This window comes from Camelus ferus, chromosome 4 (assembly GCF_009834535.1).
Source record: "Camelus ferus isolate YT-003-E chromosome 4, BCGSAC_Cfer_1.0, whole genome shotgun sequence".
NCBI classification, from domain to species: Eukaryota; Metazoa; Chordata; class Mammalia; order Artiodactyla; family Camelidae; genus Camelus; species Camelus ferus.
Genome location: NC_045699.1, coordinates 23608210 through 23680298, shown reverse-complemented (window position 1 = coordinate 23680298; position 72089 = coordinate 23608210). Strand labels below are relative to the sequence as shown.

Here is a 72089-nt window from a genome sequence, read left to right as displayed (position 1 = left end):
ACAAGAAATGTCAAACCCCTGATCTGGCACAGACTTGTCATTCTAGACTGATTTAGCATCAGCAGTTTATCTGGCACAGAAATTGTCATTTATACAGACTCTACTTTCCAACTCCTGAACACTATTTTATTATATGAAGGAATCTGCCATCGTCGGCCCATAATTTTGTTTAGGCTATACTGTTTAGCTGGTCAAGTTTCTCTTTTCTGTCCTCTATCCCTCCAAACCCTCTCTCCTCTGAAGTCCCTCTCTAAGCTTTCAGACACTTCATCCTTTTACTTGCAGAGGAAGAAAAGCAGGTTACACCAGGGTGTGGATGGATGAGGTTATGAGGCAGCCACAAGAGTCCTAATGCTAGGTCGACAGGACAGTGAACGGGGGAGAATCTTCCCACAGTCATGACTCACTTTCTACATGTGCAAATATTTAAATTACAGGTGGAATTTTCAGAATTCACAACCAAAGGCAGATCTCCCATGTTTCTCAGAGGCCGGCTCCACTATACATAATGGCTTAGGAATGCTTGCTTGTCTAGTCAGTTAATTAATTATATGCAAAACTAATACCTTTCCCACCAAAAGTTAGGCAGTAAACATGTCTCTGAGGAAATAAGTGGGAAATGATGTTAGGGTAAACCTCCCAGCTCTGTTACTCACTAGGTATTTTAATATGAAGACGTTTAGTTTAGCACTTTAACATTCTGGGCTTTATTTTTCTCTTCTATAAAATGGGAGATGATTCTGACCACTTAGATGTGAGGGGATTCTAGAAGTGACTTCTATCAACACACAGACAGAGCTGATCTTGCTGGTCAGGATAAAAAGGCAGGCGTCTCTTTCGCCACCTATGTTTCCATGAAACTTGATGAAAACAACTTTCCAGCTTAGAAAATCATTCTTTGAAGACTACAATACCACTCAGCAAGGTTGCTATGAAGTACATACAGGTAAGAACGTACAGATTTGGAACCTTTCAGTCTGTCTACACACAGTGAGCTCTTAGTTAATGTTAACCTGGCACCCTCATGATGCTAACACCTGCAACAATGCTAACAAGCTGCGATGCAAAAATCGGGGTCATAATCTAAATGTGGTGAGACTAGAGGTCAGATTGGAAACCTGGGAGCAGGACATTGGTCAAATCATCATAGTGCGGAGTTTGGCCCTAGTACGTTGGCTCAGTAAACACAGTGCTGGTCACTACTAGGGAAGGATTCACAAGCACCAAACTCACCAACAAGAGATGTAACAATTTACAGTGAGAAATACACTTATCACACACAATTGTGAATCAGAGTATTCACAATTTAATTCAGCAGGAAAAATGAGGGTAAATTGAGGTTCATAAGCAAGTGAAATGAGAATCAAGGTAGGAAGCTGGCTGACCTTAAAGATGAGCGTTACCACACTTTGTTAAGCTGAGGCATAGCCACTCTCAGAATTAACTTACCATATGGATCATAAGGACAAGGTTACACAGGGGAGCTGGAGCTTTCTATCACCTAGATGCTGCGGGTGACACTGCCAATGGATCTTACCATCCCCTTTTTCTATTCTCCAAGTTGATCAACTCCCTTCCATTGCCACTTGTTCTTTCTTCCTTTTATCTTTCCTTTTCTTATACTTTATGTGTTTTTCTTTCTTTAGTATTTCTTCTCATCTCTCCTTTTTTCAGGCAGTTTGAAATACATTTCACTGGTGTACACCTTGTATAAGTTAATCTTTAATTCTGCTCAACGCTCTTCCTTGGGTACTCAAGATTCAACACATTGGTACTTTGAGTTGTATTTGCTGGTGACTGATCTCATCCAATGCACAGTGATTTGGGCTGATTTATTTCTTACAGCTAAGATTAACTCAGTATTCTGGAGGTCGTGTGCTTTACTCCAATCATGTGTATTAGGAATATACTTCTTAACAGGTCAATTAAACCCATGATGCATCTGAAGTGTAAATCACCACAGAAATAAGTGACCGACATGTATTAATTTTCTACAGGAAAATGCTTCAGAGTTGAACCTAAGATGCTAGAAACCTAGGTTCTCTGTCCCTTCAAATGCTCCTTTCAAACCCAGCTGGCCAGTTATGGTGGCAGCCAGGTCTGATTCCACACTGTGAAAAAAGAACAGGGCTACTAGTCTCTAGACTTCCAACCAGGATTTGATTTACCTGCCTCCCTTTTCATTGCTCTTTATGATTCCTAGTCAAAATTTTTCTCTCTCCTTGTCCACTGTGGCCTCATCTAGAGATTTTCGTACAGAATGGTTTGATTTCTTCCAGAGTATTTTTATTCACATAACAATAGCATCTACCTCAATATAGTTGTCTTGGGAGGGGGTTAAAATGATACAATACATGGAAATAATTTAACAGGGTACCGGAAAAATACTAAGTGTGCAATAATCCTCTTCCTTTCTCACACAGTAAATAGTAGGTACTATGAAAGTGATATTGGTATTTCCAGCACTTAACATCATGCCTAGAAGATGGTCAGTGGTCAAAAATAGTGGTTTAAGGAATAAATGAATAATGAGAGGAATGAAGACTCAAAACACCCTCTCATCTGGCTTCCTCTTCCTTTTCAAAACTGAGTCCCAGTGTCTTTTGTCCTTTTCCACCAAAGAACCCCAAAGAAGAAGCATGAGCACTGCCTGGGAAAACAAAACCTAGCCCAACACCGCTGGTTCTAGCACACAATCTTAAATTCTTATACAGTTGTTTAATATAACAATTATGTTTTAAATTATTCCATAACCTCTTATTGTTGTCCATAACTTTATTCCTAATCTCTGGCACCAAATCTTTACCCCCAAGAGTTCAGACCATTTATGACAGTGTTTCTCCAAACCTGGTCTACAGACCACCTGCACCAGAATTACCTGAATGCTTCTTTAAAAATCATATTCGGGGGAGGGCACTTCCCTGCTTTACTGAATCACAATTTCTGTGGACAAAACCCCAAATCTCCAAATTATTTTTTGCACATTAAGTTTGTGTACCACAGACTGAAAAGAGGACAAAATTGTGCATGGATACTAATAAAAGGTTTTTTTTTCAGGACTGGAAAAATTTTTGATCTACTATTAAAGGAAAACAAGAGTCAGAGGAGCTTCTTGAGTATTTAATCACAGGAGCTTTGGCTGTAATACACTAGACCAGAGCCGGACAGTAGTTAAAGCTATAAAAACAGATTTCAGTCAGGAACTATTACAACAGGAGAAAAGAGACCTCAGTATAGAACTATGCTCAGTTCTGAATACAGCATGGACGAGTCAGGGTTTATAGCAGGAGCAGGATGGAGGTCAGTGGATAGAAAATTGCTAAAAGGAAATATCAGGGGTAACATGGATTTTGGCAAAACAGAACTAGCAGGATTTTTCCAAAGTCAGGCCAGGATGACCAGCTATCAAGGGTGGGGGATGAGAAATTTGAACAGATATTAAGGGTGATCAGCAATTAAGGGTGGGAAACCCCTTTAAATGGACTTAGCAGGATCCTAGCTAAAACAGGCAATGCAGGCCTGACAAGGACAAATATCAAGCTCAAAGCCTATTTGAGAGGAGAGCTTAGAGGAGCCTGACTAAAGTCTGGTCAAGGAGAGTCTCTGTCACTATCATGTGTCTAATTAAATTTAAAACAATTAACATAACTTGTAAATATCCAGTTTATCAGGCACACTATCCACATTTCAGGGACTCAAAGCCACGTGAGACCAGTGGCTGTAGTTCTGGGTGTAGCACAGTATTTCCATCATCACTGAAAGTTCTAGTGAACAATACTGCTCTAGAGAAAAGGGTTTATCAGATGGAAGTAGGGTCAGTGAGGACAATGGCACAAAAGCTAGGAAAACTCATAAAGAGCTATAAGGACAGCCCCACCCCAAATTAACATGTAGGGTCAGAGGAGAGACAGGGAACTGCAGAAGTAATCTCTGCCAGGAACCACGTCCTGCGTAGGCAGCCACTTCCAGAAACGGCTACTCCAAGGAAGGGGAAGCACAAGGCTTTGGTGGATAGCCAGGCTTCTCTGCCACAAACATCTACAAATCTTCAGGAAAAAAGACTCCTGAATTTAAAAATGCATTAAATTTTAAAGTCAAAAGATGGGCTGAGTTTCTCACTGTGTTGGGAATGGTGTGTGGAAAGCAAGCAGTTCAGATAGACTTAGAACTTGAAAGGCCAAGAAGGCCATGGAATCCATTGCACCAGCCACAGACCCAACAGGCATTTGGAATGCAGGTCTTCTGAAGTCTCAACATCATGGAATTGGGCTTTTCAGGCAATCTCGCCTGGACAGTTATACAGGCTGTTAAAACTCATCAGAATGAGTACTAGGCGTGTAAACTGGATCTTGATAAAAATTAATTAAACAAACAAAAAGAATATATGTTGTATTTAATCCTCAAATATCTTATGGGAAAACCACAGGTCATCATGTTGAAGAAAATTGCCATATTATGCTACGGATGGAGCTTTATAGAAACTCACATTTTTTAAAATGGTAATTTTATATTATCTCTATTCTTCCTACAAGACATGAGCACAGATACCTCCAGCTAACTGCTGTGGAAGAAAGATAAGCAAACTATAGATCATGTATGCAGAGTACTGGTATCTAGACTCTGACCCAGGAAAGAAGATACTGCATCAGCACAACTGTGGCTTATTTCTAAGAACAATGACCTAGCAGGCATGTGAAATTCAGGTCTTTTGAAGTCTCAGAGCATCAACCATCTTAGTTTTTAAGTCATCAGCATGATCAATAATTCTATTATTCAGCCTTCAACTGGATCATCAGTTACTTCTATCTGAGACAGGGAAAGTTCTAAACTGCAGGCACCATTATCGAAATTCACAAGGCCCCTATTTGAGGATGAAACAAAATACCAGAGAGCCACCCGAGGGTAAGTCAGACTTCAGAAGTTATCAGGCGATAAACTGAAAAGTCCAGATACGGTTCTCTATCATCTGTCAACAAGAACCACTCTCCTTTCTGCTTTTTCATGTCTCCAATTTTCAAGGATTAGTTTAAGATTACAGCAGGCAGTGAGTTTTAATTAAAACTAGACTGAATAGATGAGTGGACTGGAAAATGAAGCAGAGTGCCTATCGATGTTTAATAAAGTCAGTTATTCCAGATATTTCCTTATAATTCCATGTCTTCATATTTCTCTATGGCTCAGCCCTATTTTTATTATCTTGTACTTTTAATGTAATATATGTATGATCATAAATATATTTTATGAACCCTTCCTATCATTAAAGACATTTAAATGATTTTGTGAGATATCTCTATTAAACAAAGATGTTATGTATATTCAAATCTTGATAGCATATTACTATTAACAAAAGTCAACAGTATTGTAGAAGATCTACTATCTACTTAAGCAAAGATAACACTTCAAAGAGGACTTAAAATCACAAATTCAGATTATCTCAGAGCAACAGTAGGAGAGGAGATTGCTTAGAAAAGGAGGGACGCTGCTTAGGAAAGAAGGAAAAGGTCACACCGGTTTTCCCAAAATAAAAAAACACTCTGTGAAGATGGTAAAAAGGGTCTAGCTGCATTAAGAGACAAGATTCAGGATTTCACTTAATGATCAACATTTAATCACATATTATGAACATGGTATTTAAATGCAGGCACTCTAGCAGCTAAAAACATCTGGATATTTGAAAAGCAGGTAAGGTTAAAACTTATCAAAAATCAAGTAGACATGTGCAATTTATTATTTGTTATTCTTTCCTTTCCCTATTTCTATCATGCATTTTCCCCCTATTTTCTCTGTATAAATTAACCAAATCATCCATTATTTATTGAATGCTTTTCCTAGACAAAGGCCTTTTGCTAGGAACTGTGATACCCTGCTGTCAAAGAGCTCATAACACTTCTGAGGATTGAGAAGTGGGAGAAAATAAATATGTAAAAAATGAGTGGCTAAACAAGATCTGAGAGGTTCAAAACAGCAGGTGAAATGTCACAAGGCGGCTCCTGTTTCATGGCCTGAGAAATTTTTTACATGTTGATACCTAGCAATTCAGAGGGGCCAGTGATCACTTCAACCTTGGACGACTACAGAAGAATTTATTTAATTTTCATTTCAATTATTTGTATTGAAGTATCATACAGATACAGAAAGATGCTCATATCGTAAGGATTCAGTTGGATGAGTTTTGACAGTTGCACACACCCATGAAACCACCAGCGAACTAGCCATCAAGTATTTCCATCCCCCTGGAAAGATCTCTCTCACGGCCCCTCCCAGCCACCCCTGCGTCTCCCATCCTGTCTTCAGGGGCAACTGTTTTCCTGACTTCTATCACCTGTATATTAATTGTGTGTGTTCTTGGACTTGATATAAATAAGATCACAGAATATGACCTCTTTCAATGCTGGCGCCTCTGGAACAACAGAAAAGCTTCTGAGACTCATCCCTGTTGTAGAATATAATAATCCTTTGTTCCTTTCTCATGTGGAGTAGTTATGCTATCATTAGTTTCTTGGTTACCTGCCCAGTGAAAGTCCATATACTTAAAACTAATGATGTTAGTTTTCTATTGCAATGTAACAAATCACCACAAACTATTCTCTCACAGTTCTTTAAGTCAGGCGTAGGCTCGGGTGGGGTCAACTGAGGCCTCTGCTCAAAGTCTCGGAAGGCCCGAACTAAAGAGTGGACCTGCAGAGCTCTCACTTGGAGGCTCTGAGAAAAACCCATTCCCTTGGTCTACGGGTAGAGTTCAGTTCATTGTGGCTGTGGGTCTGGCTCCCATTCCCTGGCTGGTGGTCAGCTGGGGGCCCCTTCTGGCTCCCAGACAACACCCACATCCCTCATCATCTGACACCTCCACCTTCAAGTCAACAAAGTGCATGAAATCCTTCACCTGCTTACCATCTGATCTTCCCTGGCCTTCCTCTTCTGACACCGACTGGAAAAAGTTCTCTGCTTTTAAAGTTTCATATAACAATCTCCCCTTCTTGAGGTCAACTCCACCACTGAAGGTAAGACCATCATGAGGTGATAGAACAATCGCAGGTTCTGGGAATGAGGGCATGTGACATCTCCAGGGACCTTTCTAGAAGTACTGCCTACCACACTAACTGAAACTATCTTGGCAATGGATGTATTTAAATGATTGGAAAGTGGCTGGAGGAGTGAGCAGGAGGCAGCAAAGGTTGGCAGTGAATCAGAGACCAGCCATGCTGGCCTGGGCAGGACTGAGAACTCCAGACCAAAAGGGTTAAAATATCTTTAAATTACCTCAAAGGAAGCATCTCTTGTGACCTAATTCACTTCTCTGCAGCCATGGCAGCATGCAGAGTAATCTGGATCCTCCTTGCTGTGTCCTGTGTTTTTCTCACGCATGCTTCAGGTCTGCATTGGTATCATCACAACTTACTCCACAACCCCTATAATCAGCAAGTCAGAATCTAGCCAGAGTTCACAACCCCTGGAAATGAACACCCCCCGCAATGGTCCCTGCTGCTGTCACCTTAGTACTCTGCAGCCTTGTCAAAGTTCTGTTCATTCTTTGGAATCATTTTGCTGTAGGATGGTGCCATTAAGCATATGATAAACATATCACATCATCAGGAAACTTCATCTATCAGTAAGATACCATGCAAGAAGAGATTACGTGGTAATGGCCTAAGTCACTTTGCTTATAATTATGTTTTGCTAGTTTATATAACATATGTATTTATTTAGTTAATTTTATACACACACACACACACTGAGAAGCTATTTTAGGTTAGGCTCTGTAATGAGGATAAAGACATTGTAATCTCTGACCTCAAGAAGCACAGAAGGTACAAGAGAAAGACAATGGAGGCAGTTTTAATACAGCTTCTCATGCACAGCGATACTGAAGGTGAAGTGGGCTCAGGCAGCACCTAAGAGAGACACTGAACTCAATCTAAGAGGCGATGGGAGGCGGCTTTCTGAAGCGGGTCCAAGCCTGACTCTGATCATCATTTCAAAAAGTGAGAGTTCCTTGATCTAGGGAAAGAAATTCAATTTACTTCTTTCTAGCCTCTCACCCTCTCACCCAAGTTCCACTGAACTCCCAATTCACAAACTTCTGCATCCTTCTTGGCATGACATCTCATTTGAACCTAGATCCTTACCGAGGATGTGAAAAGGTTGTTCACTATAGGGAACACCTATTATCTCAGTCCTGAGTCAACTGTTCAGGAGACTGAATTACGTGTAAAGATTCATATCACTGAAGCTGGCATTCACTGGCCATTCCAAAGCAGCATTAAAAACGAAACAAATACACTCCAATGTCTTATAGCATACTGTGCAACACTGTGGACTTGTCATATGTTTACTCCGCTGTTCTCAGCACGGAAGTGACACAATGGTCACAGGAAGAAAAGCTCACTTTCATTTCCCACCTTTCTTTAATCCCTCTAAGTGAAAAACGGTCTCTTTAAGATTTTCATAACAAAACCTCTTGGCCCACAAGATCAAATCAAATTTTAAATATTACTCCATATTTTAGAGGCACGCAGAAACAGAAACATTTACTCTGTAAACTGTAAAATACCAGAGATGCCATTGGAGCAGGACTTGTGTGTGAACACTTATTTTCCCAAGGCTGAATATTCTGCCAACCAGTGCCTGTCAAAAGAATTTGGAGTAGCTCACTGCAAGATGAAAAGCAGAACTCACTTATCTTGTTCCAACCCAGCAGAGGAAGTAGCAGGGAAACTTAAATAAAATGAGTCAAAAATTAAGGGAGAGAAAAAGGAGGAAGGTAATTGCCTTACCAAAACTCTGCTGTTAGGTGTAGTGATGCTGGAAAGTGAAAATACAGTCCTATCTAAAGAAACTAGATCTCATCTATAAGCCTGGATTTAAACATCACCTGCACACATCTACCATATCACCTCATACTCAAAGGAATACAGATGACTTAAAACTGGAAGGAGCAAAATCTCAAAAGCTTTAGCTTAGTATGCATCAAAGGTCTTAAATTTATTCTTAGTGCTCTGGAAGCTAAGAAGAGCTCCATTTGAAATGCATATATGTACCTACCAAGTGACTTGGGTACAACTGGATCACTTCCCAGTGGTAATGCTGGGAGCTAAGAAAGAACAGCGAGGGCAGTGGTCCAGGGCAGATGAAAAGGGAAAGGCAGATCTTGAGAGATGGGGGGAAAAGAAAGAGAAGGCAGAAGCAGGGCACAGATTCTTTTTGAAGAGTCTGAAGCTGACTTTGGCTGAGGATAAAACCGAACGACCTCTCCAGGATGCTTATGCAGTAGAAAGGGAATAGGTCCGTGGCCAGGGAAAGAAGAGGCTGTGATAAGAGGTATCAGATAACAACAGACACGCATAGGTGTGTACTGCATGATTTCATTTATAGAAAGTTCCAGAACAGGTGAAGCCAATCTAAGGTGGGGTTAGGCTACTCTACAGCTATTCCAATATGGACTATAAATGCATAAGAACCTACAAGCAGGCTAACTAGAGTATCACCTGGCAAAGAAGGAGTACTGAAGTCATTACAGAACACTTCTTTTACAACTTGATCTAAGGCGAATCAGTAATGCACAATGATCAGAATATTTTGCTAAGTATAGATACCCTCCAGTGATGAGAAGCAGGCAAGGTCTACAGGTGCCTCACCCACAAGCCCATGATAGATCTCAATTTTGTTATTTTACTTTAGAGTCATTCATTAACAATAGTCACAGTCACAAGATGGTTCTACAGCCTGTTCTATCAGCTCAGTGAGGTCTCAGCTTTCTCTTATTTAGAGGTTCCTTAAACACATTTTATCAAAACTTTCCTTCGCAGTGACTGTGAACATTCGAGCATCAGGATGCAGCAATTCTGTCTCACACATGGACTCAAAGAAGAACGTCTGAGTCAGTGGCACCAGATTCCAGGTAGTTCCAAGGGCCAGATGAGATTAGAGGTCCCTACCATTAGTATTTGGACAGGACGGGTCCTTATATGCCTCTCTGCCTTAGCCGTTTTTAAAAGAAGCTTCCTCCGAACCCATCACAACTATATCTTTTGACTAATCTACTAGCATGTGTCTTCTTTTTATTAATATCTCCCCCCCACCAAGAAACTTTAATCTTCTGAGAGCAGGAAAGTGCCTATTTTTGCTAATTAGTATATTTCAGAGTGCTCTGCACAATTATTTCCATTTTTTATGTTTAATATTATTATGTATATTATTTTATTTAATAAATATAAGTAAATGAATAACACAAAATTTACAAATAAGTGAAAAATCATAAATGAATGAACAAATGAGTGAGCAAGTGAATGTACATAGTCTCAAGTCTCATGGTCCCAAGGAAATTAAAAGTCTCTATCTTCTGCCTGAGGGAAGGGACGAGGTAGCCCTCGGGTTTTGCTGAAAGATGTAAGGGCAGCATTCCCAGCATACAAGTCACAACAGAGAACCCAGGACACTAGAAAACAAAATTACGGAGAGGTCATACTAATGATGGTGTCCAAGCTGACAACCTCCTCGATTAATAATTTTATATGATATTCAGATGAGAATCATATACATATATTGAGAAAAATAAAACATCAAAATTAATTTCACCTATTTCTCTTTTTAAAAAATGGTGCCACTGGAAAATATAAAGTTATGTGTGTGTGCTTCATTCTAAGAGAGTAGAAGTGCAAGAAAACAGAGTGACAGAGTGAAAGCCCACAGAATTCAAGCAGTATAAGATAATGCTGAACAGTAATATTGTATGGACCATGTTTGGGTCACATTACAAATAAAGATCACTTAAAAACAATGTGCAGATATAGAGCTACAGTCATCAAGACAGCATGGTATTGGTACAAAAACAGACATATAGACCAATGGAACAGAATAGAGAGCCCAGAAATGAACCCACAAACTTTTGGTCAACTCATCTTCGACAAAGGAGGCAAGAATATACAATGGAATAAAGACAGTCTCTTCAGCAAATGGTGTTGGGAAAACTGGACAGCAGCACGTAAAACAATGAAGCTAGAACACTCCCTTACACCATATACAAAAATCAACTCAAAATGGATCAAAGACTTAAACATAAGACAAGATACAATAAACCTCCTAGAGGAAAACATAGGCAAAACATTATGACATACATTTCAAAAATCTTCTCTTAGTAGAAATAAAAGCAAGAATAAACAAATGGGACCTAATGAAACTTACAAGCTTCTGCACAGCAAAGGAAACCAGAAGTAAAACAAGAAGACAACCTACGGAATGGGAGAAAATTTTTGCAAATGAAACCAACAAAGGCTTGATCTCCAGAATATATAAGCAGCTTATACGACTCAATAAGAAAAAAATAAACAACCCAATCCAAAAATGGGCAGAAGACCTAAACAAGCCATTCTCCAAGGAAGACATACAAATGATCAAAAAGCACATGAAACAATGCTCAATATCACTAATTATCAGAGAAATGCAAATCAAAACTACAATGAGGTATCACCTCACACCAGTCAGAATGGCCGTCATTCAAAAGTCCACAAATGACAAATGCTGGAGAGGCTGTGGAGAAAGGGGAACCCTCCTACACTGCTGGTGGGAATGCAGTTTGGTGCAGCCACTATGGAAAACAGTGTGGACATTCCTCAAAAGACTAGGAATAGACTTACCGTATGACCCAAGAATCCCACTCCTGGGCTTGTATTCAGAAGGAACCCTACTTCAGGATGACACCTGCACCCCAATGTTCATAGCAGCACTATTTACAATAGCCAAAACACGGAAATAGCCTAAATGTCCATCAACAGGTGACTGGATAAAGAAGAAGTGGTATATTTATACAATGGAATACTACTCAGCCATAAAAACCAACAACATAACGCCATTTGCAGCAGCATGGATGCTCCTGGAGAATGTCATTCTAAGCAAAGTAAGCCACAAAGAGAAAGAAAAATACCATATGAGATCGCTCGTATGTGGAATCTAAAAAACAAATAAACAAACAAACAAACAAAAACAAAGCATAAATACAGGTCAGAAATAGACTCATAGACAGAGAATACAGACTTGTGGTTGCCGGGGGGCGGGGGGTGGGAAGGGATAGACTGGGATTTCAAAATTGTAGAATAGATAAACAAGATAATACTGTATAGCACAGGGAAATATACACAAAACGTTATGGTAGCTCACAGAGAAAAAAATGTGACAATGAGTGTGTATATGTCCATGTATGACTGAAAAATTGTGCTGAACACTGGAATTTGACACAACATTGTAAAATGATTATAAATTAATAAAAAATGTTAAAAAAAAAAAAAACAATGTGCAAATGTGAAGTCTGACTAAATATCTGACATGAAGGGAGACTGATCACTAATGTAGCAATGAATTTAAAAAGAATCTTTATCTTCCAGACAAGTATACGGAAATACTTGTGGATGAAATGACATGCTATCAAGAGAGGACTGAGTGTAGGAGATGGAAGTTTAGGGGAAAAGACTGGTTAGTCACAAGCTGATCATGTCAAAGTGAGCGGTAAGTAGACTCTATACTTCTAATCTGAATGATGTTTGAAATGTGTCATAATAACAAGGTGAAAAACAAAGGACAAGAAACAACTCTAGTTCTATTATGGAATGAAAAACACTTATCAGTAATAAAGGTAACTCTAGATGGTACAACATAAAGTAAAAAACTCTCAAAAAGACTCCATTTCTGCAACATTAGAAATAAGATGGGAATTGCAGGAGATTTCACTGAAGTTGGTCAGTTTTTCCATTTACGAATATTCCAAATTTTTATAAACCATCTGGAGAGCAAGGGTCTGGCTAGACTTCCATTCCACTATAATAACGAGACATTTATTGAGAAAGAATGTTAAAAAGAACAGCTTTCTATGTGGCTCTATGCATACACCAAAAACTGAAAACACTTAAAGCTCTCTTCATCTCAATTTAAAAAAAACAAACTCATAAAATAATGTATCAACAATGTCCAATTATTCTAATCCTATATGACAGTGTAAAACCAAAATTATTGCTCTGACCACATCTTGGTTATAAGGTTAGACTACCATATTGCCAACTATGTACTTTCAAGTAATTAGATAAACTAAGAAGGAATATTAGCATCGATAAATCATTTTTAATATTCAATAGTAAATATAGAAGGAAACAGAAATAAAGCCATCTAGGAAACAGTATTTTGAAAACAGGGAATTTTTTTATGAAAGACACTAACAAAGTGACTTTCAAAAGTTTTTGCCATTTCTAATTTGCTCTCAATCATTCTGAATTTTCATTTTTTCTACAAGTCATACAGATCATTTCACATAATTGCTAATATAGATGCTCTTAATGGTATGAACTCTGGGTCAAACAGCATAATTTTCTCTGGCCTCACTTTTTATTATATCCACCTCCATTCTGCAAACAGATTCTCCACCAAATCACAGTAAAGAAGGATGGGAGAGGCATGGATATAAAAGTACTATTTTACTGCCCATTTGCTCATTCAATATGCCATATTCATCATGTAATACGTACATCAGTTTCACTTTAACAACCCTGAGAATTAAATAAATATTTATGTTTATATACTTATATATTACGTTTGCCATATTGGCAAGGAAATCACATAATAATGTTCTCTTGGTACCCCAACTTAACTTCACAAAACTTTGTCGAGTGCTTACTATTTGTGGGCACTGCTGACCATGCTAAAAATTCAGAGATATGATATTGTACCTGCCCTCAATTTTCTCAGTTTACTGGGGAAGACAAACCAAAGAGGAATGATTAGAAAATATCACACAGTAAGTCTTAGGGAAGCACAGAAGACTTCTAGCCTTTTCAGGGACCAAAACGTGCTTCTGAAGTAAGGCAAGACGTCGAGCTGGGCTCCAGAGAGCAGGAACACAGTCTGCTGGCAGAGAAGAGGAGTTACCCTACTAAACGAAAAAAAGTGTCCCTTCACTAGTAAGAAAAAAAAAAAACAACTGGATGGAAATAAACTACAATAGTCAGGGCAAGGATTCAAGAGGAAGAGTGGGAAAGAAAAAGAGGATATAGAACAAGAAATACAGATGAAGAAACAAAGACAGAGCAAGCTCAGAAAAGAGAGCCCCTCATGTTCATCTCGTGTATGTTTGGCATAGCCTCATCTTTGAATCAAAAGGAAAACAGAAAATTTGTACCAATTGCTGGCTTCCAGAAGCAAGCTTGATGACTAGTTAATAAGATATTTTCATAATAAGCACCATTTCTCCATCCTTCCAAACATTATGGCCATAGCCAGGGTGTGAAGTCCTCAGGAAAGATAGAAAAGCTACTTCCTCAGTGTTGAACTTCCCCACAAAGAATAAGGTTCTCATGTGTGTCCTCTACATGCATGGAGGCCAGACATCTTTCCTGCTCTCACTGTAACCGTTTCATGGCATCTACATGAATTTCAATAGTATAAGCTCCAAATAAAGTGAATAAAATAATCCCCTATTGACTGACAGTTGTTTTTACCAGCCTATGGGTGTTAAGCGCAGTCTACAAAATGCTAGAGGAATGATGCAGTAGTGGAAAGAATGATTTCAGTATTAAAGCAAGTGTGGTTGTCACTGCCAACTCGACTCACTTAATAATAGAAAGAAAGGCAGTTGGCAGAGTGGCCAGGTGAGAACATTCCAGAGAAGGCTGAGCCCCGTGGAGCCGCCCATGAGTTCAGCACAAAGAACAGTTTCTCCAGGACCCATACGTGCAGCTCTGGCTCTCAGAAAGCCACACATGCTCTTGGTAAGAGCCAATGGAAAAACAGCCAGGCAAGTTTTTCGGCATGAACATTCCTATTCTCTTTAAAACACTGGGTTTCACAGACTTCACTACATCCTTTGGCGTTAGAGTCTGGGATGTTGTGATTTTTCAGCAAAGTCATTGAGGACCCATCAGAGAGATTATCAAGTGAAATATGCATTTCTGCATAATGGGGTCCTAATGAAAGAGAATCAGCATGGTTAACACCCCTGAATTCTAAGGTATAATGTCATTCTGAGTTTGTTTTCATTTGGTTAAGTTTTTATCAACAACACATTGGCATCCTGTAAGGAGCACAGATTCAGTGAAAGTGATTTCAAAGTTCTTTGATTTCTTTCTTCTTCTCAGACAAGAAGGTGATGGACAAACTAGAGCCCTGACTGAGTACAGTGCCCCTGAGACCAACAGGGGTGGGGCTGCTGCCTGCAAGTGTCTGGGTGTGGTGCCAAGGCGTGAGTTCCCGGACGTGTCATTCTCTCAGGGCATGCTGATCAGAGTTGGGAAAACAGTCTGCATTCCAATTAAGGGTGGATGGTGGTAGTGGTTGAGGGGTATGGGGATAACAAGCCAAACATAACAGAAAACCAGGACAGCTAACAAAGATGAAGGTTTGAAGCCAACAGTGGTTAACAGGATCTGGAGACATTTCTGGGATGAAGAACAAATGTCTGATTGCATGCAGCTTTGACGGTTATGGATGCAGAGAGCTTACGCCTACAAATACCAAAAAAATTCAGTCAACCATGATTTAAACTAACATTCTCACATGACAAAGAATTCTGGAAGTCGGCAGATTTCTGGCTTTGGTTGAGCCATTCAGCCATGGCAGAGCTCCAGGTGGGTGTCTTGTATGGTTCTCTTGACATTCTTCTCAGGGTTGCAGATGATTGCAGCAACAACAGTCACATTGTCACATGACCTTGTTTAAAGTCAGACAACAGGATAGTCCATGGCAGAGCATTTGCCCTTAAACCAATCCCTCAAATTAGGAAAGAATAAAACCTCTCTCTGGAATATCCAACTCATCTCCAAGACTGGGGTCTAGGGGGACCAATTCAAGCAGTATCTGGGCCCTACTCATCATGATTATAGCTTAATTAATCTGGGGAATTTCTTGAGTATAACTATGTCTAAAAAGCTACCCAAGTGATTCTACTGTGCAGCCATGGCTGAGATGCCAACTACTAGGGAAGTCAAATAATGGGACCAACCACTGAACACCTAACAAAACAATCCTGGAACACAGAGTATCATTTAACAAGATTGTCAACGTAATACATCTTTAAATCAATGTTTAGTTTTCTAAAAATCTGTACAATTTTTTTTCACCAATACTCAAAGGTAAGCAAGGTAGATGTTATTCCCATTTATGTATCAGAAAGTTGAAGCTCAAAAACATCCCTCTTCTCTACATCACATCTGATGCATCCTGCATTGCCAGATTTCCATTTTCAGGGCAAGTACATTAAAGGACTTAAGGACATGGTAGAAAACACTCTATTATATACAATAATCATTCACAATCTTTTATTTAACTATCATGCCTGTAATGATGGTAGAACTGATTTAACTCAGTGTGTACTCACCGAAACTAGTTTTGCACAAGCAAACCCTAAAATAGTCTATCATGAGTTCCGGGAATGAGATAAAAGAGAAAAGGTAGGAAAATATGAGAATCACACTAAAGTGGTATTATTCTATGTTGATGAGGGAAGGGATAAACAAGAAAGAAGCAGTTCTGTACTTTGTAAGTTTCATCTCTGAGTTGTCACTTGGACTGGAAGACCAACTGGAGTCCTTTTGATTTGTAACAAGTAGGTAATTTCTTCGCTTACTTTACTACCCCTCTCCATACCTCTCCCTCTTCCATTTGCTCATCGGATTTTCCAGCTCTTGGCTGGAGCTGAGTGAAAAGTTTCCCTTGGACGTGAGAGTGTGGGATGTCAGAGGAGAGAAATGTAATTTATGATGCTAAGAACAAATCTATACATTCTCTGGTAGGGTCCCAGTCTCCAGTTTCTCTCCTATCTTTAATCTTCTGGTCAGTAGGAATACATTCATCCTTACAGAATGAGCCACAGAGAATTACCTGAGTCTGAGTTTCACATGGAGAGTTGGACTAGATGAGGTGAAAGTGTGCCCGCCATAGTCTGTGAAGTCAGAGTAAGTGACAGAGATTTATACAGAACTCAAAGAGAGCAACACAGCCAGGGAGAGAGTCCTTAGAGCAGTTTGGCAAAAGGCTATGGCTGTAAAAGCGTTCCAAGCACCAGATCTGGCAGTGAGACTAGACCACAAATGGAAATATCAGCTACAATTTGGGACGTAAAATATATGATGGGTCAGTGGTTAATAGCAGTGATATAATAACTTTCACCAAGGACTAAGTGCCAGGCACTAAGCTATAAACCTTAAATAAATTATTTCACGTAATTCTCATCATAGCCTCATGAAATTGATGCATTTATGTCCTATGTAACAGATGGAAAACTGACACTCAGAGAAATAGTCCAGGATCACATGACAAGTAAGCAGTGGATGAAGGATACAAACACAGGCAGTTAATTTCACACCATTACAGGGGCTAAGGTGGGCATTTCAGAAACTTGGGGCAGCCTCCTCCTCACCAGACCTTCTCCCCAAATGCAGGTCTGTTCCTTCATTCTATTGGGTACCCAAGGAAAGAACCAGCCATCATGCAAGTTTAGACAGTTGGCCATGCTTTAGTCTGGGAGTTTGTAATGACAAGACAGGAAAGCTGATTTCTCCCTAAAGATACTCCTTCCTGCTCTACCTACTCACTCCCTGCTAGATATCAGATGTTTGCTGCAGGATAAAATTTACCGAGCAATTTGAAGAGACTAGCAGAAAGTTGAAAAAAAAGTTGATAGCCCCTCACCTGTCCAAGAAGTTCAGAGTTTCTGATTTTTAGCAAGGGGTGGTAATGGATTTTGTGCTGCCTGGCCTAACACAAAAACCTGCTAGGTATACCTGTTGTCCAACCTTATCAAGGTTCTTCTGCAAGAGGAGAACTCAGCTGTGTAACTCAGAGCAAAGAGAAGGGGACTGGGTTGAAAGTGGGAGTTGCCCAAACGTAGCAGTGGTTGCTGGGACTGGAGGAAAGCCATGGAGTCCTGGGTTCTATACAGGGCTGTGTCCTATGTGGAAGTCCCCAGGGAAGCAGCAGGACTTCTGATGGGGAGAGCAGATGTGTTTCCAGAGGTGGGGGGCTGCTAAATATTCAATACCATAGTCTGGAGAGTTTCAGCCAAAGATGCCAGGGCCACACTGGTGGAGAGGCTGTCGCATTACCTGCCTTTGAATGGACCACAGTGTCTTGTACAGTGAGCCTCTGGGTGGCAATCTGGAAGAATCAAAGACCAGAGGCTGTTTCCTAAGTTTGTTTGTTTTTTCCCTTCTGAGAATGTATATCACACTAAAGAAGGAAAAGGGGCTCCAGCAGTAAATTATAATACCTATCTTTCCACCCTTGTAAGTGGGGGATTAGAGTTGGATGTAATTCATTTCTAAAAATTAATTTATAAAAATGTTTCATTTTACTCACACCTCACATTTTTAGAACAAAGTCCTGCTTCAATATTGATTATCCTATTTAATATTTTCAAACGTTTGAAGTATTTAATGGAGTTAAATCCTCTTGGTCAGAAGGGAAAACTGAACCATGGTGAGGTTAATATATTTATTTAGTGGGCTAGCGTAGAGGAAAGAACCATAAGCAGGATCCACATGTACTGGGAAGAATCATTTGGTTGCAAATAACAAAAAATACAAATCAGCACTAACCTGGGGATGAACAATGCACCCGATCTTGGACCTGGGCAGATGTTGGGTTGGCCCCTAGGGTCACTTGCCAGAAGCCCCAGTCACTGTCTGTGGCATTTGGCCTCCTGGAAGACACTAGATTTTTGACTCTAGCTTGTGCAGGTGACTCCCCTATTCAGGCCTTGGGTGGTCCCACACAGCACAGCCTTTGGGCCACAGCCCATCCCTGCATCTTCCTGGGAGGCATGGTAACATTGTGACCCTGAGTTGGGTAGTAAGGGTTAGAGCCGGATTGGTGGCATGAATCAGACTTCTTACGGACAAGCCTGGGACATGCGAACCCCGGCACCTGGAACATTCAAGTTTCTCAACTCAGGATGCACCTGCAGCCCCATAAAACTCGAGAGATCCTACGAGATGAGGCTCAGCCAATCCCACCCAGCCCATCCTCTCCCTGCACCTCCACCTGGAGCCACACTTACTGCCCCCATACACTTGAAGCCTCACAGAGCACCCTGCAATGCCTGCATTGCCCAACTGTGCCCTATGCCTTCTTGGTATTAAAATTAAATACAGAAGAAACGAGACTCGAAAATTCCCAAGCAGACAAAACCGTTTAAGCCAGAGAAGTCAAACTTAATTTAGTCCTTTTAGCAAAAGAAGAGTGTAACTTGGGCTGCTTCTTAGGCTGCTTCTCATAAATGCCTCCTATGATCATAAAAGAAACTTAAGCCATCTTCCTAAAAATGGTATAATAAAATTTAACCAGAACCCTGCCATCTGGAAACCCCCACTGTAATAACCAATCATTACAAAGTGAAACAACTTGCTCATTTTCATTTTTATTAGCCATCCTGTAATGTCAACCCCCTGAGCTTCCTAGCCATCTTTGAATCTAAAAGCTCCCAGTTCAACAGGTGTTCTGATATGCACAATAAACTCTTACTAAAGACTAAAAACAAACAAATAAACAAAGCTCCAAAAAGGGGATGGGTTAAGTGATGTGACTGAGAAGTCTGGGAGCAAAGCTGGCCGCTGGCAGAGGGACTCAACTGGTGTTGTCAGAAACGAGCTCTTCTCTCTTGCAAGGTCCCCTGTCTTCTGTTCCGACTTTATTCTCAGGTGTTACGTGGAGGTGGAATGGCTGCCATCCAGGTCAGGACTGCAGTTTTCCAGGTTCAAGGGCAGTTGAAAATGGGGCACTTCTCTCTCAATACCTCCAGCAAAAGCCTCAACAGCTTCAGTTGGGTCCCTGAACCAATCACTCTGACTAGGATGTTCCTTTTGTTTAGAACTGAGTCCCCTGGATATCCTGTGAGTAGGATGTTTGGGGACTACAGCTCCGTCTGCACCTGGGCTGAGGCTGAAGAGGAAAACAAAGGGACTCTTCCAGAAGGTTGAAGATATGCTGACTGTCCAAATAAAACCAAAGATGTCCACTTCTTCCCTACTGGCCTAGAGCCACAAGATGGGCCCCTGAGGTACTGAAATTTAAGTTGACAATTATGTGTATAGTAGGTCGCATAATGACCCCCACCCCGCCCCAGGCCAAATATAACCAGGTCCCAATTTCTGGAATTTGTGAATGTTTTCTCACATGGCAAAGAGGCACTCTGCTGGTGTGATAAAATTAAAGATCTTGAGAAGAAGAGATTATCCAGAATTACGTGGGTGAATCCTAAATTCAGTCACAAGTATCGTTACAAAAGGGTCATGAATCCATAAACTGTTTTGGTCAGGGAGGCCCAATCCTAATTTCCGCCCTTTTCTGCCATTTCTTCCTCAGTCATCATTTGTAGGGCTGACTCTGTAGCTGAGTCACCAAGCACCTTGGAAGAAACCCTCCAGCAAATCAGAAAGACAGGTGATCACAAAAAATGTATTCCCTGCCCTGGATAGTCCTCCATCTGCCCCTCACCTGTAGGAGAGGAGGGCAAAGCCCCCTGAAATGGTCCCTCTTTGAAAATGGCCCCAGAGTCACAGGACTTTCTCAGACAGGGAAGGAAAGCAGGTTTTTCACGCCCTCAAACCTATCATTGTTGCCAAAACACAGACACACTGGGACTATGTCGGGGGGCAACAGAGGCAGCTCCCAGAGCTATTTCCAAGTCAAGCAGTAACAGGAAATGAGCCAAAGGATGAGAGTCAGATACATCCCAGGAGAATCTGGCAATAGCATAGCAACGTTCTCAGGGGAAAAGGATGTGAGAGATGAAACTAAGAATTCCTTCAAGGGTCAAAGGATCCAAGGAGATAGTCAAGGCTGAGGAATTCCCAGCCCCTCAACCACAATTAAGAGACATCCTGAGAGCCAGTGAGCCAGGAAACTCTCAAAAATCTAAAAGGAAATCTGAATAGTCCAGTGAGTCGAGAGTTCAAAGAATGAACTTCCTTCTACCCTAAAGATCCAGCAAAACCATCTCTTACAGAACATCTTGCTGAGAAGTTAAAGCTGTCTTTGGAGGTCCATCTGGACAGCCACCCACCATCCATACCTTTGAAGAGATCCCCCTGTTTTAGGTAACTCTGCTTCCAGTCTCTCGGTGTCCCTCCTGACTGTGCCCACGGGGACTTGGCAGTTTCCCAGATTGGCGTATGCTTGCATGGAGGATGGAAGGAGCACTGATCAACACCAGAGGCCCTGGAGTCCTCCGTTCCAGGCATCATGAAAGAGCCAGGACAACTGAGATCCAACTGACAGAAGAGAGGCCCCAGGAGTCCCGAATCAGGAGAGCCTCAGGGAGCCGACGCAGGTTTGAGATCATCCCACGCCAGAATGAAGAGCCACCCTGCCCAGGGCCCAGGGTCAGCGGAGCCCCTCCTGCACAACTGGGTCCCAGTACTTGACAGGGAAACACAAGCTCTTCCAAAAAGTAATTTCAAAAGAAAGAGGCACCCGTTTCAGTAACTTTGTTGGATGAATAACGTCAAAGAGCAGGAAGGTTCTTTGCACAAAGCAGGCCCAGCTGAAAGCAGAGCTGTCTTGATGGAGAGAGGGTGAGCTGAACCACAGGAGTATATGGAAGTCAAGGGTCTTACTATGGAAAAGAAACCTGGATTAGACACCAACTTCATGCATGGGAGAAAAGTTAGTTCAAGGAGGAACTCCAGGCACAAACAGAGCTTTAAATGGACATTCCTGTAATTAGGGGGCACCTTGCCTCTTGAGCAAACCTGGAATTCTGCTCGCCCCTTTGCTCTGGAGAGGGAGATTGTCTTTGCCATCCAAGGCTATTCACCATTCAAATATCCTTGAAAAGATAGTCCAGAACAAAGGTAGTCAGGGTCTTGGTACATGAGATGCAGAAACAGAAGAGATACATGGAAAGTTGTCTTCTAACAACAATGGGAAATCAGCCTTTGTTTGTCTTATTTCTCCTTCAACTGGATACATCACTTTATTCATCCATGCAGTGGATGAATTTCTTAGAGTTTGGGAGTGATTCAGTTACACAGATTTATTAATAGTCCTCAAACATTCTCTTTAAAGGGATATTCTTTTGATTAGTATTGACTTTGCCACTTCAAATGTATTCATTTAAGAACTGTATTTCACCTTGGGTGAATTCTGTCCACGACCTTTGTTATTTATCAGTTCCACTCTTAGGGTAGAATGGGCTGCTTGGTCTTAAAAGTACAATCTTAACCCTCAAAAATAAGGTCTGGTGCTGGCTTGAAGTTGCTGAAGCTGGGTCTGAGCAACTGCTGGTGCACGGATTTCTGGGATAAGGGCCCTGCTCCCCCCACTCATTCTCAAATTCCTTCACTTATCTGGAATTCAGACTGATTAGAAAAATACACATAAATCCAAATGCAAGGAAAGATGAAACACTTCCACAGTTTTTACAAAAATAGACAAAGACCAAAGGAAGTGAAAAGTTGTTGTGGTTTAGAAAGCTTCATACAACTAAACAAGAATATGCAGTGAAATTTCTAAAAAGAAAAATAGGTAAGTATATGGAACAGGTTTTTCCTTCATGATGATAGAGCTAGGATACATTTTTCAACTCAGTTTATTATATAGAAAGTCCCCATGAAGCCAATGATAAATACATTATATTGTTTTGATATTGGGTATCATTCAGATAAGGAAGTTGTTCTTTCTTTTATTTACATGGTTCTAAAATCTAAACAACACAAAAAGGTACACAGTAAGAAAGCTCCCTCTCAATCCTGTCCCTATTTATTCTATAAATATTTTTATTATTTTCCTGTGTATCTTTCCCAAACAAATCAAACATATTTTCTGATTTCTCTCCCTTCTTACATAAGTTGGATACATTGTTCTGTCCCTTGCTTTTTATACTTAAAATTGTATCTTGAGATTTTTTCCATACTAGAACTTAGAGTAGTTTCTTACTATTTTTGCATTATTTGTAATAATTATTTAACCTGTATACCCTTTTGATGTATGTTCATGTCATTTCTAAGCTTATGCCATTTCAAATAGTGTTAATATATATATTATATATACATAATAGACAACATATTATAGATACAATATTGTATCTATATTCTATACATAGAATATTAGAAATACTCAATATATAGCATAGCTATTATATATAGTATGTGTATAATATATTCCATATATTATTTTGTATTTAATATACAGTTGTATATTATTATATATACAATAATAATATAAAAGATTGTCCTATATAATAAAAATTATATACAATCATCTTTTGCATTTGTTCTGTTATACATATGAAACATGAATTCATAGAAACAGGATGACTGGATTAAAGGGTTAGGCAACCTGCACAGATATTGCTGAATTGCTACATACAGGAGTTGTAACACTTTGCATAACCCCCAGAAGTATGTGAGAGTGCTCCACTGCTATAAATTTCCAAGGGTATTCTGCAAAGCTAGTGGGAATGTTCTCTGGTATCATTACTCACCATGGTGACCCAATGCTTTAAAGTGATAACCACCTAGATTTAACATAGAACTATGACATTGATTTAAAGCATCAGAATATATTACTGAGTAGTGTGTATCTCTGAAAATATGACTGCAGATTTCTGAAAAGTTGCAGAAAACAGAGAAAGTTTATACACTACAGGAAATCATTAGGTATCTGCTAAATGATTAACAAGAATTTTATTACCATAGCTACAGATGATCATTTTCCATACATCAATAACTGAAATCACATGGTTTCTGAAATTTTATCAATTACTGAGAAAAAAGTCAACAAATTTACTCCTGACCAGAAACTTCATTCAGAAAATACTAACCTTAAAAAATATATATATACTCGCCTATCAATCCAAAGGAAGATAAAGTAGGTTCCTGTTTATTTGGAATAGGATAGTAGTTAAAACAACAGGGTCCAAGCTCAGGTAGTCCTGGGTATTAATTCCAGTGCTGTTGCCTACTGTGGTCAATTCTTCCTTCTGTCTCCATCCTTGCCCTGCCCTAGTGTGGGCAGAGAATACTTCCCTGATAATGGACCTTGGGCTTCACCTGTGACTTGCTATGACCCTGGAATGTAAGTTCAAGTGACAGTTTTCCAGTTCTCATTATGCAATTCTCTCCCCTTGAGCTGCTTTCTTTCTCCCTTAGAAGAGCTTGCCTCAGATAATGGATCTTCATTTTAGTACAAAAAGATACTCAGAGAAGACCTGAATCCAACCAGCAGTCTGGAGCCCAGCCCAGCTGAACCCAGACAAGTCCAGTCAAAGCAGCTCACTCAAAGTTTATCAATAAATTTGTGAGGGTTTCTAGGGTTTTTGTTTGTTTGTTTTGCTGCAGCTAAAAACTCACCAATATACCTACTAACTGTAAATCTTAGAAGAGATCCTAAAACTCTCTACACCACCATTTTCCTCTCTGTCAAGTGCAAATAATAATAGTAATACACAATTTACAGACTTCAAGATTAAAAGCAATAAGGTAGGTAAAGTGCTTAGCATGGGAATTTGCATGTAGTAAATGATCAATAAACAGTCAAAACACGATCAATATTAACAATTCCACACAGCACAGTGACTATATTTGAAAGTTGCTAAAAATGTAAATCTTAAAAGCTTTCATCACACACACACACACACACACACACACATACACTATTTAGAACTGTGGTGCCAGATACTAAATAGACTTGTGGTGATCATTTTGCAATATATACAAATATCAAATCATTACGGTGTACACTCCAAACTAATACAACGTCATATGCCAATTACACTTCAATAAAAAAAAAAGAGTAATAATCCCTACTTAGACAATAAGCTCCCTGAGGGATTTTTTTGGTTTGCTCTGGAACAAACAAGAACAGCTTCTAGAACAGAGCAGTGCTTAATACATCCTTTAAAATAAGTAAATGAATGCACCAGTGAAGTGAAGAAATGCCTTATACTTCTCAAACATAGGGACTTACGTTCACTCATGGATTAATTTAGGTCAAACATTGTGAAAAATGGGAAGCTGATGACTAGCAAACAACAGGGGGCCCCGAGAACAACTTTGGTTAAACCACTCATGGGCTGCTTGGCGAACTGGGAAGAGCAGAGATTTCCTAATCTTACACCTTGGGGTGAACCAGAGCTTGCCACTTTCCACTCACATCACTTAAATGAACTACTAGGGCTTATAGTTGCATCTTTTAAGAACATTATAGGGTTCTTAGAGTAATTAAAAAGAATTAGCATCTACAAGTTTCCAGCCACCTAGTCAGGACATAACAAATCATCAGTTGCCCCTTCTCTTGAAATATACTTGTTGTGGCAAGAGAAAAATAACAGGAATATTTTAGAAGACAGCGATACAGATAGATTTTTACATCACTTTACATTAAACCTGAGATGTCAGTAGGTGTACTACTTTAGAATCTTCCTAACCTACTGATTTACAATGCAGTTCTTATTGAAAATTCATCTTCATGTTGCCTCTTAGACTTTATTTACACACAATGTGCTTAAATTTTAAAAATACCCTTTTAATTACAGGAGGTTCTAAGGAAAACACTAACTGGGAGGAAAAGATTTAATTTAGGCCCTGCCTCTTCAAAATTCTCCGTGAGATAAAGGGAATCGTTCTTTTGGAATTTGCCTCGTTGGGATGCCATTGGCCTGCATTAAGCAGCCATGCGAAAAACTGATCTGAGACTCACGTTGTGCTGGCTGAAAGGAAATTATTGAGGACACTGTTCAAGGACATTACAGAGTGTCCTCCTTAGCGCAAGCCGTCAGGGAAAATTCTTTTCTGGTCTTGGGAGGAACATGTGTACTTCACTTGAGTCCTCAATATGCTTCTAAATCTCAAAAACTAGAAACTGGGTAACAGTCCAGGTTTTCCTTATGACACTGAATGCTAGGCACCTACACCCCTATTTGTGGCTGACTCCCAGAAGGCAGTTACACCACCAAGACTCAATGGTAAGTGTAAGGGACTCTGCTATGTTCTGAATGTTTGTGTCCCCCCAAAATTCCTACATTGAACTCCTAGCCCCCCAGGTGATGGTATTAGAAGGTGGGGGCTTCAGGAGGTGAATCCTTGTGAATGGAATTAGTGCCCTTACAAAGGAGGCCAAGAAAACTCCCCTGCCCTTCCACCTTGCGAGGTTACAGTGAGAAGCAGTCAATGAGGAAGCAAGGCGCTCACATGTGTCCACCGGCACCATGATCTTGGACTTCGCAGCCTCTACAACTGTGACAAAGAAACGTTTTTGATATAAGCCACTCAGTTTATGGTAATTTTTGTTATAGTTGCCTGAATGGACTAAGAGATTTTTTAATTGACCTTGAACTTTCATTAAATACATACCCCATCCTCCTTTTAATTTGTATGTATTTTTTCCACCTACTTAAAAACATACAGAGAGGAATTTTTTTCTAGTTTTTTCCCCCTCAGAAGTTAGATTATACTATCTAAACTCATTAGTCTGAACATTTTTCACTCAAACATATTTCCAGGCCCATTTTTCCAAGTCAGTAACTAGAGACCACATATTTTTAGAAATTTCTAAGTGTATCTTCAACAATTAATTCATATATTCTTAAGAGTAAGATAAAGCAAACATTAACTGATTAAAGTATGTCATTTATGGCTTTACATCTTTCCATCTTCTTTCTCTTACTTCTATGTTTATTGAGTGGTACCCATGCCTTCAGAGACTTCATATTCAAATCTATCTTCTCATTTTAACATGACTGACTTTTAAATATTAATCTTTTTGACTTACATGTCATTTATTTTGGCATAGAAATGACAAGTGGAAAATGAGACGGTAAATGGAAAACACCCTGTGAAGTTATGAAGGTAATGACAAGGTGGTCATTGGAGATCTTAACAATAAACACTGAAGCTATGGGATGTGGCACCAGTAAAGCCAGGGGAGAGATAATGATTCATAATGATTTCTTTTGGATCTTGGCCTCTGGTATTAAATATCTCTAAAAAGACTACTAAATGGATCACGTTACCAATGATAACGTGCCCATGACAGAAATTGATCATAAAATTAAATCTGACATATTTGACTAATACTGTTAGTAAGAGCTTATTTACTTATAAAAATAACTTTATTGATAGTAAAATGATTAATATCATGAAATTAATGAAGTACAAATATAACAGAAAAGGATAGACAAGTTGAAACAAATAGTAACATTATTAAAGTAATAAATATGTATGTGATACCACAATAATTAGATTTGAACGATAAACACCGGTACTAGTTAGATATTCTATCAAAATGAGAATTTATCTTCCATTAGTCATGACAGCAAAGGCAGAGATCTGCCATGGTTATCACAGAAACAGAATAGTTCTATTATAATAATAAACTGTAAATAACCTATAATCTTTTGAGACAAGATTTGTCTGAGAAATAGTGCTAATTCTCTTCCTAAGATTCCTGTAAAATACTGAGTGCCAGAATAAATTACTGCTTGTCAAACTGAATATGGTTATGCTATTAAATACAACAAGCTGTCACAGTACATCTGTTTTTCTGTCTGACTTTTCTAGGGCATTTGAGTTCCAGAACTGACCAATAAGAGAAAAACAATCCTGAGTTCATTTTATTGTCACAGAATAGGCTATGCAATATTGAACTATAAAAGAATGAAATCGTCTAGCTGTCTTGTTTTCCCTCTTCCACATAAAGAGCTTATGTGATTAATGCTAATAAGCCTTGGCTCTAACCCTAGGTCATAACAGACCAAAAATATGAGTTATTTTTCCCCAAGAAAACATCACCTAAACTCTAATTTCCCAGAGGAATCCTCACAGTAATTCATCTGAGTCTCATGCTCAACCCAAAAATGAGGCTGTAAACTCAAGGTTGAATGAGATTTACGAGCACTTCAACTACGCTTATAAATAAGCCTAGGTCACTAATTTCCTAGCGGTTCTAAGTTGACAGAATTACAGCAGTCTCTTCACATTGTCTAACTTTGATGTTCTATTTTCTCTTTTCTTGGCATGATTATTGATTGCCCAGGTGTTTTAAAGTTATTACCAACTTTAGATTTACAGTTACAGCGGATGGTTGAAAAAGAAAAGATAAATTCAACAGTTCTACCAATCTGACGTCTTATACCACTTGTTTAAACTATCAAACTGAAGCTGCTCCGTCAGTGTCTACCCCTGGTCACATGTAATCCATCTAGCAGTGGCTCTACCCATAATGAACCTATTATTAACAACTCTGGCTAGCATTTAAGGCCGTAAAGTCCAGCTCACCTCATGTTCAAGCCTGAGCTTTCATTTCTCCTGTTGTGTGTACATTTCCCTCCATGTAACTGGCTAACTCATTCTCTGATCTTGCTTCATGATTTCCTCCTTACATGGACCTTTGTTCATTCAGTCGTTATTCATTTTTTTAAGTACCAAGTATTGTGTTCATTGCTGGAGCAGCAGTAAGGAGCAAGAATGTAACCGAGTAGGACCCTATTGTCCTCGGTGACCACCTGATGTCTGCAATGGTGTTTCTAACTGCCTAACTGTATAATGGTTTAAAGGGTTTTTCTCATGCTCCTGCTGACCAGGGTTAGGCTGGAGAGGAGGGAGGCTCGAGTGGTCCCCCGAATCCCCTTCTGGTGCTGTGTGAGGGGATCATGCTCAGTGTCCTTCCTTTGATCCCAGTGACCTCCTCTTGACCCCAACACCTTAGAAAAGGCAGTTGGGTGTTCTGCGCATCTTGTTGTTCATAACTTGCCCCAGCTGCACATGTCTGTAGTTGTTTTTGGCCCCTTGTGGTTTCCTTGTGTTCTGAGCTGCAGGCCTCAGCCTGCAGCAGGAGGTGCCAGACCTCAGCCTGCTTTAAAGGCTAAAAGCATTTATCAATCTGACTTTAAACTGCACAAGTCTTTCTGTAGAGCTCTTTTTCACAGGCCCCCTTCCTATGCACCCTTTGCTCTAGGAACAAGAATATTAAGAGAGTCCCAAAGCCAGAGGTGAACTTCATACTCAGCAGAAGGAAAGGGACCATTGCACCTGAAAAACAATTTGCTAGCCTGTATATGATCTCTATGGAACTAGCTCCTTGAACTCTTGAACTTTTACTATAAAACCCCCTGCCTTCTCTCCCCGGCAGGATCACAATTCTGGAGGCATTAGTCCACTGTGACCTCCCTCCTTTGTTTGGCAAAGAAATAAAGCTGCCTTTTCTACTTCATCCAAAACTCTGTCCTCGAGTCTCAATTCAGTAAGCCGGGTAGAGGCTGTGTTTCAGCATCAGGAATTCAAAAATTTTACTCTAATATTTTAGTGGAAATTTCAAACAAAGAAGCAGCAAGTTGCAACATAATGTGATACATTTCTTCTCTCTTCCAAGTAGCCCTCCCTTGCCCCATTTCAGCAACAAAAATATTAAACATTTCTCAAAATCAACTTCTAAAGGAACTTATACATAAAGCCTGGCCATGTAATCCATTCTATTATTATTAATTTGTTGAATTATTTTGTCATAGGGCATTCAGTACTAGATTTTGCATCCCAAGCAATGTCCCAGTATACTGTCCTGAACTTGAAAACATTCGACAACATTCGAATACTTGTATGGCCTTTTTTTTTTTTTAATGTTGCAATAGCGAGGAACAGATTTCAGCAGTCTTCCCCTTAGAAATGTTGGTACGCTTGCATTTTAATATGCTTGCTATTTGATTTTAGGACAAAGCAGGGTATTTTACAAAATTTAAGTCAGGGTTTAAAGTATTTCTGCAGGTAAATTAAAAAATTCACCTGTCTCATAAAATGTGTAGTGGTCTAGAATATTTGTGACTGTTTTACTTTTCTTCCAATCCCAACTGCATTGACTGTGTTCTTTGAGTGCAGTCTTTCCCTCCATTTATAGTATTTGTGCTGCCACTTCTTAGACAATCCGTCTGAGCACAGGCAACAATGTACTACTTTTTATCTTGGAATTCTTCGTCTTGTACAAGTGACTTGTACTCCTTGAGTGTAATACAAGTCACTGCTCAAAAAATACTAGGGCTTCAATCCTGTTTCAGTCTACCACCATGAGGACACTGAATCTTCTGGTTCAGGTCCTGATTAAGCACTTTAAGAAATACTGATACTTCATTAAGTCTTGCCACCACATGAATGAGTTATAACCTTAGCCATCTGCTCTTAGGTGGTTCTACAGAATTTCTTCAGTTTCTTGACAACATGAGTAACTTTGAATTATCAGTCACTTAAAAGCGAGATGTGTTATTCCTGGAAGATTTTCTAAAGAATATGTAATTATCTAGTACTGATTTTTATCCTTGGGAAAGCGAAACAGAACTCTAAAATGTCCTTTATGTGAACTATGCTTTATCATTGGCCTCACTTAATAGGAAAATTGGAGAGACTGCCTTTTAACATGCTTTATAGATAACATGGAAGGTTGGACACTGTTCTACTATCTTTTATGAGGACAGAAGGCAGCAGTATCCCATCTATCAGTAAATCTGTGTTTCTTCTAAGGAGCAAATGTTATCACTCAGAGGCAGGAAGTCCAATGGTCAAGGGTAGATGCTTTGCAATTGACAGCCTGGGTCCAAATCTTGTGGCCAATACAGATATGCTGATGTCTTTTTTGCCTCCTTTGTCAAACAAGTGGAAAGGTAGGTCTTACCTGATAGGATTATTGAAAACGTTAAATTATATTAAACACAAAAGGCATCTACAAAAATATAAGAGTAGGCACTTCCTGCTAGCTATGATTCTTAGGAGAATAACATATTTTGTAATTGATTCTGTTTTCTCTTTATTGACTTCTAAGAAGAGTAAAGCCAAATGTACTGCCTTTCTGACATTTTGTGATTGGATATAAAACTTTCTACTTATTCTTCTGCCTTTAGTCTCACTTCATCTATAACCCTTTGTCTAATTTTGTTCTCTATTTGTGGTAGTGCATAAAATTCCATGTAACTGTATGCTCCCAGAGTTTCTGATAGAATTAGGGACTATAAAAATACGTGTATACATAATATAATTTCATTTGGAATCTTTTGCTACTTTAAAAATATTCTTCAGAATAGAGACTGGAATAGACAGTGACAGGAAGAAGGAGTAAGGTTTCTGGGAATGTTCTTCTCCTTGACTTGCATGGTCTCCCTGTGATTATCCATAAAGTGGTAATTTTTGTTCATTTTTCTGTATTGAGTCATACTGTGCATTAAAAAGGTTTAAAAAAATGTTGATATTACATATTCCTTATTCTTTTGCGCTGAGTTTTCTTCAAACCTAATAAAGGACCATGCATTTTCTCCCTTCACATTCAGGTCAGCTGCCTCATTTTGCTTCTGGCCAGTTCAAAGGCTGATTTTATCATTTAAAACATTTTCAGTTGCAAGTAACAAAAAAGCAACTCCAACAGATTTAAACAATGAAGGGAATTTTTCTGTTCACCTAACTTTAAAATCCAGAGGTGGATATCACGTTTCCAACAAGGTGTTAACCAGGGCTTCTGCTGCTGCTCCCTGCAGCCATTTTTCAGTCTGCTTTTGTGGACTGTGGTTTACCTTCTACCTGGTTTCCCTACTGACTGCAAAGTGGTTCCCAGCAATTACCAAGGCCACATGCTGTTTCAAGTTCATTCCCAAGCAGTATGAAAAAGCAGCATTCCTGACTTTCTCTCTGATTGGAACCACTTAAATAATGTAACCCCTAAAGTAATCACAGTGTCAAGGAAGATAGCTTTACATTGATTGAATCAACAAACCAACGTCATCTCAGAAGCTAAGCCAGCAGCAACTCCACTTAAAGGGCATGGGGGTTTTACAGTGAAGACCATGAAATGGTCATAGGGTGGCAAATCAATTTACACAACACTACTTTTTAAATTTCTTGCACTTGTGACATAAAACCATTTATAGTGACAGATAATGCCCTTATTAGCTGTTAGAACCAAGAGCAAATTACTTGAGTATGTGACTAAGTCATTCATTCCTTTATACAGCACAATTTTGCTTGAAACCTCTAGGTAGACAGTTATTAGTATCTGAGTCTTTGGGACACAAAAAGCCCAATAACTGGCTATGGTAGAGTGGTGGCAATGGTGAGCAAGTGAAAAAAAAAACAAAACTAGAATGCACATCCATGTTTGCCCAGTGGTATCAAAACAAAACTTGTGGAACTCCCCCTGTGCAAAGCATCAAAGAAATTTCCCCTTTCTTTACAATTAGCCCTTGAATTAGCCCTGAATCATGTGGCCTCTGTTATAATTCAAGCATAGCTTTAGTAACTTTTAACTCAGAACAAATTCTTAAGCCATTTTACGTACTTTCTCTGGATCCAAATAAACATGATCACAAAATATGTTACAGATCAACAACCTCCTAATAGCCTTTACTAATTATAAAAGAAGTAACTATTAGAAATCAGGCATCTTTTAATACCAAGTTAACGGATGATATTTCAACAAATGATTGTTTCTATTTTCATACGTTAACTTCTAGATAAACTGTAGTATCAATCAAAATAAGTATTCCCCTCAAAGGAAAACTGCAGTTTATATCCTTGCCTGCACACAATCTCCTGCAGGTTTGAGCTTAATTACATGAAGGCAATAAATTAACGTTTGATGAATCAGCATTGTTAGAAGTTCTGAGTTTTTCTAAACAACTCATTTTTATAAAATCTCAGCATTAATGACCCATGGATCTTAATCGGTAGTATAGATATTGTCAGAGATTTTTACGTCAAAGTAAAATAGAATGATTATTCACTGATACTTAATAAGAGGAAAATACAGTTTTTAAAAATATTCATCTTAAATTGGTCAGTTTTTTAAAAGTTACTTTCTTTTCCTTTAAACTAATGAATTATTTGTTCTCAAGAAGATGCCATCTCTATATGCTGCTGTAGTACACAATACTGTATTCTGAGTGTTTTTTCAGTTTCTCTAAGTAACCACCAATGAACAGAATCAACTCTGGCAAATACTATCACACTTTTCACTGGTCGCTCAAGTCAGTGTTCAGATCAAAGTTCACTACCAATTAAACACACAGGTATCAGAATCTCTACCTACTCCTACCTACTTTCAACTTTAAATGCCAATCCTGGAATAAAGATATTAACCATGGAATTATTTGCTCTTGACATCACTGATTAAATGGCACATATGTTGAAAGTTTTATATTTTTTCTCTTTTCACAACAGCTATTTTATCATGCAGTGGCAGTACGTGGTAGAGTATTTTCAATAAATGGCCTGTTTCACAGAATTTCATAATACAGAAAAGCTTTGGTGACTAGTTATAATTTTAATCCTCCTTTTCTATTTACTTGATTGTATTATTGCTTTTTAAGTATAATTGGCTCAGTATGGCAAGGGGTGGCTAAGAATAAGTTTTTTAAATTGGAGTCAATTTTGTACAATATTTGTAGCACAAATTTTGGCCAAAGAATGAATTGTTTTTCGTCTATGCCAGTGTGATAAGACTTGAACTTCTTTGTATTTCTATTGAGATTTCCTTCTCATTTTTTAAATAACTAAAAATGATCAAATGGGATTTTAAAACATGGAACATCATAGGGTAGACTATTACATTTATCAAAAATTTTGAACAATGTACTGATCCTATTCTCAGAGCTTCTTTTTTCTAATTAATTGGAGTGAGTTATTTTTTGATTCTTCTAATCACAATTTCCTTTTTGGCTTATAACTTTTCCTCTGCCTCATGAAGTTACCTGAATTTGTACAAAATTAATTTCATGCAAAAAATATTTATTTCACGTAAGTAAACAATATGATATATAAAGATTTTTTTGGAACTTAAGCACCTAGGCACAAGCATGTCAGCATATATAATTTACTCATGTCTTATTCAAAGGCCCTGTCCCTCTACAGTGTACCCCTTCTCTGTAAATGGCACCATCCCTCACCCAGTGGCTCAGGCCTACAGCTTTGCAATCACTACTAGTGCATCTCTGGCTCAAAGTCTTTTTGAAATGTGACTTATTATTACTAAGGCAATGCCCAACTTTGCCCCAGATAGCTTCCTCCGATGCATTCTTGATTGACAACACAGCAAGCTTATTATAAAAGCCAATCTGGTGATGTTAACTCCACCCTCTTATTAACTGAATATTCTTACATAGCTCCCTATAACCTACAGAATAAATTAGTCCATTCTTCCTAGAGTAACATAAAGGGCCTTTCATGAAGCCTGTCTCTCCCATCTCATCTCTCATCATAGTGCACTCAAGCTGTTTGTCTCAGCCATCCAGCTATCCTGGGCTCTTTGTATTTCTCTGAATGGGCCAAGTTTTCCTGCTTCTAGGCTTTTACATATGAATTTCTCTCTTCTTAGCTTGACCTTCCCCAACCTTCTCTGCCTCATTCATTTTTATCCTTCAAAACCCAAGTACTCCTTCCTAAAATCCTTTTTTGACCTAAGTCAGAGCTAGGTGGTATAGCACACAGTGGCTCTCCTATTGGCATTTTTTACACTGATAACCATCTGTTTACTTGTCCATTTCCATTCTTAACTGCAAGTTTCTTATGAGCAGAAATTGTATGTTGAACTTCACATACAAATAAATCATCAAGCATAGAACCTGATACATATATAGGCATTCAAATGTTCTGAAAGGAAGGGAGAGAGGGAAAACAAGTTTGTGTCAAGCTCCTGGCTTGTTAAGTATCTGGAGTTATAATCTTGCACTGCACCTGGGAAAGCCCTGATTTCCTAGGGTGTGTAACAGAAAGGACCCACAGGAATTAATTCTGATATGAAGAGTGGAAGGAAGTACTCTTCCTCCAGGCTGGAAGATTCTCTGCAAAATACCACCTCAGACCACCAAATCCAATTCTCCTACCCAATGAAAAGACCACTACCATTCGTAAGTGATGCTAATATAGTCCCTGTTGCAAAGTGCTTCGGAAAAGACAAGGTCTAACGGCAGACCAACACCCCAGGAAAAGAGCCCTGGGCTGGCACAACCCTGCACAGCCATAGACTTGCCTGTGCCCCAGCTGTTCCTCTACCAACCACCGTTCTAAAGGGGGACAAGATGCTATTAGGAAAACAGCAGTCAGTATCCCCAAATCTGCCTCATTTCCTTAATAACAAGAATATCAGTCAATCAATTAAGGATAATCACACACAATTTCCCAAAATGATTAAAAAAAGATTTTCCAGGGAAAAAAAAGTTCCAGCTAATTATAAACACCCTAACGATGCCCAGAAGTCCCACCTATATTCTACTTCTTCAATTATTTCTGATTAAATTCACTCTTCCTTAAGGACCAGCTTGGATGACAAAAATGTAAAAAAATTAAGTCCATTATTGTAGTATAGTAGATATCCATTGGTCTAAACAATTACCCCAAACTTACAGCTCAAAACAACAAACATTTTTACCATGCAGTTTCTGTGCACTGGAGAATTGGAAGCAGCCTACCTGAGTGGTTCTGGCTCAGCATCTCTCCTGAGGCCGCCCGGCAGCACAGTGGCTTGGGCTGCAGGTATCTGAAGGCCTGATTGAGGCTGGAAGGTCCACCACAGAGATGATTCACTCACATGCTTTTGGCAAGAGGCCTCAGTTCTTTGCCACATGGACCTCTTCACGGGGCTGTCTGAGTATCCTTACCACACTCCTGAGAGTCAGTGATGCAGGAGAGAGAACAAAGAGGAAACACAAAACCTTTAATGACCTATTTTAGAAAATGGCATATAGTCACTTCTGATAAGAGTCTGTTCATGAGAAGCAGGTCAGTCAGACCATTCTATACGCAAAGGGAGAAGAATTAAGCTCCCCATTTTGAAAAGAGGAGTATCAAAGAATTTGTATATGTATTTTAAGACCAGCACATATGGTTAATATTAAAGCAATATTGTTTTTTACTTAAGATTAATGCATGATATTTCAGCATCATTAAGTCTGCTTTTAGAATGATACCATCAAGTGATAACATGCATTCTATGGGAAGATAGACTCCAAAATGGCATTTTGAATACATGTCTAAGCATGTTTCTGCCTCTGTTTGCACTGAGTGATAAGGGGGGAAAAAGTACCATAGCTGTTTACTCTTTATCCTCAGACTAAAAACAGCATCAAATCCATTCAATCCTCTATGCCCCTCTTTTACTTTGCAGTTTAAAATATCTGTATGAGATTTAATCATTTGACAGTGAATACACAACAAATAAAAAGTAACCTGAATGAGACTTCCCACTAATATCTCTGGTTGGAGGGAAGAAGTACGTTCAAAGTAAAGATTTTAAACTATTATTTCCTCCTCCCTCCTTCTCATGTTCCATCTTCTTTCCTCTCCCCTGCTCCTCTCCCTTCTATAGGAACTAAGATTTCAGCTGACATACCCAACAGAAGGGGAGGATGCTAGCATTTCTCAGGCAGCGTTTCAGCTGTCCTTAATTTATTTTGGACATACAAATTAAGAAATCTGCTTGCTGGCCATGCATTTATCTTGCCCCTGAGGACATTATTCTTTTAACCATTTCTAAGCTCCCTGCAGGTCGGGATCCCGGTAGAAACTCTGACCTTCACCACCCATAAGGGCAACTGCACAAGTTTTGCTTTCCACCTGTACTCTGTTGTCTCAGGTCTTTCCATCCCCCACAGTATCAGGGAGCTTAGTTCTGAATAGCGTCTCCTCCAGACCCTCTGCACAACATAACTGGCTGGTGGCTTTTCTCATCTTGGTGTGGTATCTCCCCTCTAACATGTTAAATTCTCTAAGACGCTCAATCCCTTCCTTCTCTATTTGCCACTGTTCGGGCTTTTCTACTAGGGCTAGTGTAGGCCTTTACTTGTTCCAAGCATCCAAGAACTCGGAGTCTTCCCAGTTCATCCTAACAGCATGTCAGCTGTATTCTTCAGAGTTCTGGTCAGGACATTAAGTCCCATATCACAGTAAAGTGTCTCCACAATGATAAACTCTCTCTAATTTAATTTTGTTTTCCTTGATCCAGCATTCTTAAAATTCAGACTCATACACATTCTGCACTCTGGCTTCATGTTAGGTCTCAATCTCCTTCAGCAGAAGAGCCCTTTCCACCCCTTAGCGTCCCCATCGCGTCCTTGGCCAAGTAATTTTTGTGACTTTACCTCAGTTACTGCTGTGGTGGCAGGAGCAGGGCGGAGAGGAGGTCCTGAGGCGTTAGAGGTTGTCTCACAAGGCAGAGGCCTCTGCATCCTCTTCAGGTGAGGGAGGAGAATTAGGTTTAATTTGGGAAGGATGGACTACTTTCGTAGGCCCGGAGGATTCATGGGAAGATGGGGACTTTAACTTTTCAACGCATCAACCCAGACAGCTCCATCCCAGCTCTCAGGGCGCCATTCATACCCAACAAAGGTCCTGACTATGACAGAACAGACATGAATTCTCCTCATGCTTCACATCTCCTCAAATCTCTTCTCTTTTAAGTAAGTCCTGGGCCAGGTATTTAGCGTTTTCTTCTGGGTTGCGGAAGATGAGAAACTCTTTGTGCAGTCCAAGAGGTCCTCTGGCTTGCACAGCCTTTGCTGACTGGTGATTAATCACCCTCAGGCCATCATTAGCTTCCTTCAGTGCTTGATTGCCTTCAGCCACAACTGTGCACCTTCACAGTCCTTATAACTACCACTGACCCCAAACCTATCACAGGTAAGCTGTCCCACCTGCCAGTGCATTCACTGACACTTGTATCCCGTCGCTCTGCGGCACTGAGGAGAGCTGGTGCAGCACAGGGGCTGATTCTGACCTCCAGCCAACCAGTGGGCAATCCAGCCCCAGTATGCTTTTAGAATGTGCTTCTTCAGACAACCTCTGGTGCCAAGTGTCTTGTGTCAAGGTCCCCTCAGAAACAGACTCTGAAACAGAGAAGTGGATACATGTGGTTTCTTGGAGTTCTGTCAGGAACACTACCTGCAAGGGAATGAGAGAAGCAGGACTCAGCAGAGGGAAGTTTGAACTGCAAGGCAATTGCAACGGAGACTGTGTCTACCCCGTCAGGAAGCTCTGGGGCTGGAATAGGTGTTTCTGAATTGTTCTGAGCTGAGGCAAGAGAGCCCAGTCTGCACCCCTGTTTCAAAGAGTCATTGCTGTGGGCTGACCTGTCTCTGCAAGGGGCGCAACCATGGGCTTAGGGGTTCCTTAAGGAGAGAATTTCTGAAAAGGGGCTCACCTGTGTTCTGTCTTTAGCCAATACAGCAAGCAGGTGAGTGAATGAGAGCCCCTTGGAGGGAGGATGGAGGAGGGAGGAGACAGATCTGGGTAAACTATGCTGAGCTCCCTGTAATGGGCACAATTTAAGTATCATAGAAGTTAAGAAGGGAATAAGGAAGCTTTGTAAATAAAGGATAATGTAGCATAGATGTAGAAAAGCTACATAGAAAAGTTTTTTGGTAAGAATGAATAGTTCATTTAGACTGGAATTTAAAAAGCAATTGAAGCCATAGGGCCAAGATGGCAGAGTAGAAAGAAGCTCGTAGCTCACCCTCTTCCACAAATACAGCAAGAGTGATCTCCACGGACCACCCCCATCCACTCAGAACACCTGCTGAACTTTGACAGAACATCACCTTCAAAAGACAAAATTTGCCACAAATCTGGTAGGAGAAAAGGAAAAAGAAAGAAGAAAAAGGAAAATAGTGCAGGACCAGTCCCTCAGGGAGGGAGCAGCAAAGGAGAACAGCGCTTGTTCGCTGGATCTCCCTCCTCCAACGCAGGGGCTAATGGGACGGAGGGGGAGCCTCTGAGGCTCAGATCTGCCACGAGCATCCCTTGACCGACAGAACTGAGTTAAATGGGCACAAAGGGTTCCCGCAACATCCAGCCCTAGACGGGAGCCAGGAGCCGGGGGCCGGGACAGGCCACCGGAGCCGGGCAGAGGACTGGGGCGGCTGCACTGAGGCGGCCCCGGGGGGACTGCAGGGTGCTGGGCACTGTGGCTGGGACGGGATACGGAACAGCACAACCTCGGTCCCCCATAAATTACAGAAAAAACAAAAAAAGCAAAGCAACACTGATGGTGTGCCGGGGGGGGGGGGGGGCGCCGTAGCCTTTGTCTCCTCAGACCCTCGGCGCCATTACTGGCGCTTCTCGGGAGAAAAGAGGTGGAGCGCAGCCACAGCCGCCACATTCTCTGGTGCGCGGCTCCCAGGCGGAGGTGGGTCGAAACCTGAATCCTTACCTAGGGGCTCCGCAACCTCACAGGTGGGACTGAAATTTGTTTACAGCCCCAGGCAGAGGGGACCGTTCTGCCCGGGTGCCTCTGTGAACCCATGCCGCTAAGACAAACGAACAAGGAGCGGAGTTCTGGAACACGGCAGGGGCGAGGGCACATGCGGCCCCCCTTCTGCGAGCCCGCCTACGAAGCACACACCTGATGCAGCGAGAGAGTAGCACTGACCGGGGGAGTGCCCCGCCCACCTACCACGCAGGACGGCGCCGAGACGCTGCGTCGTCAGGGGGCGTGACCCGCCTGCCTACCACTGCCTGAGAGGCGGCTTTGGGAGGGGGTGGGACCCGCCCGCCTATGGACGCTGGGAGCAGCACAGACTGGGGGCTCGACTGGAGGGCCTCTGGAACCATCCAGTGGAGTTCACGCAGCAGAATGAGGGCATGAGCAGCCATAACCACAGAACAAAAAGGAGGCCCCACTCAACAGAGAGGGCAGGCTCTGGCCACAACACCAGTCACACCCCCAACCAAAGGGATAACAGACAAGAGGCACAGAAGGAAGACTTGGCAATGACCCATGCTTAAAAAGGACCTCTCAAAAAAAATTATTAAGAATGCAGTGTCTCCATGGGAACACATCCACCTTTTTCTTTTTTATATAAATTTATTTTTAAAAATTTTTAAATCCCTTTAAAATTTTTCTTTCAATTTTTTATTAATTTTTAAAAACTTGTCTGAATTTGATTATTTCTCTTCTGTTACTGATTATACTGTTTCCAAATATTTTTTAATTTTTTTATAATTCGTCTCAATTTGATTTTTTATTTCTCTTCGTTTTGTTCTTCTGATATTGATTATACTGTTTTCAAATCTTTTTTTCTTTTTTTAGTTTTAATTCTGAATCTGCTTTAGATAGATAGACAGACAAACCAACCCCTTCAGGACCACAGTAGATAACTGATCCTCCATAATCCACAGTGCCAGAGATATATAAGCAAAATGAAGAAGCAGAGGAACCACTCCCAATTAAAAGAACAAGAGAAATCCTCTGAAAGTGTGATCAATGAAATAGACCTTGATAATCTACTAGATCACGATTTCAAAAAAGGAGTGATCAAAGTACTGAAGGAACTAAAAGAGATTGTGAATAGACAGAGAACACGTAAAAAAGGAAACTGAAACTATTAAGAGGAGCCAATTAAAATTGTAAAACTCATTTGCTGAGATGAGAGCTGAGCTAAAGGCTGTAAAAGCAGACTACATAATGGGAGGAACAAATAAGTGACTTAGAAGACAGTACAACAGAAATCATCCTATCAGAACAGCTGAGAGGAAAACAAACAAGAAACAATGAAAACAACACAAGCGACCTATGGGATAATATAAAGTGTGCCAACCTGTGCATAATAGGGGTCCCAGAAGGAGAAGAAAGAGAAAAGAGGATTGAAAAGGTATTTGAAGAAATGACTGAAAACTTCTCTGGATGTTTAGGATGGCCCTGGAGATCGTCATTCTAAATGAAGTAAGCCAGAAAGAGAAAAACAAATACCATATGATATCACTCATATGTGGAATGTAAAAAAAAGACAAACGAACTTATTTACAAAACAGAAACAGACTCAGAGACACAGAAAACAAACTATGGTTACCAGGGGGAAGAGGGTGGGAAGGGATAAACTGGGAGTTCAAGATTTGTATATACTGACTAATATATATAAAATAGATAAACAAATTTATACTCTATAGCACAGGAAACTATTCAATATCTTGTAGTAGCTTACAGTGAAAAAGAATATGAAAATGAATATATGTATATTCACATATGACTGAAGCATTATGCTGTACACCAGAAACTGACACAACATTGTAAACTGACTATACCTCAAAAAAAAACAAACAATTAAAGGGTATATGTGAAATATACCAGAAGTTTAGTGTGTATAAGTTAGAAATAAGGCAATTGGACCAACGTGTGAAGGGCTATGGTTATCAGAGGAAGGAGTTTGGGCTCTATTTAGCTGTCAATAGGAAATGTTTTTGAGTTAAAGATGACATAAAACATTTTTCTGGTATTTTCAAATTTAGTCTAATGATGGCTCAATTTCAGTTGATAACACATCTTTATATATTTTAAAGATGTTTCCAATACTTTTACTTTCTCTATTTCCTCTTCCCCTGTACGTTATGTATATTGCACGCTTCTTTAATAGCAGCAAAAAAAGAGCTGAGCGTCTGGCTGCCTTGTAAGAAAGGGATTTGCATAGAAATAGCCTTCTAGGAACAATATATTTGACAGTTTGGAATAAGCAATAAGATGTGATGATTTTCATATTGTTCCTCAATTATCTGAGAAGTAGAAAAACCATTACTTGAGCCATTGAAGTTAGAATGAACATTAGGGAATTCACTCCAGGCAGAAAATGTTTCCATCGGCAGGATGCTGAAACAGTTGATCTCATAATTATGTAACTCCTCATTTCTATTTAGCTAAACTTTATTTAAATTAATATGACTTTTGCCTGTTCCCTTGGAAGACCAGCCTCTAAAGACATTTGGTAGCTACGCAGTGTAATCTTACAGAGCACTTATTGAATTTTTCCGTCTCCTGATTCTGCTTTTAGTCCAGGATGTGCTGACATAACTTCCTATAACTCCATCTCTGCTTTACTTCGAAATGCTGTGATAATCAGCAATCTCTAAAAACTGCTTTCTGAATGGTAAGAAATGGGGTATTTCAACATTCTGAGCAAAAAAAGTAACAATGCCAGCAAGTTTACTTTCTCAGGCTCTTTCTCATAACTAGAACCAAAGCATGACCCTAGTTGGAATTTCTTGACAAATGACCTGCTTGCTTTACATTTATTAATAATAATACCGTACATGTCAGAACAAGGTTCTTAGGTTTGTTCCTCCCCAGATTTACGATTTGTTAACATCACTGACCTCAAAGTTATACTATGCGAAGCTGTCTGTATTGGTTTATGAGCAGGACTGTAATTTGTCTTAGAGTATTTCATTCTGAAGCTACAATGTGCCAAGGAAAGAGAACTTGCACACATAACTTCAAAAAATGGAAGACTATCAGAAGGGGAGTGGGGTGGGCAGTCAGTCAAGGACACAGGCAAGCCTTTGATTGCAAGGCAGCCAGAAATGAATAGGAAGAAATATTTGCATGATCTTCTGAAGCACTGAGTGTATTCCTGGTCAACTACCAGGAAATCAAGGTCCTTTCTGGAGATGTTTTTCATCACATGGGCATAAAGGCAGAGCCACGCTTACATGCATGGTGCTTTACAGCCCATGAGGCACTTCCATATATTTATCTCCTTTGGCCATTATGATAACCCCATGGGACAGGAAGACTAGGGATAATTCCAGCAGATACAGACAGAGAAAGTGAACCCACACCAAGTTATCCAAGATGAAATAATGACTAAGTGGCAGAAGAATCTATACCTCGCTCAAGACACCTCTTCTCAATCTGTGCTAATTTCATTCTCCCGGGCCCTTTCTGATCTTGAGGGTTTAGTTACTTGCTTGGCTTAAATTGTAAGTTAGTAGAAAGGGCATATCTCAGATTCTTTCCTGCTTATCCTTTGAGAAATAACCTTTAAGGAATAATTTAGTGTTTTTGATTACATCACTCATTTCAAGATCAGAGACGTAAAAACTAAATCAAAATTCTCAACTTAAAATGAAAACCACCATAAAGCACCGCATCTTATGCACTGTTCTTTCCTAACTGTGACTCATAAGTTTTCAAAACAGCTGGCCTGGATGCATCAAAACTGTCAGTGTCATTAAAGATTCCAAGAGGAGGTGAATGTTTTGGATTAATAAAGGAAAAGAAATATGGCAACTTAAATGCAATGCATGTCTGGGCCCTGAATTAGGTAGGAAGAAAACACTGTTGGAACAACTGGGAGACATTTGAATAGGGACTTCACATTTGACATTGCAGTGATGTAAATTTGCTTGAGAGTGACAATGAAAAGTAGCAGAAGGCCCTTAAAAGCTAGATGATGAAGTATATAGAAGTGAAGCTTCACGATATCTGCAAATTACTTACAATGGTTCATTACAGTGAAAATTATACAAGTATATCCAGATATACAGACAGATGTAAGTGTGTGTGCTGTGTGCGTGCACGCGCATGCGTGTGTGTGCACAGGGAGAGAGAGAGAGAGGGAAAGCAAATGTGGCAAAAAGGCAGCAAAGGAGTCCAGGTGAAGGATGATTTATGGGTGTTTTTGGTACTACTCTTTCAACTTTTCTGTTGGCTTGAAATCTTTCAACATAAAGAGTATGGTAAAAAGAAAATAGAAACACCACCACAATAAGGTTATTTTATGAACTATTAATTTGATTTGGTTTCTACTAATTTTGTATAAATTATCAATAATACTTGGAAATTTGATGAAGGTGCAACAGTGTTGGGTTTCTGTGCAAATGGGCTAAATTCCCCTATGCCTTGGGGTAGTCTTACTTTATATTGTTATTTATAGGAGGAGTATTAAGCTTTTACTTTAGTAGTAAAAAATAAATAAAGGATGGGAAGAAAGAGGAATAAGAAAAAAAAAGGAAAAAAGGAAAAGCATATTTCCATGCTTTCATTTATCAGTTCTATATCTACCTAAATTTCAGCCATTTTTCAAAAATCATCACCAACACCATTTAATACAAAACACCATTAGTAAAAGCCCTCTTCTTCCTGCCTTTCCCTCTTTCTTTCTTCTCCTGGGGTCCTCTGTTATCTCATGACACAGTCCACGTGAGACTGGGCCTGAAGTGAAGTGGTTAAAAACTCTATTTCCAGCTACTGTTACTGAGGAAACTGAGGGATGAGGGCTGTAACCAGACATTTCTAGCTAAATGCTGGCAGTATTAGATCACACCTCCTCTTTCAGCAATCCCACCTCCCTTCATGGGTCCTGGAAACTTTTTCTTTTGTAACTGAGAAATGGAAAAAAAAAAAAAAAAAACCCAAAAGGAAAGGCCCAGAAAAAAAGAAAAGGAAGAATGCACAGAAGGCTCCGTTACCTGTTCCCTCTTCAGTCTGGTCAGAGCTTGACAAGTATTAAGTGCTGAAATGCATACGTTTTTGAAACACTTCAATAAAAAATGTGGATTCCCTAGGCATAAAAAGGGAGCAGATGAGGAGATGACTGGCACAGAGAGGGAAGAAGGGCCTCTCTTGTACCTCTGAAGGGAAGCAGGAACCCCGTGGGCATCGTGGAGAGAGGAAGTTTGGGAATGTGGAGAAACAGCACTGTGACCTGAACCCTGGCACTGTCATAACTGACGAGGCTTTTCTAGGTAACTTTACAGGTAAAGGACAGGGACTAATGGAAACTGGAGAAAAAGGGAAAGAAGAGGAAGGACACGAGTACATGCCTGCAGCTAACAGAATCATCTGTGCGCACATATTTGTGGCCTCCTCCGCGGAGGTCCTGCGTTCATTTTCGGGAAGGCCCGCTATAGAACAAACCTTTGTGTTACACTGATTTCTCATAGGCAAGAACTCTGATCCTGTATAATGGCTGAGTGTTATTTTTAACTCAAGTTCCCAGTGGGGATTTGCTCTTCCCACCCAAATAAGCACCCCCCCCCCCCATTCACCAGAGGATTCAGAGAACAGCGAACCCTTTTGGGAACTCGTCTTCATCCGAAAGAGGAAACACACACAGCTCTCTAATAAGGTTGGGAGGCCAGAGAGCTGCAGCCCCCACCCCCACCCCCAGACATTACTACTAACAAATTTAGCAGGTAATCACTATTTGGCAGAATGTACTGAAAAGAAGACTATCCTCTAAGAGACATCACTCTTTAAATAAAGCCTTCTTAAATAAAGACTGTACTTAGAGCAGTCGCACAGTCGAGAAAAAAAAAAAAAAGGAACTCCTGGGGTTACAAAGAAGGGTCTAAAGCAAAAGGCTGACATCCCAGAAGAGACAGAAGGTGGAACACTCCACATTAACACAATAACCCAAAGCCAGAAAAGGAACTCTTCCTTGAAAAGTAGTACAGCATATGACCTGGGGGACCCAGGGCTAAGAAAACAGCCTCTACAGCCAGACAGCCTGGTTTTGAATCCTCGCTCTGCCATCTTTCATCTGAGCGGCCTCAGAGAAGTTATTTAAGCTTTCAGTGCCTCAGCTTTCCATGTACTACAAAAATGTGAAGCTGATTTATTAAATTTGAGTCTCCATTTCACGTTTGGTAGGATTTGGTGTAGACTTGAAAAATTACCCCTTCCTGACACTTAGCTGTTTCGGCTGGATAGAAGATTAAATTATATACCTAAATGTCTACAGTGTGTGGCAATACATGGAAATTACCACGGAGACGGGGAATACCTTGACGGAACTTCTGGCGATCCCCTTCTCCCTTCCCAGGGCCTTCATTTAGACCTTTCCAAGGTTGGGATGTGCCTGAGACAAGGGTCAGATGCATTTGGGTGCATGTGAGTTAGTCTCTGTCTCTTTAGACCTTTCCTATTTTCAACCATATTTGGCTTTGCTTTCATTACATAAATTAAATAGATCTACTCTCCCAATCTTCAGAAAGGATGGAAGAGAAAATTAGCACAGTGAGATTCTGAGTACATGCTAAGTAGAATCAGATACCTGCTGACTGAGTTTAATACAAAGTCAAATATCCTACTGTTTCAGTTATGTCCAGCTGCATAGCAAACCAACCCAAAAGTTAATGGCGTAGAACGACGACAGTCATTTATTAGTATTCTCTTCCACAGATATGAAAGTGGACTCAGCAAAGCAGCTTCCCATCACGTAGGTGCTGTCATATAGCGGTGAGGCCGAATCCATCTAAATGGCTTCTCTCGCTCCCCTGTCTGGGGACTGAGGCTGGCTGCTGCTGTGCCTTCAGCTGGCGCATACACCTCAGCACCTCCACATGGCCCTCCACCTGGTCTGGGCTTCACAGCGTGGAGGCTGGATCCCAGGAGCAAAAGTCTCAAGAGGCTGAGAACCAGGCAGACATTATATTATCTGTTTTTTTTCCCTCTACCCCCAGAACTCACAAACAGTCACTTTCACTTCATTTTACAAAGACCAACAACCCCTTTCCATGATGAGGAAAACAGACTCCATAAAACGACCACAAGACAAATACGGCATTTAAACTTTTCAATGGATGGGATTTTAACAACACAAACGTGAGGAAATAAAGAACCACCAAGACATCTAAGAAAACAGGAAATTTGGGATCTTTAGAAAACTAACAGGGCTTACACAGTGTACGTGTGCACGTGTGTATAAACTGCTGACAGAGTTATGCATAAACTTGGGCTGATTATTGTTATCACTGTGCAGCTTCATGAAAGGACACATTTTGGCCAGATGATCCTCCCTTTCCTCTGTATTAAGTGAAAAAGGATGAATTTACCCAAGGCAAACAACTTTTTGAAGAATATACCATTTCTATAAATGGAAAAATATATGATTCTGGGACTTCTGGAAGACAGTGGCAAGAGAAGCATCAAGAAACCCTCGTAAACTTTTAAAGTCATCAAACCAATTTGCTAAGAAATAGCAGGGAGAAAAAAAATAGTAAAATGCCAAATTTTGATAGGAATAGATATGATGCTACACATTATGGATAAGGTTTATGAATCATTCTTTTCTGAGGCCTTCTCCATCATTTTCATTTGGCCATCTCTTTGGAGGCATTTAGACCCTGCCTAAGCATTGGATTTGGAATTTTAGTTCTGCGGACTGTGTTGGGCCCAATTCACATTTTACGGCCCAAACGACAAAGAAAAATTCTCCCCTAGGTAGCCTTGTTTTTCAGTGTTGAAAGCCTCAGATGCAGTAACCACTGAAATGAGTCACTGGACTCCTGTATGGTCTGGAGAACCTATTCAAGGACATACCTAGAAGCAAGTCCCAAAATCTGCTAAAAACTTGTTATGCAGGATCTCTGTTAAGCTTGTCACATGACAACCCAGCTCCAGGTCTAGGAGACAGCAGTCAGGGCAATTACAAGGAAGTTTGATGTAAATCCTCAAAAACTGTCTTGCTCAAACAATTGGAATAGAATATTTTGCATTCAAAAACCCACAAGGGCGTTAAAAAAATGTAGCAATGCAGGAGAAATGGAGCCAAGTGCTGAGATGAAACCCTTTCCACCCAAACATGCTAACTTTTAGAAAAGGCAGGAAAATATCCACTTTAGATACAAATAAGACTAAAAACAGCTATTGTAATAAATAAGAGAAAAACAAAGCAATCCAAAAACAATTAAACAAAATTACAGTTAACAGAACTAAAATCAGTGTTGAAAACAGTAAATAACCTGAGACTGTGAAACTTCAAATGGAGACTGAAGAGGATAAGATGAAAGAGAACACAGAGAAGGGCGATGCTATTAGTACAGACTGATAAAGATGACAGCCAGTCTACAAGTAGCAGGTACGTGCCCCAGAAAGGAAGAAATAATGAAAATCTAATAAGGAAAACTCCCAATTTGAGAACGAGACCTCAAATTGGAAATTGAGAGGGCTCACAATATTTAAGAAAAATAACCAGAGATTAATTCCAACACACAATCTAATGAAAATTTACATTTTGAGGATTACGAATACATCCTGAAATCATTCATTTATAATAAAGAAAAAGAGACTATATTTTCACTTCAATAATAAAATTAGAACAAATATTTATCTTCCAAACCACTGAGAAAAATAAAAGCAGATAAAGCATTTTCTAGCAAGATACGTATTAAGTAAATTTACATGACAACAATAAAATAAATTACAACATAGGGTGACAAAAATAAGACTGGCTAGATCAGACAGGCTTAAAACGGCATCCAATAATTTGAAACAGAGGGACCCTCAGAACATAATGACACAAAAAGGCTTGCACTAACAGAAGAATAGATAAGGTCAAGCAAGCATGGATATATTCTTATCAAAGTAGAATTACAATAAAAAAGCTTAAACCTGGAAAAATCTGTTTTATGTTGATAAAGTCCCTTGAAACTTAAAGCAAAGGGGAAAAAACAGGAATACAGCAGAATTTTATCATGTTAAAATCACAGTAAGTCATACAGGTAAAATACATAGAATATCAGGATGTTTAAATAATGGAGTGATATCAAATTGTTTATCTTGCAGACAATATTCCTCTTTTTGGAAACATTTTGTATCATCTACAAATACTGATTATATAAGATACTATAAAATATGTTTTAAAATTTATCTCCAAATAATTTATTTATGACATTCTCATATCACAACTAATAATGATGGCAGTTAGTAATGCATATAAAAGATAGAGGAAAAAGACAGAATTTTGCTAAAGACTGAACACTCCTAAATAATCTCCAGGAGATAACGCAAGAAGATTAGAAAATAATCAAAAGGAATATTACAATGCAAACCAGGGCTATTGTATCCACAAACAAATTTATGCCCTGAAATGCTTTTATTACAAAAATAAAGAAATTCCTTTTTATTGTCTGACTTAGACCAAAAGACAGAGACTTACACAAAGGACAAAAGGTCAACCTGAGAAAGTGTGAAAAAGGCAATAATAAAAGATAAAAAGAGAAAGAAATTAATTACCAAAAAAGTAGAAGCGGGATTTATAAATTAATTTAGGAACTAGGGAGAACACTAACATAATAAATAAAGTCCTAGTAAAACTAACCTAAAAGAAAACCAAGAATTTATAAAAGACACAAAAGGAGAACTGAAGAGTAAAAAGAACAATTTTAAAGTTATAAGAAAATACTAATATAAAAATCTGTCATAAAAGAGATAGAAGAATCCCATGTGGAAAAAGTACATATGGAAAAAATAAAGTAAAATAAAATGGTATTCACAATATCCAGGGCATGTATCAGTTAAACCTCAAAAGTCCATATAAAGTGAAACAGGAAAATAATTTATAGGCTAATAAGGAAAAAAAGCAGACTTGTGTAAATAAAAATTCCATTCACAAGAGTCAAGATCCATTCCTAATAATACTATTAAAAACTGGGATAGGTTGTTTTCTCAGCATCAAAAATCTATTCAAAATAACATTACATATATATAAAATTTATTAGACTTATTCCCCATATAATAAGAAATAGAATAGATATGTTCTCTATATCTTTTGTAGATAATATTGCTTTGATGATATGATTAGCAAGGCATGATACAAAATTAAAAAGCCTAAATTATTGAGAGGGAGAAATATAATTATATGTAAACATCTGCATATGGTTTGACTACATCTCTAGAAAACCCAAAGATAATAACTAAAATCTGTTAGAATTAAATAAACAAATTCAGCAAGGAGACAGAGCAGTCCTTTCCAAACTTAAAAATATCTCCAATACATTTCTGCTTTAAATTTTCTCCTTTCAATAGGGCCTGCTTATTAAAATATGCATAGATGTGGGGGAGGCTACAACAAATTGTTGCCTGGGACACATACAAAAATTAGGAAACTTGATTAGTTTCCTAGAGCTGCCATACAAATACTACATACTTGGTGACTTAACACAACACAGATTTATTCTCTTACAGTTCAGGAGGCTAAAAGTCTGAAGCAGGACCTTGCTCCCCATCAAGTCTCTAGGGAAGACTTCTTCCTTCCCCCTCTAGCTTCTGGGATTCTACCAGTAATCCTTGGCATTCATTGGCCTTTAGCGGCATCACCCCAGTTTCTGCCTTCATCTTCATGTGGCTTTCTTCCCTCTTGCGTGTGTCTGTGTCTCTACACCTCCCCTTATAAGGACACCTGTCTTTTGGGTTTAAGGCCCTTCCCAATTTAGTATGATCCCATCTTAACTTGATTGCATCTGCAAAGACCCTATTTCCAAATAAGGTCCCATCCATAGGTTTTTGGTGAATCTGAATTTGGCAGGGGAACAGTATTCAACCCAGTACAGAAAGCATCCCTAGGTAGTGGTCAAAAAGGCACACATTTCCAGTTATAAGATAAATAAGTCCTGGGGATGTAATGTACAGCATGGTGACTATAGTTAACAATATTGTATATTTAAAAGTTGCTGGGAGTAGATCTTAAAAGTTTGTATCACAAGAAAAAAATTCTTGTAACTATGTGTGGTAATGAATGTTAACTAAATGTACTGTGGTAATCATTTGACAATATATACATATATCAAATCATTAATTTATACACCTAAACAAATACGATATTATATGTCAATTATCTCAATTTAAAAAAAAATCCCTAGCCTGCTTCAATTCCACCTATTTTCATGTATATCAATCAAATCTCTTGTCTTTGAAACTTGCTCTCAGCTTCCATCTAACCTCAACTTATTCAGTAAGATCACCTACACTTGTATTATTTACAACAGCCTGGATTGTGACCCTATATCTGGATGGAAGTTCTCACATTTGCATATCAGGGTCAGAAAAATGCAACTTTAAGAAAGAGACAACACTCTTTTTTTTTTTTTTTAACTAGTGAGTCTTAATGCTCACCATGCATCAGAATTAACCTGGTGATATTTTAAGAACACAGTTGCCTGCTTCACTCTGACCTTCCAGACTCTGATTCTATTGGGTGGAGATGGGGCCTAAGAATCTTCAAGAGCCTACCACCCTATTTGATTCTAATGTACAGCTGAGGTTAAAAGCCACTATCCAATACTTTAATTGTGTCTCCAATACAAATGAACAGAATAATCATTCAGGAAATGTGGTCAATGTAGATTCACAACAGTAAGAAAACACATAAACTTAGTCCATATAATTAACATATAAAATACATTCTATGAGTATATAAAAAGTACTAATAACTGTATACTTTGTTATATATATAGTATGCATTATACTATATATAGTATACATTATACTATATATATAGAGAGAGAGTATACAAAATATATAAACCCATATGCATATGTATGGCATTAGACTGATGGCCCCAAATTGCTGATCATCTATTCTAAATGGAAATTCAATATAACAAAGATGTTAACAATCAGCCAAGGTTATAGGGTTGGATTTAACAAATCAATGATCTGTGACATACTCTAGGAAATGCTGGTACTGATGGAGGGTGGAAATCAATGATGGCTTCAGTCCTATGGAAGGTGTTTAGCATTAAGATGGACTGTAAGAGGGTAGGGAAGGAAAAACATAGTCATGTTAATATAGCCTAATAGTCAAATCTTTTATTTGCAGAATAAAAAGAATTAAGTATTTATAGCTAACAACACTGATATATCCCTGTCCTCTAGGAATTCAGCCTAGCGAAGGAAGAACAAAACAAAATAAATATTAAAATGTAATGTATTATATAAAAGTAACATTTCAGAATATATTAACGCTTAAAATGTACAAACCTTCTGATCTAGAAATCTCAGTTAAGGAACTCTAACGAAATACAGTTCTGTGTAAAGATAGTTGTACAAAAATGACTGTGTGAACATTACTAATGGGGAGTGGGGAGGCAAAGAACAGAAAAGAGAAAAATGAAAATCACTGGTAAGGGGCAGATTGAGTAAGTTATGGAACATTCATCCACAGAGAGACTGAGTAAAAGTCATGAAAATAAAGCATATTGCATGACCATATTTTTGTTACAAATATGAAAACATTTTAACTCATTAAGACGGAAGAGTTCAAAGCAAGCTGCGTTGTGTATAATGCATTACCTTTTTCCAAGTACACAATTTTGTTTGCTTCTGACAAAAGATATATGTATTGCTTTTGCAATTTAAATATTTAATAGAGTAAATTTAAATAAGAGCACACACTGTGATAGAAAGGGACGCTTACTGAGGCACGTATTATGAAAGCAATTATATGTTATGCAGTTATATTTCTATTTCAAATTGATTGGGACTGTTGTGTAGATACCAACAGAATCTTCAACTATTTTTATATCAGTATCAGTTGAGATAGACAATAAAAATATAAAACACCATTTTCCAAGGGAATTTGCATAGGAGAGGAGATGGAAACCTGCTTGAAAATACTTTATTTGGTAAATTGGTGATTTTTACCCAAGATTGAAATCATATGGGTCTCATTGTTCTTTCTTCCAAAATATACTGTTGTATCTGCCTTTTTCATCGGGACTAAACCACTAGATTTACCATTGCTGTGATTATAATGCATTGAGAGTCAAACACATGAGCAATTTACAAAAAGCCATGAGGGATTTACACACATATGCTAATAATCTCCCTTATTCCAGAAGCTTCAGTCCCTCCTCAGTCCTGAAAGCCAGCAGTGGGCCAAAGAGATTCACCTGAGAGCATTAAGCAGAGAAAGAAACAGAGAAGAACCTCCAGTAATTGCTCTATGACAGGTGCTTATTCGATCAGAGGTTTTGCCCAGCGAGTGCGTAAGTGCACGTCCATTAGCACCTCACCAGCATTCTTCAAGGCATGGCCATTTTATCACAGAATTCCAGTAACAAATTCAAACAGTCCATTGTTGCTTCCATAAAACAACTCTACATTTTATACAATTTTGGAAGCTGATTATTTAGTGTTAAATTTGTAACATTAACTCTTTATTAATGTGGGAAATATAATTTAATCAGTATAAATTATTTCCCATGTATTATCCTATCAAACAATTTTTAATGGACATGCACAAACAGACCCCTCCATAGGTGGTTTCTGTTGTTTTCGTTGTTGACAATGCTGTTGCATGCTTTCTACTGGATCAGTTCTTAAAAATCAGAAATCAGTTGTAAGTCCTAAAATCAGAACTAGGTTTTATAAATATGCCTTATTACAAGACAGTGTCCTTTTTTTTTTTTTTTTTTTTACAGTAGCAATCTTTCCATTTTTAACAATCAAATGACATTGCCTTCAGAGAAATTCCAGCCGGTAAGCAGAATAGAATATTTCCAGGGAAATGAGGAACTTGCATAAATACGGGCGTGGCTTCCAAGTTAAAGCTAATTCCAGTTTCATAAATTCAATTTTTGTTCTCTGAGGTCATGAACTTACAGTAAAACCAAAGGCTAGTTTTAAAGCAATATTAAGCCTATATATGAATTTGGATAAAATCTATGCAAACATGAGTGATTTCCACTGAATTATACTATATTTGCAAGATGGGGTTAAAATCTCTATTTTGGCACCCATTTCAATGGGTTTGTACCCATGAGGGCTACATCAAATAAAAACCTCTGCCCAAATTCACTCTGGAGTGAGGCTGTCAGATTTCATACAGTTTTCATTGCCAATAGCAAGGACTTCTCAGAGTAGACCACAAAGTTAGCATTTTTCAGAGCTGAAGCTTACTCTTAAAAGATATTTAACTTTGGAACAAAAAGTCAAACACCTATGTCCAAATCAGCTCAAATATATAAATTTCATATATAGAATACATTGGTTAATTATATTTGAAGACAATTTTAAAAAGGTTTACATTGTTTTTTCTAGTACTACTTAGGAAGAGCCCAGGACTTTCCAAGTAGCTTATCTTATGAATCACACAACAGTATTATGAAATAGCTCTAATTCTATCTTATAGTTAAACCAAAAAAGTTATTAGTCAAAGGGTATAAAATTTCGGTTATAGGAATTGAGTATGTCCTAAATCTAATATATAGCATGGTGTCTATCTTAACAATCCTGCACTGAATACTCAAAAAATCTACTGACAGGGTAGATCTTATCTTAAATGCTCTTATAACAAAATGATAATAATAAAAAGAAAGAAATTTCTGGACATGATGGATATGTTTATGGCATAGATTGTAATGATGGTTTCATGAATGTATACTTATCTCCAAATTCATCAAATTATATACATTAAATATATACAGCTCTTTGACAGTCATTCGTGTCCTTATACTTCAATAAAAATATACATACAAAAAATAATAATAAATAATAATAATAATAAAGCAGGACAATTTCAGGAACCTTTGTAAGAAACACAGCAAATCTGAGTTGTAAAATGCAGAACCACAACTTGAGAATCTGTTTCTATTAGCTTTTAACTTTCTTTTAGTAAGTCTATGATTCCATTCCTTAACCTAAAAGAAATGGAATTCTGAAAACACCAGCCCATGCCAAGTATACATGTTTTTGATCCACTTTAAATGAGGTAGTGTTTGGATGGAACAGAGAGCCAACCTTAAGAAACAAATAGATAAGAAGAGAGTGAACATTAAAAATTTAATTAAAATATTGCATAAAATGTTAGAGCAAATACCCACAGGGAGGGACTGTTCAGAAGAGAAAAATTCAGTTTTGGAAGAGATGGCCTAGACTGCTTTGTGTAAAATGTGATGTTTCCTTAACTATACAGCTCTCCCAGATTAAGAGAGCCCAATTCTAAGATCATCCCTCAAAGTGTGCCTTCCCCCTCTCTGTTCTTCAGTGTGACAGTCCTCTCCCTCCACAGTTCTTGGGGAATTTAAAATCTAAGTAGTTGATTCACCACCTGACAAATGTATCTCTACTCTGCCTGCTCCAAAATGAAGTTCTGCAGAAGAAATACGATTCAAAACCCTGAGCAGGGGATGGAATAACTATCAACTTGAGGTCTAATCTTCAACTTGGACTTGAATTTCCAGAGGAAAATATTCAACCAGTCTGGACCTGAACTTGTTGGTCTGGTTCCTGCTATAAGGTAACTCCAATATCTGAGTCAGCCTAAAGGAGCTACAAAAGCATGGGCATTAAGTGGAATCTGGTTACCCCAGACAGAATCCCCATTCATTTGAGCAGTCTGGAGTCAAAAGCAACATCCAAATCCAAAAAACACATACACAGTTCAGATTCAATAATTCTACAGATGTGGTTACAAAGTCGAGTTAAAATTTTAATTTTTGTTTTCTTTCCTGGCTAGGAGGAAGGGAAGTTGTTCAAGAAGTTTAATGAAACAAAGCAGAGAACTAAACTCACAAGCCCCAGGCATTTTATATATATACATACATGCACACACACACATACATACATATATATACACGCACATATATAACCTGGGAATTCCTCGCACCCAAGTAAACTATGATCATCCAGGCTGAATGCACTCTGACTGATATCCAGTGCACACATGCTCAGCAGACTTTCAGACCTCAGAGAAAACATGAGTACTCAGGACATTTATCTCTTGAATCTGGGTGGCTTCCACATTGGCAAGAACTCAGTCTCAATCTGCTAAGAGAACTAATAAAGTACGTAAGACTTGACTTTTTAAATAGCTGTACCAGCCAACACCTTTGTTTGACATCCAACTTAGAGTGGAGCCTGTGGCCTTAACATTTGGCTGTATAAAGAGAAAGAATCCTTTTCTCTCTGAACTCTCTAATTCATCATTATGGCTCCTCTGCCAAGGCAAGCTTTTTTTTTTTTTTTTCAGGCCATTTTTAAAGAACTGTTTCACTTGGTTTCTCCTCCCATCTCTCTCCTCCATTCTCTTCACTTTCCACTCTCTACTTCCAAACTCTTGTTACAATTCTCAAAATACCATACTAAATCAAGGAAACATTTTGGGGACAATCTGAGGGGACAGTTATACAAAAACAGTGGACATGTGATTTCTGTAAATGACTAGATTATTTACATCATCTTCCAAAACCACTTGTGGTAGTTCCACGAAGAGTTTGGAAAATGCAACCTACTGTGTCATCTCTATCCAGTGCTGTATCTCTGTTCATTCTGTACTGGGGCATCTTGAAGGTGCTCATGGTCCTCTGTTCTCTGTATATCAGACAAAATGGGAATGAAGTATTTCCTGCCTAATTCATTATGCGAGGTATTCTATGTGTTTAGAGCAATCAAAATTTGCTAAGGGAAATTACTAACATTCTCCAAAGACTGATAAGCGTCTAGAAAAGTTTCCAGAGCCATTTTCTCTTTGGGGATTTTGTTTTATCTTGCTTTTCATTCGCATGTGTATGGAAAGTGAGAAACAATTCTACGTGTATCACTGGAAATACTGTTAAAGGTGAAAAAAGTTTATAGAGGATATACAAGATGGATCAAACATTTAATGAGCACTTTCCTCACATCTTTCAACTTACTATAGGTTTCTTGACAAACTCAGTAGATGTCTCTGGACAGGATTCTTTTCTTAAAAAAAATATATACTTGTGGGAAATGTCCAGATAGATCTTAAGAACTCAGGTATGTAATATAGAGATGCACTGTAGTACACAGGAAAGAATATCCTGTGTAAGAATTAAACATTTATACAAAGCACCTTGTAGATGGTCTACCTTTCATGGCATCTATTATTTTTTAATTGAAGGATAATTGATATACAATATTACACGGATTCAGATGTACAACACAGTGATTCAATATTTACATATGTTACGAAATGATCACCACAATAAACCTAGTTACCTTCTGTCACCATTTATTATGATTACCAGCTCTCTCTTAGTTTTTAAAACTAGATACAATCTATTTAGATTTTTGAATTATTTAGCTATAGCTGAATAACTAATCACTCCAAAACTCAGTGACTTAAAATACCAATCATTTCTTATTTTCCACTAGTCTGTGGCCCAGATGTGCAGTTCTGCTGACCTAGGCTGGGCCCAGCTGATCTCAGCTTGTTGATGAATGCAAGTTAATGTGTTTGAGGCGCCATGAGGCCGAACAAACCTAACTGTCGAAGTCTGGAGCAGAGAAAGGTTTATTGCAAGGCCAAGCAAGGAGGACAGGGTGGTTTATGCCCAAGAAAACCCCAAACTCCTTGAAGATTTCCAGCAAAGCATATTTAAAGGCCAGGTAAGGATAAAGAAGTTGTGGAATATATACACAGTGGAATGAAAAATAATAAAAAATGCCATTTGCAGCAATATGGATGGACCTGGAGAATGTCATTCTAAGCGAAGTATGCCAGAAAGAGAAAGAAAAATACCATATGATATCACTTATATGTGGAAACTAAAAAAAAAAAAAAAAAGAAAAAGAAAGACAAATGAACTTAGTCACAAAACAGAAACAGCTCACAGACATAGAAAACAATGGGGGGAAAAGGGGGTGGGAAGGGATAAACTGGGAGTTTGAGATCTGCAGATACTAATATATACATAATATATATAACATAATATATATATATATAACAAGGTCCTACTGTATAGCACAGAGAACTATATTCAATAGTTGGTAATAACCTACAATGATAAAGAATATGAAAATGAATATATGTATGTATATACATGACTGAACTATTATGCTGTACACTAGAAACTGCCACAACATTGTGAACTGACTATACGTCAATAAAAAAAGAGAAATAAATAAAAATAAAGGTCAGGTGAGGTGAGGACGGGTCACAAGGTAGGTGCTCAGCTGGTGCACAATTCTCTGGCTGGTTGATACTGACGGAACAGGGCGGTCACACTAGCAGCCCCTAGGTGCCAGAAGGTCTGGGGGCCACCTGCTCAAGTAGTCAACTTCCTCCCTTTGATGGTGGATTTTAGCATCTGGAAAATTCAGGGACTATACATGAGATACTATTAGCTGGGTACTTCAGAAAGAAGCTTCAGCAAAGGATATGAGGGAAGGGTCTGTTCGGGGAAGGTCCCACAGGGTCCAGCTCGGTTATAAGCTGGGCTTGTCCCTGCATCGGCATTCAGCTCACAGGTTAGCTGGAGGCTCAGTGCTCTAAGATGGCATAAGCCATGTGACGAGACTCTGCTCCACCATGGCAGTCTCTCCCATGGCAAAAGCAAGGGTCGAAGAGATTGAGTAGAAACTTGCAAGACCTCTTGAGGCCTCAATTTAGAGTTGACATGCCATCATCTCCACCATCTGCTTTGGCCTAAGGAAATGTTAAGACTGGCCTAGATTCAAGTGATGCGGAACGAGACCTCACCTTTGTGTAGAAGAGCTGCGAAGTTAAACTCCAAATAGCAAAGATACAGCGAGGGGCAGACTGTCAGGGTCATTTTTGCAATCAACCTACTAGTTGATCTAGTAACAATGGACACAAAAATTTGTAATAAAATTTGTGAAGCTTCCATATGCTATTTGAAATAGTTTTCTTTCTTACCAAATGTCAAGATTCCTCAAGCTTGAGTGCTCTAGATAGAAGTCAAAGCAACTTAGCAGTTCAAGTCCATTAAGTTTGCTTTCTTATGGCTGGTTCTTTTTTTTTTTTTTTTTTTTTTTTTTAAAGGAAAAAATGTTTCTGAAAATGTATTACTATAATTTAGCCTCCACATTATAATTTACTATATACTTTTTGGTGAAAATTCTCTGCAGTGTCTCATTTGTTGGGTTTTGGGGTAGTTATTACCTATAATGGAGCTACTGATTGCTCGAAGGTACCTGACAAACCAAAAATGTGTAGGTTAGAGATGAAATTTTATCTCTAAATAGGAAAAGGAATTTCAAAGCATAGCATGGGCTTTTGCATGGAAATATGTATACTATCCTTTATATAATCCTTTACATTCTTTTAATATTGTCTTTTAAGTGGATGCCCACAAGTCCCCAGTTTCTGGACCCACAAAAGGATGTTGAGAACAAAGAAAAGTGCATCTCCTACAGTTCACTTTATAATGTAAGGAAGCCTAAGTCAAGGGACTCCAGAATTCTTCAAAACTATTGAACTAAATTTGTTTCCTTTGGCCTCAAAATACTGAGGCAAGGCCACTGCATACAGATGGTTGAGCACAGTGAACTTGCAATGAAGTCCTTTACGACATCCACCTCTTCAAAGTTTACTGTATCAATGAGGAAAGAATGAAAATTCTTATTTTGAATCTCAAGTCTTCTCGGCAGGTGTAAATCTCAAGTGTGATGGCTATTTCTAGATGTCTGCTGATTGCTATAGGCAAAGAAATTGCCAAGGCAGTGTCACTCTCTGAGCCAGCCAGCCAAGGAAGTACGTTCTCAGCCCTGGAAATCCCACACAATGGTCTTATAATCCCTTTTCTCAAAATGTCAGTCTGCTAAAAGAGATCTGAGTGTTTCAGCAACATCCATAACACTGACTGTAGGGCCTTGAAATAAGAGATTTATCTCCTTATCTCTTTATTCATAAAAATACATTGAATGAATGCATTCATGAGGCCAAATCTGCACATACACCACGTTATGAATGAAATAATTCTTGTCAAATTATTCAGAGGCATTTTGTGGGATTCAAAGAGGGAAACGTCTGCCCGAAGATCAGTGAAACATATCAAGGCATGACCTATAAAAAGTCAGTAAACTTCTGTGCATTAGATAAGAACTGTTTATTTTGTTCCTTCGTTGACAAGATGATGATTTATGGCCCCAGTTCTCACATTGTCAGCAACTTTCATGGAAGGAGAAGAGGGCTATTTCAGGATTGCAGTCAGTATTATTTTTATTACAATGTATCCCGATGTAGAAAAGTCTTAAATCACAATGGTGAGTGAAGCTTTTTTCTTCACAGAAATCATGAAGAATAAAGGCTGGCCAGTTCTTAAGATGCTACACCACACACAAAATACCAAGTGTTTTATCCAGACAAAATTTTGCTTGGCAAAGAAATTTTATACCATTTGAAGATCTTTGAATATTCCCAAAGAGATGTACAAAAATAGGAATTCTTCCTTAATGACATTAGTGTGCACAGAGCAGATGAAAACCAGAAGCTGGCTTGACTCAGAGACAAGAGCAATCTCTTTCAATTGCTGCCAATTCTTCTATGACCTTCTTCTAAGTTACAAAAGAAATGTCACTAACTCGAGTTCATGACACTGGATGACCAAGGCACTGCTTCTTATTTTTCTCTTGCTCCTGGTTACAAATTATCCACTACTTCATCAATTTCTTTCAGATTGTGGCTTCCTTTATTAAGGGGTGCTCTGAGCTGCATTCAAAAAAGTTTTTTCCCCCAAAATAAAATGAACTTATTTACAAAACAGAGACAGACTCACAGACATAGAAAACAAACTTTACGGTTACCAGGGGGAAGGGAGGTAGGGAGGGATAAACTGGGAGTTCAGGATTTGCAGATACTAACTACTGTATATAAAATACATAAACAACAAGGTCATTGTATACCACAGGGAACTATATTCAATACATTATAATGGTTTATAATGAAAAAGAATATGGAAAAGTATTTATGTATAAATGAATCACTATGCTGTACACCAGAAATTAACACAATATTGTATATCAAAAAAGGAAAAAAAAAGTTTTAATGTGGCAACCCACGATTTTTTTAAATTTCATGCATTTCAAGTTGAAAATTCTTCTCACGGGGAAGACATGTGGAAGTCAATATACCTTCGAGGTGGGAAAATGTCATATGTAGGCAAGTCCATTGGCTTCTTTTTCCCATTGTCAAGAAACTTACCATCTGTGAGTGGTACCTCACAACAGTGCTTCAAGAATAGGATACGTGAGTTTCTTTCCCATTTCTCTTTTTAACACTTTCTAATTAAGCTGACCAAATGCAAATGAAGACAGATGTCCCCTAGCATAATGTCAGGATATGTATAATTCCTATAAATGGAAATCTATTGTACCACATTGTAACATCATAAAATGATGATTACAACTGTATCCAAATTATAGAGTAGCTTCTCCTACCATAGGATGATTGTTTGGACAAAAAGTTGCTTCCATAGCATGATTTGATACAAAGGTAATTTATTTCAAAAAATAATTTTCACTGAAACAAGAAAGATATCAAAAGAAAAAAATATATATAAGTGAATGGGGCTTGTGGACCACTAATTAAAAACCTCTGTTCTAAAACAGGCCCTCTATTCTTTCATTATATTTTCAAAGTTTTTGAAGCAAAAAAGGGCTTAAATTCTCATTTTAATAAGCTCCCCCCTCTGTATTTGGCAGCATGGAACACACCCTCTATTAACTATGGGGAAAAGAATAATCCTTTCATTTTAACCTGGCTTACATCCACATCTAGGGAACTCTTCAGTCCTTTATTAGCTAAAGCACAGTATTAGCTGGATGTTTCCAGGACACTGCTCTATACTAATAATTGATAACCATGATAATGACTATGTGGTTCATAAAATTTATAAAAGATCAGTGAATCATTAACAAAAAAAAAAAAACACCCTGAATTGTGCACAATGTATTTTTAGCTTGAAAACCCTTGTGATTTTAAATATTCTGGCATCCTCTACCAGCTAATGTCTTAACCAGCCAGTGCAACTTAACCCTTTCTCCTCTAAGGATTACTTCTGGCAGAAAGCACCTAGCACATACTAGCTTCTTTTTGGATATCCTGCAGATAAGCATTCTGCAAACATGTTGACCATGACCTCAAGTAAGGAATGCATTTTATTTATGTATCTAAAACACTGGCATGTGCATATGTGTATAATTTAACTACATTAGCCATAAAACCATTCTTATCATTATTAAGTGAAATACACTCTATTTTCTATCAAATGCTAGTCTATTACATTATGCTTCATCTATTATATTTCATGTTAATGCCAATAAATTTATTTAACCCACCAATGGGCTGCAACCTACAGTTCAGATGATACCAGCCTAACCCCAGAAGAACATATTTTTTCCCTGCAAGAATTTACTTGTTCATATGCATCTCTAGAGCTTGTCCTTTGAAAAGGAGGCATTCTTTATTTTCCTGAAAATTTACAATTCTCAATTAACAGGAACATTCTATTATCCAGAGCACATTATTCTTTAGATCGTCATCCTTAATAGAATAATTATTATCATTGTTAGGAAATTTGTATATTTCATTCTAGTATTTACAATAAGCCTGACATGTAGGATGTCTTATACCCACTTTGTATCTGAGGAAACCAAGGCTCAAACAAGTAAAATAACTTGTAAAATAAATGACAGTGCCAGGGTGTGACCTCAAATTCCTCTGACCCCAGTGCCTCAAGTGGTCATTGCCCTCACTGCCTGGCCTCTGACTTGGCTATAACAAATAGGCAACTGCCATTTTCATGGACATCCACGAAATAAATCTTTCAAACACAGGTTAAAGAAATAGGATTTCTCCTCTGTTTCGCTATTCATTTGCTCAAGACACTTTTATTGAAAATTCTGTTATGCACAATGATGATACACAGAACGCAAACATAGGGACCCTTCCACTAAGAATCTTAAAATCTTCTAGTTAAATCCCATGATGAAAAGACCAGGCAAGTGACCTGGGAGCACAGAGACTGACTGACTTGTGGATGAATTAAATTTTTCAGACATTTGTGACTATGACACATAGTTAAAGGAATGACACTGGGTCTGAGCCATGAATGATACAAAGGATTTCAATGGGAGAAAAAGAGGCAAGACTATTTCCCTATACAAAGAGCTTCAGACAAAGTATCAAGTCTCAAGGAGGGAAGTGGGAGAGACCACTGAGTGTTTAGAGCCTCTGAGCAGGCAGCCCCATACGGGAAGAGAATCAGAGAGAAGGATGGTAAAGTGGAAAATGAATTCGGAAATTCAGGAATCAGCCACAGTCTTCAAAGGACTGAATAAGAAGAAGCTTGTGCTCTATCATTCTCTGTCCCTTACTTTTTCTTTTTGTTTTTTCTTATTTTACAAACTTCACATTAAAAATAGGTTTTCAAAACAAATGACAACCTACTGAATGGGAGAAAATATTTGCAAATGATGAGACTGACAAAGGCTTAGTTTCCAGAATATATAAACAGCTCATACAACTTAATAACAAAAAAACAAACAACCCAATCCAGAAATGGGCAGAAGACCTAACCAAGCAATTTTGTAATGAAGACATACAAATGGCCAATAGGCTTATGAAAAATTGCTCAATATCACTAATCATCAGATAAATGCAAATCAAAACTACAATGAGGTATCAACTTACACCAGTCAGAATGGCCATCATTCAAAAGTCCACAAATGATAAATGCTGGAGAGGGTGTGGAGAAAAGGGAACCCTCCTACACTGCTGGTGGGAATGTAGTTTGGTGCAGCTATTGTGGAAAACAGTATGGAGATTCCTCAAAAACTAAAAGTAGAGTTATCATATGATCCAGCAATCCCACTTCTGGGTACATATCCAGAGGTAACTCTAATTCGAAAAGATACATGCACCCCAATGTTTATAGCAGCACTATATACAATACCCAAGACATGGAAGCAACCTAAATGTCCATCAACAGATGACTGGATAAGGAAGTTGTAATATATTTATACAACGGAATACTACTCACCTATAAAAAACAATAAAGTAATACCATTTGCAGCAACGTGGATGGACCTGGAGATCGTCATTCTAAGTGAAGTAAGCCAGAAAGAGAAGAACAATACCACAAGATATCATTCAAATGTGGAATCTAAAAAAAAAAAAAAAAAAAGAAAGAAAAAAAAAAAGACACCATGAACTCACCTACAAAACAGAAATAGACTTGCAGACATAGTAAACAGTCTTATGGTTACTGGGGAAAGGGGGTGGGAAGGGATAAATTTGGGAGTTTGAGATTTGCAAATGTTAGTTACTATATATAAAAATAGATTTAAAAAAAACAAGTTTCTTCTGTAAAAAAATAGCTTTTGACTCTACTTCCATCAGTCTTCAACTAGTAAAAAAAAAAAAAAAAAGCATAGTCCAACAAATACAGCTATATTCAAATAATTAAACTTGAACCATTATACAGAGTGGCTATAAAACCTGGAAACATAGGTGAATATATGTAACGGTGTACACACACATATACAGGCTTACTCACAGTGCATTTCAACACATACTATGTTGAACGATGTTAAACGAACACGTTTTCCATACTTTATGACCACCGAGTATATAGCTCTATTCCAGAAATAGTTTTCTATGGCTTGGCCATAATATACGGATATCAAAACCTATACCACATACTCATTCACAGTGGGGAGGATGCATTCTCTAGTCTGAAATTTTAGGTGGGAGCCAAACACCCTTTTAATTCAATATAAGCTCACAAACTTAAGTCTCAAAAGAAATTATGTCATACCTCAGAGTACCAAGCTTACTGATAGGAGTTAGGAATGAAGTTAAAATGCAGTCTCTTATCAAAGTCTTTTATTTAGTCTGTAGTTTACCAAAACCAATCTATTGTCTAATGAGAGTTACACAAATTAGGACCAAAGTTAAATCTTTTATAAAACACTGTTCTTAATTTTTTTTTATGTTTTTATCATTACAAAATGGTCCCTAAATACCGTATTTTCCTCTGGGCACATTTAGAGTTAGTGCCAAGTTCTGGCTTGCCAGCCATGGTTTCATTCCATCCTCATGTCAGTGTATGACAGTGCTGTCCTGAGAATAGTGATCAATGATACACTTGAATCAGAGATAAAGTAAATCATCCACCAACCGGGTATGAACTTTATGAAATCAGGCATTATTTTGTCAATGATATCCCTACCACCCAACGCTCTGTAAGCATGTAGCAGACAGTTAGGATTTGCTGGATAAAGGACTACTTGAATTAGTATAGGTTTCAGCTGGGATAGCTCTTTTAATAGTCTTCAGAAGTGTGAACAACTGTAAACCTCTCAAAGGGATAAAAGAGACCGAGAGAGAGAGACAGGATTAATTACACGTGCTTTCATTTTTCCGTATTTTAGCAAACCAATTAATAATTTAAAGCTAACAGATGACCCACCACAGAGATGCTTACTATTGTGAAAATTAACAGAATTTGTAAAATAGGATTCTCTGTTCTTTCCACCTGTGGTGATTCTACTGTCTTTATCTTTGCTGCCCTCCTCTGGAATCTTTATATCACCTGGTTCTCCTTTTCAAAGGATATGTACTTTATACTTACTGGCCTTTAGAATAGAACTATAGGAAGAAATTCAAACTTTTAAATTTCTATTTCACAGTGTATTTTAATCCAATTTTATAGCTCAGCTTGGGGGGAAACAGCAATGTAAATAGTCACATAGGCTATGATGTTAAGTAATGTGCACGTAGGTCTATATTAACTTCAGACCAGCCATTTGAAAATAAGTCTTTCTTATTCCAAAGCTGATTCTACCAGCTTCCAGGAAACTGCTCTTTCCTTTGTTTGGAATTCCTTTCTTCATTATCTCCATATACGCAAATCCCATCCATCCTCTGAATCCAAGTATCACCTTTCCATGACGTGTTTCCTCACTTTCCCAGCTGGAATTAATTTTTCATATCTCTACTCGAAAGCCCATAACAACTGTATCTCAGTCATTTAAAATACAACCTACAGCTTTCTAACTTATCTTGTAATTATCTGGGTTCACAGCATCTCTTAATGAATTATAAGCTATTGAATATAGAGTTTATATCTGATTTATGTTTTAAATTACTGCAAGATCTACCTAAACATAGTATGTAATGTATAAATATGAATGGATGAAAAAGTTAATGTAATTAGCATTACATGCAGCATCACAGGAGACAGAGCAAAAAGAAGACTAATTTAAAAGCTGGTAAGAGTTTAACAAATTACTTAAGGTGCTTGCTGACTGTCTACTTTTAGACACTTGAAAAATCAAGTGAATGAATGCATAAGTTAGAGACTGTGGAATAGCTTCTCAGTAACTTCCTGCAAATAACAACTGTATCTTCATTTTTGAACTGGGAATGTTAACTTCAGCAAGTAGCCTTTTGCAACTGTTTGTCCGTTTAAGTAGAGTTGTTGATCCTCTGATTCCTAACAGTTCATTTAAATTATCTGAACATTGCAGCAGCTGAATGTAGAAAGGTTTTTAGACTTGAGCCAATTGCAACATACAAAGAGATACAGAAAAATGCTGAAAATGAACATGCAAAACACTGAGTATAATGCCTCCCACATAAAAACTTGCTCTTCTTTTCTCACTTTTGTAATAAAATATATTCCAAAGCATTAATTATAGAAATCAATCTCAAATAATTCTTCAAGGCTACCAATAGCTGCTTAATCATAAAAATGCCTCTAAAAAGAGAAGATATCATTACAGAAGAATGCCCCAATTCAGTTACACAACAAACTAGTCTTTAAGAGAAATGAATCATGTTTATGTTACGTATTGGAGTAATTAGGTGGGACATCACTTGAGGGACAATAAAACTGGCAACTGTAAGCTACAGAGACCAGCATTGTTTATACCTGTGTTATACACACTCCTTTTTCAGAAGAACTATAAAATACATATGAGACAGTGACAAGCATGCATTCTCCCAAACACATGGGCCTATAGGTCCCCGAAAACTTGAAAACCAGCTCTTTTAGAAGATGATTCAGTGGTCTGTTTTCTAACTGTCTAAAGATGGGTACCAGCCTTTCAAGAAGAATGTGTAAAAAAGAGAAGGGGCACAGGTGTTCCTATTCTGAGCAAGATAAAACCCAAACCAACGACCTGAACAGCAGACTGTGAGGTCAAAGAAGTGTTTGAAATGCAATGAGATGAGAACAGGTCATCTAAAGACCAGGGAGGGCAGTCCCCGGGCAGGAGAAGGGCAGGGACAGAAGGACAAAGGGGCGGGAGACCTGAAGCTGCCAGGAAAGGTGAATCTTTATCTCCTGAAACAGCAGTAAATTCCTAGAGACCGCCTGAGGGCTAGATTGACAGTCCAGGATCTCTGGGAACCCCAGATACAAACAGTGTCTATATCCACTCGTGTAATCTTTTCCAAGGGCCTCCATCTGTAACTGAGCAGGACCCTGTGGGGCCTTCCCGAGGACAGACCCCCCTCCCCCATAGCCTCTGCTGTAGCTCCTCTCTGAAGTACCCAGAGAATGGTATCTCATGCATATTTCTTGAGTTTTTCAGATGCTAAAAACCACCACCAAAGGGAGGAAATTAACTACTTGATGATGGAGCGCACATGGCCCCCAGACCCTCTGGAGCCTAGGAGGTGATAGTGTTGACTGCCCTTTTCCCTCAACATCAACCAATCAGAGGATTGTGCACCAGCTGATCAAACTCCCTGCGACCCCTGCTCCCTTACCTGGCCTTTAAACATGCTTTGCTGAAACTCTTCTGGGAGCTCAGGGTTTTCCTGTGCATGAGCCACCCCGTCCTCCTTGCTCAGCCCTGCAATAAACCTTTCTCTGCTCCAAACCCCGACGTTTCGGTTTCTCTGGCCTCACAGTGCATCTGGCAAACAAACTTGCATCATCAGCACATGCAGCCCTCAGGAGAAGGCCTGGAGGCAGGGCAGAGGACTGGTGCGCCTCCTTCAGTGACACAGTATGCGAGCTTGCCGAAGACTGAGAGTGGAGCAGGAGTACCTGCAGGAACCCATCCATTCTCTAGGAACTCTGTGAACATACAGAAATGACTGGCCGCCACTGGAGACAGGTCCCAATCCTCCTGTGTCTTGAACTGCTTTCAACCACGTATGTAGCAAAAGCCACTTGCCGTTGGAGACAGGGCAAGAAACACATCCATGTCCCAGAGCTGACCTTTGTTTGCCAGGCAAAGCTGATTTCCTCTGGGGAAGGACAGGAAACACTTCCATCCCCCATCCAGGGCAAAGACCAGCTGTAGCTGGGAAGGTGGTAGAAATCCCACTTGTGCAAAAAATTCTTTTCAAGGGCAGTACTCAGCTGCCAAACAGCAAGGGGAAGAAACTTAATCCCACCCAAGATCTCCCACCTACAGGTGACAGAATTTAGGTGACATGATGGGGAAAGCAGGCAATCTGCTTGCACTCTCCGAGTACACTGAGAGACATGCAGGAATGATGAGAAAACCCTACCCCTGATGCTCAGATGTACGGGACCTGCCTAAGACTGACTGGGGAGCAGGACAAATGAGAAACCACCCATGTTGCCATCCTAAGTCTTGCACTAAATAATACAAAACATAGTTGTGCAGAAGAGGAGGGTGAGAGCACGGAGGAGGAGCCCTTCCAGGACGCAGGTGTGCAAGGCCCACTGAAGGTGGGGGTGGAGCAGAAACACTGAGAAATATCCTTCTCTGGGATCCCAAGCCCCACACTAGCTCAACACTGGAGGACATCCGTTTGCAAAGTGAATGAACCACAACTCTTAGCTCCACATGTACAAAAATTACCTCAAGATAGATTATACAGCCAAATGAAAGATCAAAAACTATACAGCTGCTAGGAAAAACATAAATAACTTTCAAAATTCAATAAGAAGACAAAGAAACCAAAGAAGATATAAAAATGGTAAACAAGCACATAAAAGATGCTCCTTTTTAATCGTTAGGGAAATGCAATTTTAAAACCACTCTGATACTATTACCCAACTACTAGAATTACTATGTAAGAAAAACTGGTCATACTAAACTTTGGTAAGGGAGTAGAAAAAACTCTCCATCAGTGCTAGAAGGGATGAAAAATGGCATAGTCACTTTAAAAAAAAAACATTTTTGTGTAAACATACATTTACTAAATAACCCAGGCATATACCCATGAAAATTGAAAACATGTGTCCATACAACAACCTGTGTGTGAATCGTTTGCAGCAACCTAAGCTCTAAATGCCCCAAACTGTAAACAATCCAACTGGTGAATGGAGAAACTAACTGTGATTCACCCATAGATGGAATACTATTCAGCAATAAAAAGGTACAAACTAGTGATATATGCAACAAAATGGATAATTCCTGAAAGCACTATAGTAATTTAAAAAGCTAGACCCGCAAGACAGAGACTATGTAACAGTGTTACATAACATTGTAGAGACATCAAGACAAGGGGAACAGAAAACAGACTGGTGGTCTGTGGTGGCTGGAGATGAGAAAGGAGCTTGACTGAAAAGGGGCAGAGGAAAACTGGAGTAATGAGAATTCTGTATCTTAATTGTGGTGGCCATTTTACACCTGTACACATTTGTCAAACTCATAAATGGACTTTTGTGTGTCAATTATGCCTCAGTAGAGAGAAAAATTAAAACCTTCAGTATTTAACCCTATTCACTCAGGGTTATGATCCACTGCAACAGTAAGCAAAAAAAAGGAAGAGAAAGAAAGAAAGAAAAAACTGCACTCTTCCATGTGTAAAAAGTTGCTGACTATCCAGCTGCATCTGAAATTTCTTGGTCAAAGCCTTGTTCTCATTGGAGAAGGACCAGGTGCATCCTGATTCCAAAGTCTACTTAACTGGAGGAAGCAGGTGTAACTTAACATACATTACTTTTTCCCAAAAGAAGGAATGAAGGAAATTGTCACTCCAGGATGTGCAATTGCTTAGAAAAACTACAGAAATAAAGATTAGCAGAAAAACAGGGAAGCTGGTTGGTAACATTCTCAGCAAGAAAAAAAAGTTTAAGATAGAAGTAAACTTCCTTAGCTTTGTTCTTTCCCATTATCCTGCAGCAAAATAAGCTCCACCCAGCCCCTCAGCCTAATTTGGTGCGTGTGCGTGTTTCCTTGAAGGTTTCAGCAAAGCAGTTTTTTAAATAGATGTGCTTTCAAGTCCTGTAAAAGCCTTGAAAAGGGAAAGCAGTTGGCCCTACAGAACAGGTCTTTGATTTTATATTAATTTACGGCGGAAAAAAAGGGTAAGATAAGCTCTTACCCTCACGTTGGCTGCTGCACACAACGCATTTGAGACAGGGAGCTGGGAGGTTGAGCTCTAAGAATCCCTCACAGGGCTCTCTTGAGGCGGGAAGCCCCATAAAAAGACCGGCAAGACCCCCAGGCAGGGCCGCTGCTCTCCTCCCAGCAGGGTCCAGTTCCTTGGCAGGGAAGCTCTATCTCACTTTCTGCCTCTAAAGCGGCTAACTTACACCTAGAATTCTATTGGTTCCCTGAGCTCACTTCTGATTGGTAATTTCCTTCACTCCTGATTGGCTATTACTCTCACTTCTGATTGGTCCACTTCCCTAACTTCTGATTGGTCCATTTGTAGTACTTCATTTGCATGGAGCTCACTCCTGATTGGTCTGTTTCTACAAAGCTTGTTCCTGGTTGGTCAACTTGTTATACTTTATTTGCATTTGATGTTGCAAAGTGTAAAACAAGCAGCCTATAAAAGGCCTGTGTAAACTGACAAATGGGGTCTAGAGCTTGAAATGTTAACTCTTCTGGGCCCGCTGGCATAATAAACCTGAGTTCTCCAACTCTCCGAGTGCTGCTTGGTCTCTCGCCCAGATCCAGGTTGCTGTCACAACTGAGCTGTAACACTGAGCTGTAACACATTTTTTCCGCAATACTCTAATCAGGAAGACTCTTTGGCTTCTTAATTATGAAAGCACCTACACATTTGTGAGCTATCTGAGTTCCAAACAGAGAAAACATTTATCTAGGGACATGATGTGGCTGGATGTGACTGCCAGCAAAAGCTTAGGTGGCAGAATTTATTATGCATGTCCTATACTGTGAACTTCTTTTCAGTAGTACCTGACGGACTATAAACATCACTTGCCAAGAAGTGCTGATTTATGCTTATAGATGCCTTACCGCATCCCAGAGTTAATTCCTTTCTCCTTTTGTTACTGGGGAAAAGGAAAATAAGAATTACCTCAGTTCTTAGTCACTCGAAGAAAAGATTTTTGATGAGAGACAGAAAGCGTGATACAAGCAAGATTTTTTTAGTGAAATAAAAAAGTAAAAGATAGTACACTCTCGAGAATTGGGAGCGGGCCAATCCAAGAGAGGAAAAATGGCTCCATTCCCTCCTTTCTCTTGTTTTTATATCCTAGTTTCGTGATTGATTGATTGATCGACAACTCAGGTTCCCTATGCTCTGGTTGATTGACAGCTCAGGTTCTTTGTGTTCTGGATTGTTCCTTTCCCCTCCCTCTCCCCCTGCCCAGTGCTCATTTCTGTCTAAACTATCTAACATTTTAATATGACTTCCCAGCTTTTTACATCTTTGCTGTTTTTTTCCTTCTGAAAATATCTTATCTGTTTTTCTTGTTGACTTTAATATAAATTAAAACTGTGAAATCGCTAGAGGCTCCTCCCAGATCGAAGATTCATGAGCATATGAGATAAACTCTAGTAAAATAACTATATTCACCGAGCAAGTATCCAAGTCAGCTAAAGTATTAAGAGCAAATTTTTCTGAAGTAAATAAAAATAAATTTCAAAAAGGTTTTAAAAACTCTGAATGTAAGTGAAATACACTTTTTTAGGTCATCTTGAAAAAGACGATCACCTGAGGGAGATTTTGATACGTGTGATGTTTTATTCAGTTCACTCAAGCTATTTTGGGGATTGTTTATCAAAACCAGTAGGTATATATCAGGTAATATTTTGTAATATAATGTCTGTCTTATCACAGGATGTATATTTGTGTTTCTCTTTTCTTTGGTGTCCCTAGATTTAGCATAGAAAGCGCTGTAATAAGGAAAAGAACTTACTGTATCAGAATTTGTCAAGAAGTCATTACTAATAAATATTACTAACAAGCCATTCTTTATCAATGTCATCAGATGTTCTAAAATGACTTAAAGGTTTCTGACAATCTTGTTTTTAACAAATGATGTATTAAGTGGGACATTTAAGTCATCCACATTTGGAAAATACTTCAGTTATGTTATATTCCATTCTCTGAAATGACACATCATGGGGTTATTGATAAAATTGTCTCTCATTTTTTTTCCCTTTTGATATTTGTCACAGCTTTGTTTATAATGTGCAACATTAAAAACAGATTAAGTGCTTAACATAATAGAGTAGCTTCAAAAGATTTGGCACATTCACAAAATAGAATGTTACAAAGGTATTCTATAGGTCTATAATTAAAAATATGGATATATGTTTATGATACTTTGCATAGTGAAACAAGCAAGTTACATAGTAGTATTTAAAATAAAACAGTTTGGGGGAGAAAAATGTGTATACATGAGAAGGGGAATTCAGAGGAAGACTATTTAAAAGAACAAACACTAAGTTAACAGCAGCCATCATTTGGTTGTGTTCTGGGTGCCAGTTTCTTCTTTTATTTAAATTTTCTCATTTTTATGATGAACATATAATACTTATATAGTCAAAACAAATAAAACTGACTAAAACCTTCAAGCTAGACTCTTGGGCAAAAGAAAATAAATGGAAACTAATATCCATTTAAAATAAATACAGAAAGCCATCTTTTAAATCTGTAAATGCTATAAATATGCTGAATGATTTATCAAGAAAAGGCAGGCAGTATTTTTT

At 38.8% G+C, this 72089-nt stretch overlaps 1 long non-coding RNA gene across 1 annotated transcript; it reads right to left on the bottom strand.

Annotated features, from left to right (window-relative positions):
• Positions 1-35334: 35334 nt before the first annotated feature.
• LOC116663112 lies at positions 35335-63266 on the bottom strand. Its single transcript, XR_004319164.1, has 3 exons — positions 63227-63266; positions 37073-37816; positions 35335-35600 (listed from the first exon to the last, which is right to left on the bottom strand). It is a non-coding gene; the product is annotated as an uncharacterized LOC116663112 (long non-coding RNA).
• Between the last annotated feature and the right edge of the window lie 8823 nt (positions 63267-72089).